The 72,089-nt window shown below is 46.0% G+C and overlaps 1 pseudogene and 5 gene segments (V, D, J or C); all 6 read right to left on the bottom strand.

Annotated features, from left to right (window-relative positions):
- Positions 1–7,109: 7,109 nt before the first annotated feature.
- Positions 7,110–7,746, bottom strand: LOC122236240. The segment is given in 2 exon segments: positions 7,110–7,504; positions 7,618–7,746. Coding segments are annotated over 2 exon segments (438 nt in total).
- A 6,470-nt stretch (positions 7,747–14,216) lies between these two features.
- On the bottom strand, positions 14,217–14,951 carry LOC122236237. The segment is given in 2 exon segments: positions 14,217–14,599; positions 14,711–14,951. Coding segments are annotated over 2 exon segments (537 nt in total).
- Positions 14,952–25,601: 10,650 nt separating this feature from the next.
- Positions 25,602–26,164, bottom strand: LOC102967309 (annotated as a pseudogene).
- An 8,795-nt stretch (positions 26,165–34,959) lies between these two features.
- Positions 34,960–35,479, bottom strand: LOC122236238. The segment is given in 2 exon segments: positions 34,960–35,312; positions 35,430–35,479. Coding segments are annotated over 2 exon segments (399 nt in total).
- Positions 35,480–43,360: 7,881 nt separating this feature from the next.
- Positions 43,361–44,000, bottom strand: LOC122236241. The segment is given in 2 exon segments: positions 43,361–43,807; positions 43,929–44,000. Coding segments are annotated over 2 exon segments (444 nt in total).
- Positions 44,001–46,416: 2,416 nt separating this feature from the next.
- Positions 46,417–57,170, bottom strand: LOC122236239. The segment is given in 3 exon segments: positions 46,417–46,536; positions 56,658–56,989; positions 57,109–57,170. Coding segments are annotated over 3 exon segments (498 nt in total).
- Positions 57,171–72,089: the final 14,919 nt, after the last annotated feature.

A 72,089-nucleotide genomic window follows, 5' to 3' on the forward strand; every position in this document is an offset into this window, starting at 1 on the left:
GTCCAACTTATATCACACAAAGGTTCCTACTCAATCAGTTAGTGCTTCTTTATCAAAACATTCTTTGATACACTGGGGAAAAGTATGCAATTGTATATGCATCAAATTTGAAGATAAGGAGTATCTATCTATAACTTAAGACAAAGGGGAAGAATTAAAAAGAGTAATTGACACATCTGAAAAATACAAAATCAGCTTCCATTAGTCACCATGTAATATAGAAGTAAATGACCAATATCATATTGCTTAGAAACAGCAACTGAAATCGTAGCAGTTTGAAAACTAATGAATTTATTCTTTATTTATCATAATAAACTGGGGAGTCACACTAATCAGCCGGGATCCCTGACCTTGAAGGGAGCCCTGAGCCAACCCAAGAAACTCTCAGATATTCTTAAGGCACCCCATGTCAGAAAATCTTTCCCTGCTGGGAAGGCCTGTGTTTCAGGAAGGATTGGAAAACTGGATGTGGGAGAAGAACCCAGGTCCCTGGAGTCCCTCACGAAGTTGGAAGGGACAGAAAGATCCAGCTAACCCCTAGTGGCTTTTAACATGAGTCAGAATTACAAACAAATGCAACAACACATCAGTAATTAAGGGTTTTTAAGGGAACAAAGGGAATACAAAGGTTAACAATCTCCACCAGGCCAGGAAAGTGCTTCACCACATCAGAGACAACACAGCAGAGGGCAAACTCCCAGCGCTGTGTCAGAGAAAGCAAGGCCCTGCATTCCTTTCCCCAGGTCAGGAGCCCAAACCTCCTCCAGTTTATACTGGCTCTGGGAGCAGGCCCCTGGCCCCTTCCCCTTGCGGGACGGTTACTTCTGCTTCGTTATAATGTCAGTCTCCACACGAGGAGGAGCGCAAGCTGCACGGACATAACCTAGGATGCAGGTAGGGTCCTGTTTTCTAAGTGTGCCCGTGCGACACGATGGCCACCTTTCGCAGGGTGACAAAGTCCCCTTTCTGAATATCGATCCCGATGACTAAATAAGAAGAACCCGCTCACTCCTGCTCTGAGACTCAAGGCTTTGCAAGTTATTCCTCGTGATCTCATTATTTTGCTGCAAATCCAGTTTCCTCTGTGAGACCACACACCTGGCAGAGTCTCTAAATTTAACTCTGGGTGGAAAGAACTCAGCTTAGTTCCGAGACAGCAACTTCATTTTCCTCTCCCAGTCTCTCTAAGTTCTATTACTTAAATATATAAATTATAATATATGATATGTAAATTGCAACATGGAACATACATATAATGTGTATATGCAATCTGTAGTGTTTTATATTATACAAGATACTTATATTTAATAGTTATATAATACAGTTACATATGTAATAATTCAATATAACATATTACACATATTTAAAATATGTGTTTATATATTGTTTATATATTATACATAGCTTTGTAATATGTAATATTTATTTATAATAAATATCATATATATATATATATTTTTTTTTCTTTTTGCCCCTATCAAGGACCCAGATGCCCTGGGTGACAAGGTAGCACAGTCTGACAGAGACCCTTGAAGGAAAGCTAGAAGCTATAAGGTGACAGAAAGAATGGGGGTGATGACTGCCATACAGAGATGACGGGAACAAAGGAGTGCAAATGCCCCCCCACCCCCACCCTCCACCACCCCAGCATCTTTTCTCTTCAGCCCTAAAGGGATCTCCTTGTCTGTGAGGCAGGAGGTGAGGAGAGGACTCAGGACAGGACAGAGAAGTCCCGTCCTCCCCTCCCCAAGGGTCTTTTACCCTAGACGCAGGTAGCATGGCAGGTGATTTGTTCATTGTGCGAACTTCTCCAGGTGTGGGATTGTCTGTCCCTACCTGAACACCACCTGGGCATTGACTCCATGGGGTTGGAGGATGAAACATGGAGCGAGGGAGTGAGTCAGAGCTGAGGGCTCATGTGGCTCCAGGGGCACAGGGGCTGCAGAGTCACACTGCCGTGGGGACACTGCCTGATGAGTGTGCGAGAATTATTAGAGTAGTTCCCTAGTCGGTCAGCTCTAGAAGCTTGTCCTCACAGGACCGGTCCCACAGTGCCACCTGCTGGGCTTAGACACCAAATGGTCCAGTCATTCTGAAACTTCCTAGCACTCTTGGAATGATGTCCAGACTTTTGCAATTGGATCTAGAATGGCTTCATTCCCAAATGCAGTAGGATGAAGAGATGCCCTCTGTCTATTTTAGGAATGGTTGCAATTTTTCTGGGTCACCGATGACCTCCGTGTGGTTAAATACATGGTGTATTGATTGCACAGTGCTAACGCTACCAGGTATTACCTGACATTGGAGTTTGCCCTTCCAGGTGCCTGGGGTCAAAACCAGTCTAGTGTCATCTTAAACTTAATGAAGTCCTTAAAGTTCTCAGAGTACCAAGATGGTTCAAACTCATAATAGTTCTCTTGGACGCGTCCTCTAGTTTAACCTTTGTTGCGGTGGGGGGTTTAGATTCTCCTGATAGATCCCTTCAGCCCACACTGCAAGGACTTTTGATGCCTGTCTTTGCCATGAGGACAGGATGCTGTCAGGGAAATGTGTCTTTTGCTCCTTATTTTTCAGCATTCACGTTTTCCCTTGAAGTTTAGCCTGGCAAGTGCTTATATATTTGACACTCTGATATACTTCATATATCAGTTTTGTAATTAAATTTTTTTTAAATATTTATTTATTTTTGAGAGAGAGAGAGAGAGAGAGAGGCAGAGAGAGAGAGAGACTCAGAATCCAAAGTAGCTTCAGGCTCTGAGCTGTCAACACAGAGCCCAATGTGGGGCTTGAACTCACAGACTGCTAGATCATGACCTAAGTTGCAGTCAGACGCTTAACCGACTGAGTCACCCAGGCACCCCCATTTTGTAATTTTCATCAGTATGAGGATAGGTATAAACAGAACATTACTATAAATGGAGGCCTCCTCCCTTCTGAGGGGTTTTTCTATCTCTCTTGGACCGCAAACACTCATGACCTATTACTCTATGTAATTCATGGCGGTTGGGTGTCTAAGATCTGGGTCCGCAGAACAGATGTATACCCAACATCTTCCCAACAAAGGAACCAGAAGGAGTGAGCAGTAGATATTGAGGGATTAAACTGGGGGCAGCAAGCTCATGGCAGGATGGCACTGAATATCGACATGGATTTGGACCTTGTTGGTTACACCTTCACATATTAAGTCACCCAATCCACGGTCACAGTGTTCTCTCACGTATTTAATCTTTTTAATGTTTTCAGCAATCTTTTGCAGGTTTCAGTTTGCAAGTCTTTTGCTACTTGTTTATTTTGCCTCCTGAAATTATTATTATTCTTTTTGATGCTATCCTACATGGAATTGGTTTTAAATGTCCTTTGGGGCTTCATGTAGGCATAGAGAAAACCACCCGAGTGTTGTAGGGAATTACTATGTGAACTCCTGTAGGAGATCTTAGACAGACCCAGGTTTGGGGTGATGATAGAGTCTGCTCCCCATTTTGGAGCAGGAGGGAGTATGAGCGGGGAGCTCTGCGTGCCTGACCATGAAATGAGCGATCTCACAGGGCAGACTCTGAGCATAGGATGGCTTTAAGAACTAAGTGGATCCTGTGCTGCCTCCGTTTCTTATAGGGAAACAGAAAAGCATAAAGATTTTTTTTTCGTTTGGGAAATAACAACTCATTTATATATTTCAGAACTTGTATAGTTATTTGTGAAACATATATTTCATAAGCACCAACTAATCTCTGACTGGTACAATGAGGGAGTAACACGAAGGGTCAGGAAGGAGCCGTCTCTGTGTTCCTGCCCCAGTGGTTCCTTCAGGACTGAGAGGAGAGCTCTGCTTCCAGAACTCTGATTCTTCAGGGTTTGGCCCCTGGGAGAGGACACCAGACCTCCCAGCATCCAGCGCCTCTCTGCTGGCTGGCCAGTTCTCCTTCCTCCAGCCTCCAGCATCTCTCCACACCTCCTCTCTGAACACTTATTCCTCTTCTCTTAGATCAACATCATCTAAAAGAAGCCCTCTAGCTTTGACACCCACCTTGGACTGTTGGATTATTTGAAGGTGGAGACAAAAAACGTATTCCATTGCAATTATTCATCTTTTCTTTTATATTTACACAGGATTGCTCAGTTAGTAACCTATAAGTTTCTGATTATAAATTATTCCCTGGTAATTATACTTTTATTTTATCGATTCATTGCTACATTACTGAGGCATTTTTAAATACCCTTTAACAAGTTATAGAAATCATTAAGTATTTGTCCTCTATAGTAAAAGACCAGTAACCATAAAGTGCATATTTTCAAATACAAGATAGTATTTGACATGTGTGTTAATGTCAAGTGTACATAGGTATCAATAGCATATGAAACATACACGGACAAACGTTCAAGGATGTTCACCAGAAGGTAATTTATGTTCAGGGTTCATGGGGACCTTCTATATGAATCCGTAGGGAAGGAGGTTGCCAAAAACCATCAGTCCTTCCTATGATGTGTGGGCATGTCCCACCTCTGGGAATGACAGGTGATGAGAGTGAGGGGAAATGAGTCAATCATGAGATGGGAAGGAGCTCAAAGATTTGGTGCATGCCCTGGAGAGGAGAGAAGGTGAAGCAAGGAAGTGAAGGGGGGGATTAGGAGAATATCTAAAGCAGAGAGAAAGGACCCCCTCTGCCTGGTTCATTGCAGTTTCCCCACACAGAGCCCCTGCCCCTCCACAGAGGAGTGTCTGAGGAACCTGCAGAATGTAGCGGAATGAATGTCTGAGGGCATAAGGAAGGTGGACAGGCACAGAGAACCTGTAGGAAGATTGATCCAGTCACAGCTCAGGCCACTCTCAGGTCAGAGACGCCCCTGTGAGCTGAACAAGCTGTCATCGGTCACTCACCTGTGTCTCCCATTTTGGGAGATTTCCACCTCCTGACTCCTCTCGGGACAACCTACAGCCTCTCTTCCCATCGGAAGAGTCCCGCCCTCACCTGCCCTCCCTGACATTTGGTCACCTGGGCAGGGACCGTAATTTTGCTGACTTTGCAGCTCCTGCTGCTCTGGATTCCAGAGTAGGAGCAGATGGAAGTTCTGGAATCCTGCATGGGGTGGGGCTGGGGGGGTGGGGAAACCACGTTCTGCAAGTGAGGGCAGGAACTTCTCTCTGAGCTGCACTTGGGTAGCAAGTAGTGTTCTCATATGCATTGTATTTTGCAAATTAACATGGAGCCATGCAGGAAATATGACAGTACAGCCTCCTGAGGGCCACCATGGGGACTGAGGACAGGATTTCTCTCCTTCTTTCCCTTCGTTCTTGGGAATGGAGTCATTCATGCAGATATGGGGCATGTGTGGCCCCTGCATCACTCTGGGCTGATGATGGTTCTAGTCAAGGGAAAGGAAGAGATGATCTGGGTTTCCTATGGGCTGAAGGAAGATCAGCACCCGGTTTTCTCATGGGATTAGATGGGTCACAGTGCAGGAGAATCATACTTGGGGAAAGGGTCATTGCTCCCAGTCCTATTGAAGCAGGCTCGGGCTCTTCCCATGTGTAAGAGAGGGGGGCATCAGTCTCTGCTCTCTTGTCAGGCCACAGCGCCCCCTGGTGTCCACAGAATCATAACGTGTATTTGAATCTAATTAGTACTTCAAAATCAGGTTTTTAAATGCAGAACAACCCACTTACTAGTTTTGCATGGAAGTGAATAATACACAAGTATGCAAATGGGAAATGGCATGTGCACAACAATAAAAAGTGGAAAAATCATACTGTCAACCTCTTTTAATAATAAATTAAAAACATAATTTAAGAAGAAGTAAAAATGGTTCCATTAAAAAAATGAATAAACAGACCAATTTCCTTAGAAAAAAAAGACAATATTATTAGGAACTATTCCATAAAAAGGCATAAGATGTGGTTAACTGCACAAAATACACTGACAACTTTCAGAGCTCATAGTTTCATAGTTTCATTTGTTTGCACTTCTCTCTCTCTCTCTCTCTCTCTCTCTATATATATATATATATATGTACATATATATATATTATTATAGAAAGAAATATATATATTCTTATAGAAAGAAATACATACACTTGATATATAAAATACAGAAAAAGGGGGGTGCCTGGGTGGCTCACTTTGTTGAGTGTCTGACTTTGGCTGAGGTCATGATCTCAAGGCTTGGCTCTTGAGTTTGAGCCCCACATCCCACTCTGACCTGACAGATCAGAGCCTGGAGCCTGCTTCAGACTCTGTCTCCCTCTATCTTTGCCCCTCTCGTGCTCACGCTCTGTGTCTCCCTCTGTCATAAAGTAAGATTAAAATTTGTTTTAAAAGTACAGAAAAAGGAAAATTGTAGAATATTATGAAATATTGATGCAAATGTTCTAAATATAAGATATCAATAGTGAGAATCCATTATCAGACTAAAATAGTCATATAAAGTGACTATACGTGATTTATTGCAAATATAGAGTGGGATTCCGTATTAATAAATCTTCTAAGATAAGGCATCATATTAGTAAATAAACAGATGAAAATCCCATGATCTCAGTAGACCTTGAAAGATTCTTTGAAAAATTGAAAGCAAAGTCCTAATAAAAACCACATAAAATGGAAACAGATAGAAGCATTTATATTGTGACAGCACATTCTCTCCTACACATATAGAACTCACTCCCACAACCAGGGAATTAAATAATGGGGTGGTGGAGGGGAGGACATTTCTACAAGGTGAACAGGCTAATGTGACCTAAACACCATTATCATTCAACATCCTTCTGCAAGTAAGTATTAACAATGCAAGTGAATAACAAAAGTCACTGGTTGGATCTCAGCATGGATGGGAACGGACAGGGACTCATTTCAAAAGACCCAAATGTACGAATCAGCCATAGATACTCTGGATTTTGTGACCCTGTTTCTGCCCTAACATGACATGGTCACTGTCCTCAGGGTGGCCTGTTTCTGGCACCCAGGAATTTGCGCTCAGTTTGAGAAAATCAGAAAATATCTTGCTCCCCAGGACAGGCTTCAAGGAGAAATTTAAGAGGATGTGGAAAGATTTGTAGACAAATTCTTTGAGGCGGGTGACAGACCTCAGCTGATATCAAACAAAGAAACAGCCGATGGGGCCAAAATGTCATGGCTACACAGCAAGTCCCATTTCTGTGGGGACAGCACGTTTTTGTCTCACTTGCCCACGGGCCTGGAGCTCTGTGTGAGCTCTCAGACTATCATCCCATGCTGAGCAGTAATAATCAGCCTCGTCCTCAGCCTGGAGCCCAGTGATGGTCAGGGTGCCTGTGCTGCCAGACTTGGAGCCAGAGAATCGTTCAGGAACCCCCGAGGGTCTGCTATCATCCCAAAGGATTATGGTTTTGGGGGTTGTGCCTGGGAGTTGTTGGTACCAGCTCACAAAATTGCTACTGATGTGGGAGCTGCTTCCAGTGCAGGAGATGGTGACCCTCTGGCCCAAGGAACCTGACACCGAGGATGGCTGAGTCAGTACAGACTGGGCCCAGGACCCTGGAAAATGGAGAGACACAGACAGGGTGAAGCAGGGATCTGGACACAAGAGGGTGGAAGCAGGGCCCACGTGTCCTCCCAGAGCTCCTTTGCCTGTCCCCACATCCAATCACCTGTGCAGTGAGTGAAGAGGGTGAGAAGGACAGGAGACCAGGACATGGTGGAGACCATCACCAGTCCTGTCTGCTGTGCCCCACAGCTGAGCAGACTTCCCCTAATCTCTCCCTTTTTTATCCACTGAGAGAGGGAGGGCCTGTCCATGCAAATGATTCCCCAGCTCTCTGAGCCCTCACTGGACCCGAGTCAGGTGCCTCTGCCCGTGGATGTCAGGGGGTGGGCAGAGGAATGGCTGTGTGGGGCCAGGCTGTGCAGAAGTCACAGTTATGAGTCTCGAGCAGAAGGCACAGGCAGTGCAGGTGGCAGGTCTCAGGTCTCATCACCCCTCAACCCTCAGAAATGGGCCCTGTGAGCCCCCTTGTGTCCAGACTCAGAAACATCATTGTGCAAAATGGTAACCAGAAACCAAAAAAGGAGCTCCTGTCCCCCGTTGCTTTGTCCACTGCCCCTTTCCTAGGGCCAGGCCAGGTATCCTTCTGGGTAGCCTCCCATATCCTCAAACCAGAATTTCTGCACTTCTCAGACTCCTCCGGAAAAGCCAGGCCATGTTTCCCTGTATGTTTCATGGGTCAGGACTGAGGTGGTATTTCTACAAAATGCCACTTAGATCAGAATCATGTCCGGAGCTGTGGTGAGTACCAAAGGACACGTGGCCCCTTCTGTGTAGGATTCTGTGTTCTTTCCTATTATGTGCTTCCTCCCTGGTTTCCAGATCTCTCCTGCTCTGAGGTTCCCACAGGCTGAACAGAAGCTCTCCTTCTGTCCTCAGTGCTGTGGGAAGGAACAACTGTGTGTATTCCTAGGGGCACTGTCCACTAAAAATCTTTGCCATCTGTCACCATGTCTGCTTATTTGAAACAACAGTTCTCCACACAATGTGGTTAGTGATTCCCTCCCAGGATCTGTCCCCCCAGCACACAGACACAAGTCTGCAGGGGTCCTGTGTGTGGCACTGAACCCAGAGCCCAAGGACAAACCTGCAGGAAGTTCCAAGAGGGAAGGAGTGACCGCAGCAGGTGCTCTGACAGGGATCAAATGACACAGTTTATGTATTAGTCACCACTTAGCCAAGTGTGCACTTTAGAAATGGACAGAAAACATACACAGACACTTCTCTAATGAAGACATCCAGATGGCCAACGGGCACATGGAAAGATGCTCAACGTCTTTCCTCATCAGGGAAATACACATCAAAACCACACTGAGATACCACCTCACACTAGTCAAGTGGCTGAAATGAACCAATCAGGAGATTATAGATGCTGGAGAGGATGTGGAGACATGGGAACCGTCTTTCACTGAGGGTTGCAAACTGGTGCAGCCACTCTGGAAAACAGTGTGGAGGTTCCTCAAAAAATTAAAAATAGATCTACCTATGACCCAGCAATAGCACTGCTAAGAATTTACCAAAGGGATACAGGAGTGCTGAGGCATAGGGGCACTTGTACCCCAATGTTTATAGCAGCACTTTCAACAATGGCCAAATTACGGAAAGAGCCTAAATATCCACCAAGTACTGAATGGATAAGAAGATGTGGTTTAAGTATACAATGCAATATTACTTGGCAATGAGAAAGAATGAAATCTGGCCATTTGCAGCAATGTGGATGGAACTGGAGGGTATTAGGCAAAGTGAAATAGGTCAGTCAGAGAAAGACTGATATCATATGTTTTCACTCTTATGTGGATCCTGAGAAACTTAACAGAAGACCATGAGGGAGGAGAAGGAAAAAAAAAAGTTTGAGGGAGAGAACTCGAGGGAGAGAGCCAAACCATAAGAGACTCTGAAACACTGAGAATATACTGAGGGTTGATGGGGGGGGAGTGGGAGGAAGGGGAGGGTGGGTGATAGGCATTGAGAAGGGCACCTGCTGGGATGAGCACTGGGTGTTGTATGGAAACCAATTTGACAGTAAATTTCATATTGAAAAAAATACAACAAAATAATTTTAAAAAATAAATGGGTGTATGCTTTTGTGTAAAAAAATTCTCTCAGTGACATGATTGAAACTCAATGACAATGTTCTTATGAATATGCAGATACAATCACTAGGATACTTTTCACAGATCTGTATTTACTACAGAGAAAAACAGATAGAAATTGTGGGAACAATGTAGAAGGGATGCATTCTCTTGGAGGTTGAATAGGAGTCGATAAAGTTTTTCAAAAATCATGTTTTCTTTGTCATTAGTATAGCATGGTGGAATTTTTCTGCAGGTAGGAGAGCCCAACATGATGTCCAGTGAAATCCCATGAGGGACCTATTTCTATGAATTCCAGAACCATCTCTGTGATGCAATTACCAAGCACTGAGGGAGCTTCCAGGAAAAGCGATTTGGGTCAGACTTGTCTCTGCGGTGAACACAGCTCTACCTCTGTTCTTTGTGTCCAGCATATTCAGGATAGAAAAAAAGCTCATTCAGAAATCCATGAGTAGAGGAATGAATTTTTATTATCTGAGGCCAAGTGGGCTGAAAACTTTCTGTCAAAGATTCCATATGTGACTGGTGGAGAGATGGCGATAAGGGGAACTGTGTCCCTGAGGTCACTGTCACTGTGGCCCTTGGTTGGGACAGAAGAATTTTCAGCAGAGATCCAGATTGGTGCAGGTGTCGCTGGAAAGACTGAAGCAGTGACCCCCACATGTCCTCATGTACCTTGAGCTCCGTGGGAGCATCAATGAAGCTGCTGTTCCAGAATCAATGAACTGATCAGCCTTGGGGGCTGGCTGGATCACAGAGATTGCGGGGGACTGAGCTACCCATGGAACAGAGAGTCTCCTTGGGATTCCCGAGCATCAACCTTGTCCCAGGAGAGGAGGTGTTCAGAGCATGTGCTTGTTGCCCTTGTGACAGGACCCCAGTCACACTGGATGTTGCTGGTGTTTCTGATGATGGGGATTCTGCCTCCTGGGATTCTGACCCTGGTGGTACTGTTTGAGTACATGTTGACTATGATTTCTGGAGAGAAAGAGAAGCTGGGAAACTGAAGAATCTGGGACACTATACATTCAGAGGAGAGATGTGTGTGTGTGTGTGTGTGTGTGTGTGTGTGCATCTGTGTGTGTGTCTGTGTGTGTGTAAGACAGACAGAGAAAGAGAGAGAGAGGAGAGAGAGAATATGCTCCATGTATCCTCAGGAAGTCTTTCCTTCAGAGGCCAACTATGTAGACAAGTGTACCCCTGTCCCTCTAATGTCCTCTCTCCACTCCCTGAGTGTTGTTCTCCATGCAAATCCATCGCTGGGGCTGGCTCTCTAAAGAGCCTCCTGTGTTCTGGAGCTTGGAGCTAAAGAAGGCTAGTGTCTTGAAGGTCACTTCCCTTGCACAAGGATGGAATGTACATAAGGAAGAGGAATTTGGTGCAGATTAGTTCTGATAGGAATTCCATTGAATCATGAATTTGGATCTTGGGGATGGGTCTTCAGTCCATTTTCACCCCAACAGATACATATCCCACATTTGTGGGTTCAGGTCTCAGGAAGCACAAGACAGGAGTGACAACACAGTCCCTTCCTCCTGCCCTTCACAGCACAGCCACACCCCACTATGCCCCCAAGTTCCCTGGATGCCTCCTTGGAGGTGACCATGAAAGAGTGCCTTTTTTATTTTGGAAAAAGGCTAATACATGAGACCTCAATGATTGGAACAAAATTGTGTGGCTGCGTTAGTCTCCTGATGGCCTCGGAAACAAATATTCTCAAAAACAGGAAAATTTGTCATGTCTGGAACTATGTAGCCCATCCTTCCTTTGTTGGCTAGGTCAACAGTTACCTTTTGTGGAACCTCAGTAAGTTTGAAGGGGGGAAAGTCATTGTACTAATGGCTTTTGTGGGCAAATACTCAAAGGCTGAATGAACCTTCATTTGTCACAAACACAATAATGTTGTTGTCAAATTACAGAGATTTACTGAGGCTGGTGGGCATGAAAACTATAAGCAGAGATGAGAGCGAAAATCAGATGATGAGGGGATTTCTTGCCAGTCCAATATCTGTGACTTCTCCTCCCTAGAGATGAACCCTAGAGAGAGGAAATTACTGTAAGATTTTACTTCTCTCTGAAATCCTAACATAGAGATGGGGTTGAGACCTGAAGACTCATGCGGAGAGACTGAAGGCCTGAGGGAGGCAGGAGCAGAAGGGAGAAGAGGACTCTGTGTCGGGAGGGGGAGGGGATGAGGTGAGTCTGAAGACGTTGTGACTCACTTTTTGTCACAGAGAAAGAGAAAATTGTGTCTATGACCAAGGTGCTTATTAACATATCGAGTATAGATGTGTTGTCAGTAACACAAGAGTCACAGTTTCTGGCCTGAGATTTGTGGATGAACATGACTGTCTAGTTCACCTTGTCCAGTTGAGACAATCAAACTGTGTGATCTTAGAAACTATATAAGAGTCCCTGCGCCCTGGATCCTGATACAGTTTCTGAAATTCTTGTCATTTCCTAAGTGACAAGAGCACTAGAAGCATCTTAGTTCTAATGACAAGACTCTGGGTGGGCTTCTGGATGGCTCCTGGATGGGGCTGGTGCCCAGAAAGACCAAGCCTTGATCAGAGCCTGCAATTATTCACCCCCTCATACTTGAGACAGGGAGGGAAGACTGACAGTGCAGTTAATGTCCAATCACGTCTACCCAATTCCTCAATAAAATCCCAAAGTAAAGTGTTTGAAGAGTGTCCGGTTTGGTGAACACATCCACTCCCAGAACAGATGCACCTCAACTCCACAGGGCCTGAAGCTCTGGTGCTCAAGACGCTCCCAGACGTAGCACTAGGTGTCTCTTCATTACTTGTTTACTTGACCCCTTCATCATATCTTTAATGAGCTGACAATAGGAGTCAGTGTCTCCCTCGGTTCTGTGAGTTGATCTGGCAAATTAATGGAACTCGAGGAGGGAGTCGTGGAAACCTTCAATGTGTAGCCACATTGGACAGAGGGTACAGGCCATCTACTAGTTGTTGTTGGCATCAAAATGGGGAGCAGCCTCCGGGTGCTAAGCCCTTCACCTGTGGATCTGACACTATCTCCCCGCAGGTAAACTAAGCGTTAAATTCAGTTAAACTGTAGGACACTCACTGTGTATCCCAAAGAATTTCTAGATGTGGGAAAACAGATACAAAACATATAATTGATGAACATGAGTGTGTGAAGTGAATATTCTGCGAGTAGTAAAGGAGATATGACTAGAGGGAGAGCCAGAGATTTTGGTCGTAAAATAGTTGTTCTTGCTAAGTTTCTCCAGACCCAGGGGCATGTGCAGTTAGGCTCCATTCCCTGATTCGTGTGGGCTCCTGGGACACGTGTGCTGTCTCAGGCAAGAGCATCATCTGTGTGTCAGTCCTTCCTCCTCAAGGACAGCTCTCACCATAGAGGTGTCTCCCCCACAGGAGCCTCACAGAAGCTTCCCAATAACAGACACAAGGTCTGTGGACCCAGGGGTTTATGACTCACTTTCTCCATATCTGAGTCACTGTGAGTAGCCAAAGCTTCTCCCACTGCCATGAGCTGTAGCACAGGAAGAGTCAGCCTCGTCCTCAGGCTACGGCCCAGAGAGGAGCAGAAGCCCTGCATTGGCCGAGGCATCTTTGGACCCAGAGAAGCGGCTGGAAACCCCAGGGCCATGGTGCTTATCTGAGTCTGAGTAGAATCTCAGTAGATACGTGGGAAAGGTCCCTAGTTTCTGCTGGTACCAGTATATATGGTAGCCGCCAACACTGTAGCCACTGCTCAGGGTGCAGGTGAGTCTGGCTGTTGTTCCCAGAGATGCAGAGAGGGAGGGTGGCTGAGTGAGCACAGGCTGGGACAGGGAACCGGCAAACACGGACACCCTTTGCGGATTCGGCTAGAAATGGAAACCAAAGTTCAGGATTCTGAGCAGAGCGGGGGTGTTGTGGGGAGCACCCCGTGTCCATAAGGCCTGTCCCTACCTGTGCAGTGAAGGAGGAGTAGGAGGAGGAGCAGCGCCCAGGCCATGGTGACAGAACCCTGGTCCCCACACTGGGCTGGGCCGCCCCAGGCCTCCTTTTCTCCTCCACCCTCTGCCACAGGAGGGGCTGTGCATGCAAATGAGGTCCATCCAGCGACTGCCCAGCCCCACCCTGAGCCCTGGTGCTAGAGCTCAGCTCACGCCACACACTGGGGAGGATGGGGGTGGAACTCCTGCCCGGGGAGCCCTGGGAGGTAGCACCTGCTGCGACATGGAGCAGCATGGAGCTAGACATGGAGCTAAGGAGGGAATCAGGATCCACAATGCATCCAACTATCATAATAGATGAGGATTTAGGGGCAATTAGTGGGAGCTTTTGTTACCAGGACACATAGCGGACATTCCCGATGTGTCCTGACTCAGAGCTGGATTTGTGTTCCTGTTTCTGCTGTGACCTGTCATGGACCCTGTCCTCAGGGCAGCCTGCCCCTGGCACCCAGGAATTTGTGCTCAGTTTGAGAAAATCACACAGTATATTGATCCGAAAGACAGGCTTCAGGGAGGAATTGCAAAGAATGTGGAAAGACTTTGTAGACATATGGTTTGTGGAGTGTCTCAGACCCTAGTTTGTACGAAACAAACAAAGAAGCACTTGACTTGGCCAAAAGGTCAGAGCTGCACAGGAAGTCCCATTGCTGTGGGAACAGCAGATTTTTGTCTCACTTCCCCACAGGCCTGGAGCACTGTGTCAGCACCTTGAGTAATGTCAAGAGGCTGGCAGTAATAATCAGCCTCGTCCTCAGCCTGGAGCCCAGTGATGGTCAAGGAGCCTGTGTTGCCAGACTTGGAGACAGAAAATTTGTCATGAACACTTGACGGTCGTCTGTTATTAGCATAGATGAGTTTGGGGGCCTTTCCTGGAAGCTGCTGGTACCAGTTCACACCAACAATACCAATGTTGTTGGCACTTGCAGCGCAGGAGATGGTTACCGTCTGGCCCAGGGCCCCAGACACTGAGGGCGGCTGAGTCAGCACAGACTGAGCCCAGGAACCTGGAAGGGGAGAGACAAAGAGAGCATAATGCTGGGTTCTAGAAACCAGAGGAGAATCCAAGGTCCATGTGTCCTCCCTTGACAACTTCCTCTGTTCCCTCATCTAGTCACCTGTGCAGTGGATGAGAAGGGTGAGGAGAAGAGGGAACCAGGCCATGGTGGAGGTCATCACCGACCCTGCCTTCTGTGGATCCACAGCTGAGCAGATCTCCTCTAATCCCTTCCTTCCCCTTTTCATCCTCTGAGAGAGGGAGGGCCCATCCATGCAAATCAGACCAGCAGCTCTCTGACACTTCACTGACCCTGGGTCAAGTCCCTCTGCCTGAGGATGTCAGGTGGGTTGGACGGGGAGGTGGTCTCTGGGGCCATGCCAGGAGAGGGGAGGTCACAGTTTGGAGTCCTGAGCAGAGGACACAGGCATTGTCCAGGTGCAGGTCCCGGCTCTAATCATGGCCAACCCTCAGAAGCAGGTGACGACCACCCCCTGGTGGTCACACACAGCATATGTGACATGGTGAGCAGATCTCATCAGAGTTCCTGCCTTCCCACTGCTCTGTCCACCATCCCCTTCCTTCTGGACAGACCAGGTGTCCCCTGTGTGGCCTCCGATCCCCTGAGGACACACTGTGCTCTCCTCTGGCTCTGCATAGTGAGTCTGTCCACAGCACCCTTGGCTATTATTGATGGGGCAGCACTGACGTGGTGACTCTTGTACAACCACACAGATGAGGATCAGGGCCACAGAGCGATGGGTCCACATTGACACATGGCCAGTTCTGTGCAGGAGGCCGACTTCTTCCCCCTTCCCTGCTTCCTCTCTGGTCTGAGAGTTTTCCTTTCCCAGAAGCTCCCTCAGCACTGAGGACACACGGACACCGTTTCTCCAGGTTGTGGGTAGAAGCCCACCTCCCTCGTGTGCATTCCTACAGGGTTCCACACTGAATATCTTTGTCAGCTGTCACTCTTGCCACCTCACATCACATACTGGGGACGATGGAGGTTGGCTTCACCACTGGGGAGACCCCTGCAAGGAAGCACCTATTGAGACAACACGCATGTCCTTGCTTAAGTGGGGACTCTGCCACACCAGAAGGGTCACAGCTGCTGAGTCTCCCTCAGGAAGTACAGGCCCAGTCCCCAGTCCCAGGTTCCTTTTTGTGTATGGTCCTCACTGAGCCCCTGTGTAGGGACACCATGGCAGTCCCACAGCGCCCCTCCTGGCTGAAGGGCACACACCCCACTGTGTTTTCACAGCCCTGAGAGCCAAGCGGGTTTCCTCACTTATGTTTATTCACACATCATTGAGCTGAATCTTGGATAATGTGACCCTATAGTGCTGCCCATGTTCAATGTAGCATTTTTCAGTCTCCAAAGAAGCCCTAGTCCATAGGATGTGGAGGCATTTACCTCAATTAAATGGTAAATTGCCAGTTCATTGCAGAAGATATTCCAGACCTCATGTCCCTCCTCTGGCCTACAATTGAGAATATGTCTATCTCGTGAATATTTGAAAACTCCTGTGCTTTAAAGCAATGGATTCCAACTACTTTCCAATAAATTGAGTATTATGTTAATCTTCTATATTTTTAGGTAATTTCCTTGGCTTACTACCTTAAGAAGAAAAGGAAATACAATGCATTTATATTTGATGAAGTCGTATTTAACAAGTGTCATTTTTTGTTTTTCTTTTATTGTTTTTTCATGGGTTATCCTGACAGTGTCTTGCCTAAACTTTTTTATAGAAACCCTAGATCCTGAATATTTTCTCCTTTTATTTTACAGCTTTAGGTTTATAGTTTTTTTTCTATACTCCTTTTAGTAATTTTTAATACATATAAAGTGAGTTTTAAGTATGATTCATTTCTCGCTCAGGATATCCAACTGTTTTGTGGCCATTTGTCCAAAAGTCCATCCTTTCTCTTCTGAAAGGCTTCTCCAACTTTGTAAAAGAAAAAAATTGTTTATCCTTCATTCTGTGGGTCCGTTTCTGGGTTTATGTTCTGTTATCCTGGCCAATGTGTCTATCCTCTATCCATACCACCCTGACTTGCTAGGATAAGAACTCAAGCACACTTTTATCCAATTTGGGAAGAACTGGCATATTTACTATAATGAGTCTTCTAATCCATGAACGGAACTTATCTTTCCTTGTTTTAGATCCACTTTGATTACATTTACCAGCATTGTCCAGATTTCAGCACCTGTGGCCTGTACTTGTTTTGTGAAATATGCCCCTAAATAGTTCATCGAGTGGTTTTAAGTTTTTTTTTTTAATTATTTTCACCTGTTTATTGCTAGTATGGATACATCTATATGATCTTTCTATGTTGATCTTTATTCTAAAATGTTTCCAAAATTATTTATGACTCTTTGAATTTATATATTTGCATACCTAATTGTAGGTTCCTTTGTAGTTTTCCTGTAGGTCATTCTCTCACCTGAAATGGGACAATTGTCTCTTGTTCTTCTTCATCTGAATGCCTCTCATTGTTTCCTTGCCATATGGTTCTGACAGACACATCCAGTCCTATGTGGAACAGCAGTGTTGAGATAGGACATGGTGGCCTTGCTCCCTACCCGAGGTGGGAAAGCTTTCAGTGCTTCATCTCTGTGTGTGTTCACCGAAAGGAAGGTGTTTTATAGTTTTCTTTACCAAACTGAAGATGTACTCTTCTATATTGTGTTCTCTGAAAACTTTTATCACTCTCATTCATATACTCATTCATTCTTTTCCATGAGCACAAATAGGTCTTGAGCTGTGCAGGAAGTAGAAGAGAATCATCCTACCTGAGAGAGTGAGGGAGACTCTTTCATCGGTCTTTCTTTTTTAATTTTTTAAAAGTTTATACATATTTGAGAGACAGAGAGATGGAACACAAGTGGGGGAAGGGCAGAGAGAGAGGGAGACAGAATGGGACGCAGGCTGGAGGCTCTGAGTTGTCACCAGAGAGCCCAACATGGCACTTGAACTCAGTAGCCATGAGATCATGACCTGAACCGAAGTCAGATATTTAACTGATGGAGCCACCCAGGGGCCCCTCACCTGTCATTTAATACTTTGGCTATTATCACAACTGATTTCTTTCTACTTCTACTCTGGTGTCAAAGAGACAAGGCAGGAGGCCTGGTGAGACAGATACCACTCCCTCTTGTCCAATATGAGGGTGGGCGAGAGGATACTTAAGACATGGAAGAAATGGCATTTTCTCTCTCCCTTTTCCTGCTGGTTTCTTCACTTCCTTAGACTCCCTATCCCTCCTCACTTTCTTAAAATCCTGGGTGATCATTAGCATGATCACAATCCATCCCACATACCCCTCGAGGTTTAGTCCCACCCGCCTCACTGACCACCCACCCCCTCAAATCCACATACTGCTCCCTCTCCAGCTGAGTCCCCCAGCTGACTGGCTGCAGAGGCACATGGCCGTGATGACTGTTCCCACTGAGAATGTATGAGACTCTCTTTAGGGCCTCCCAAGTCAGACACCCTGTGATCCTTCATTTCTCACATTCCTCGCTGTAGTCCATTGTTAGGGCTGTCCCTATCTACAGTGCACAGTCAGACTTCTTCAATCTCCTTGAATTGAGAAAGTATTTTCCACCCAGACTCCACACTGGAAAATAGAAGCTCGAATGTAAGTTTCATGGCGTCACCCACTAATTGTTAACAGGCTTATGTTTTGTTTTCTTTTTGACGACAAAAAAAGATGTTCACTGTGGGGGATGAGCTTAGGAGTCCCCCGGGCCTACACCAAGGGGTTAATACGACATAAAGAAATATAAAGCCATAGGATGCTCACAACTGAATTTGGGCAAACCAGATTGGCACCCCAAGACTAGGCGGATGTACAGGCACCCAGATAGAAAGGGGTGCAGAGCCCCCACAATAGAGAGGGAAGGGAAAAGGCCTAAAATAAGAACAGGCACAAAGGCTCCCCATACAAAGGCATATGAGGTAAGCAAGATTAAGCATTCAAGGCAGAAGCACTCTCCAACTTAGTACTATAGCAGAAAAGCTGGTTTCACTGGAGGAAAGGACCAAGTTAGGTAAAGAGGTAAATTGAGCTACAGACCGCTGCACTGCAGGCAAAGCAGCCCAGAGCAGAGATGGTTAACTAAAGAAAAGGTGCCTTGTTAACCCTGAGGTTGTTCCCCCTGTCTGCCTTAGCCCCTAGGCAGGCTCAGATAAACAGACAGGGTGCCGTTAACAACCATGGTAACAACCATCTGCCCATCTGCCCCGTGCCAGGATTTTGTTGTCTATTGGCCCAAACCCCAAACACTGTATATCTTCAAAAACCCTTTTTGTTCACATCCGCAAGTCAATGCTCACAATTTCCTTGTCTCTTTGTGCACACCCATCAAATCTGTAAGCCTTCTGATCTTAATAAATACGGAGCAAGGACCCTTATTTGGGGCTCTTGTCTTTTCCTGGTCATTAGCCATCTCTCGCTTTTCATCCAGTGTCCCCCTCTCTTGCTAGACAAGAGAGAACGCTAGACTTAGAGTCTTCGACAGTTCACTATTTCAAATATGCTTTCACATTCTTCGGGACAGTTTACAGTTCCCTTCATATATAGATTTCACACATCTCAATGTAACAGCTCTCCCTCTGGTCTCTCGGGGGAAGTTGTTTCAAGCACAGACACTCTTTGTGCGCTGACCTAAGACCCTTGATCTGCAACAGAACTACCCTACTTTCTTGCGATTTGCAGGCCACTGTCCCTGAGGAAGGAGTGAAGGACTGACCTTTCCCAGAGGCGAAGGCCTGACCACATTTGGAGCAGCTGCCAATGATGCCAACAGATCTGGCACTGCCAGGCTCATGTCCACATAGAACTAGCCACGTGAACACTTGCTTCTCCCCCATGGAGAGCCGCCACAATTCCCTGCACCTTCCCGTACGAAAGTATAGGACTTCTCCTAGACAGAGAACATGATCTTTGAGACATTTGTCCACATTTCCCCAGGTTGCTGGCTTCCTGAGGAAGCACCCATTCCTTTCCCGTCATCCCTTGTCTCTGAAGTATTGAATGAATTTCTAGTGGCAAACAGCAGAGCCTGAATTCGGAACCAGCTCTCTGTTCAATAATATTAGCATCTTGACATTGTTGGCAATATGATAAGAATCCTTTTCGTTATTTTTAGAATGTAACAAGGTCTCATTATTACTGAAATTATTATTGAAATAATTAATACAAACTTTATTTTATACATTTCTCATGAGTTTACTGAATTATCTTATTAGGGCCATATTTTTTTAATGTTTATTTATTTTTGAGAGAGAGAGCACGACAGGGCAGGGTTGAGGCAGAGAGAGATGGGATGAAGGATCCAAAGCAGGCTCCTTGCTGACAGCAGACAGGTGGACTTGGGAATTGAAATCACAAACCAGGAGATCATGACTTGAGCTGAGGTCAGACATTTAAATGACTAAACCGCCCAAGGCCGCTTGTTAGCACAGTGTTTTTAAACTAAATACCCTGAGCCGTCTGAAAGCAGAACTGAAGGGGTCCCCAGGTGGGAAAAAATCTCTGTATATAAAGAGAAGACAGCTTTCCTGCCCCAAGAGCACTCATTTGAGGCCCCCAGCTATTTTCTGTGGTCTGTGCCCTGCAGGTTCTACTTGCCCAGCACCCATACTGAGCACTTTCCTGGGAGGAAAAGAAAAAAGAAATGCAACAAGGTCAGGAGTTCAGGGTTTGAGGAGAACAAAGGGGATGCCAACCTACCAGTCTCCACCAGGCCAGGAAATAGCCTGAGTGCTTCAGAGACAGTGACCCAGAGGAAAAGTCCCAGTGCAGGAACAAAAGTAAACTTTTCCCTAAAGCACATGCTTGAGTTGTTTTTGCAAGATTGAAACCTTGCCCCACAGGTTAATGAGGTTAGAACAGTCACCAGCAGGATCCCCACTGACACTCCTTCTTTTCACAGGAAGTTCATCTATTTCAGAGGCAAACAGCAGAAAGAGCCTGGGAGTCTAGACCAGTTTTATCTCCTGCAACAGCTCAACCAGTGCAGATGGACCAGGGAGTGTCTTCCAGGGACCTCTGCCTCTTTATAATGTTAAGTCTCTGCCCCAAGAGGAGGACAAGCTTCATTAACCTACCACATGATGGGGACACAAGCTCCTGTTCTCCATATTCCTGCACAACCTCATGCCCACTCTTGCATAAGATGACAAAACTCCCTTTTCTGGGTATCCATCCTAACCCTGAACAAAAGGAACCCACTCGCCTCTACTCAGGGAGTCACAGCTTTGATAATTCTTGTCCCTGATCCCCATATCTGTGGCAAATAAAGTTTCCTTTGTGTGACAGCATCTGCTGAAGCCTCTGCCTGTACCTCACCAAGGAGTGAACTCAAAGTAGCTCCAACACTTCTAAGTAATATATTTCATCCCTTAACTTGGAAACCTGCCTTCTTCTCTCTACTCTCTACCTGTGGTTTTAGTGACATTTAAGTCTATTAATAAGAAATTTCAGACAAATATTAAGTAACAGTTTTCTTAAAATTTTCTTTGTCTGCTCATTTTCACCCTTTATATCAAAGTAAGTTAGAAAAAAATGAAATAATTTTAATGGTATCTGTTGTTAAGAATCCCTGGTGGCCTCGCGCCCAGGCTCACACCACAAATCATGAGCGTCAGTGGAAAGAGAAGTCAGTTCCCGAAAAGGCTGGGTGACAGAAGGGGAAAGCTAGCCGTGGGTCTGAACCACCATCACTCGAAAAAGCCCCTGCGAGTGAAGACACAGGACAGCAAGTGGAGAAACCCAAGCCCTGACCACAGGATGGGCATCCAGGTTGAGCAATAGTGAAACGGGAGGTCTCAGATGCAGTGCTGTGGGCAGATGGGAGAGAAAGCCAAGTCAGGAGGGATGCTCTGGAAACATCTCACTAAGGAAAAAGAGTGGGGAGGAGACATGTAGAGTCTGCTGGGCATGAGGGAATGGGAAAAAGAGAAAGGCCACAGAGCCCACACCCCACCACAAGGAAAGGACAAATGTATGAGACAAAAACTTGAAATATGGACCGTAACACATAATATTATTCTTCATAATAATAAACAACACCGGCTAAACTATTGAACAAAGTTGCAGTATGCAGAAATCTACAAAATAAAAAATGAAAATGGGGGACAATAGCCATCAGAAAATAAACGTTTTAAAAAAGAATCTGTGATTACACACCATCATGGAAAATAATTATGCTATTTCGACAGCCTCTATTAAAATTGCAGCCATCTAGATAGATCCGCGTGTCCTCGGCACAAGATGAACACGTCTCTAGAGGAAACGATGAAACGTTCCCTATATTTAAATATGGTGCCTGTGATGTTCCTACAACAATGCACACGCTGATGACACTGAATGGTGTGCTTCCGGGGACACGTGGTCTGTGACTCGGCCCCTGTGAAATGTTCACATCAGGAAAATCACTGCAGACAGAAAGGAATTTTTGGCTCCAAAGGGCTGAGTGCAGGGGGGCCATGGACTCATTGCTGGGGGGTCAGGGATTTTTTCTGCAGGTGATGGAAATGTTGTCAATTTGATCCTGATGATGTTTCCCAAACTCAGGAAACATACTACAGACCACTGAATCGTACCATTTAAATGACTGCACTTTATGCCTGTAAATGATCTTAAGAGATTTGTCTTATTTTCAGAAGAAAACAACATGAGGTGAAGCTACTGTCACTGACTCTTCATAGTTGTTCTGTGCTCAGAGAGTCAGACCCTCAGACCCTCCGGGGTGTCCTCGGTCTCCCTGTTTATTTGTCACTGGCATTGACCATGGGAAACTGGAGCACATTGCTGTATCATTTGCCCACGGGCTTAGAGCACTGTCAGTAATGACTAGCCTCGTCCTCAGGCCGCAGGCCCGAGATGATCAGAGAGGCCCTGTTCTCGAGAACCCAGCTGGGATCCCGGAGGGCCTAGTGCTTCTGAGTATCTCAGCTTTGGGGACACGGTGGGGAATCTGTGGGTACCAGCCCACATAATACGACCCAACATTGTTGCAGATTCCAGTGCAGGTGAGGGTGACCTTCTAGCCCACAGACCCTGATGAAGAGGCTTCCTGTGTCAACACAGACAGTGCCCAGGACCCAGCAACACAGCAGTGGAGACACAGGTCAGTGTCAGGTTATTACCCACAGTGTGTTCTCAAAATGGGGAAAACAAGCAACTTAGGGGTCCTCGGAAGCAATTCTTCCACTTTCCACAGCCAGTAACCTGAGCAAAGAGCAAGGAAGGTGAGGAGGGGAAGGGTCCAGGCCAGGGTGGAGGCATCCCAGGCTGTGCTTCTGAGCCCTCAAGGGAGAGACCTGCACAAAGCCTCTCTTATCCTCTCCCTTCCTGGAAGAGAGAGAGGAAGCCTTCATGCAAATCTCTCCCTCCCCTGGGACTGAATGTGGTGACAGCTGAGTGTGGGGTGGGTGGGACTAGGGAAACTCCTCTAGGCACAATTTTGTAGAGGGCACAAGGCAGGGCTCCAGGCCTGGGTTCTCAGCTGGGACCTCTCCCCACACAGACACCACTCAGGCACAGGCCTACAGCGCCCCCTGCTGTCTCAGTGTCCAGCCACACCCATGACTGGAAGGGACATCCTGGAGCTGTGAGAGAGAGACCAGGGCACTAAGGACTTCAGTCAGCCTGGCATACTGTCCACCCCCACACAGGCCAGATCTTCTCCTCCCTCAGGGCTTCTGCATGTGCCACCACACCTCAGTCCTTGCTGCAGACACAGGGCCTCCTCAGCATGAATCACCCTGGGCTCCTCCCACTACTTAGAGACTTGTGTTGTTGGGGCCAAGACTCGTGGACCGCTCGGGGATGATGTTTCTGCCCAGTGAACACAAGAGCCGAGAGCATGCACGCCCCTCCACAGCCTCTTTTGGGAGCCCTGAGGGGACGCCCAGTTTTCTCATCTCACTTCCCATTCTGGCAGGCCAGTCCCCATTACCCTCTGCACTGACCTCGATGAGGTAGATCAATGACGGTGCATGGCTATAGATCACGTGAGTATATTCTATCTCTATCATCTATCAAACTTTGTATTACCTATAATTGGTAAGGTGTCGGCCCAAAAAGAGACACATATATCAATGCTCCAGGTTCAAAAGGCCAGAAATAGGGTGACTCAGTCGGTTGGGTGTCAGACTCTTGATTTCAGTTCGGGTCATGATGTCCACTTCTGTGATTCAGCCCTGAGCCGGGTTCTGAGCCTGCTTGGGATTCTCTGTCCCTCTCTCTCTGCTCCTTCCTCTCTCTCTCCCTCTCTTTCTCTCTCTCTTAAAATAAATAAATAAAGCTAAAAGTACCCAAATAATATCAATAAAAAGACCATAAATAAGTGCAAGTTCCCCTTGACAAGCACAGAGAATGTAGACTGAAAATGAGGCCTTTCCTCAGTCTGTGGAGGAGAGCACACATGGATTTTGCAGGGAGTTCAGACAAGAATAAGCATGAATCATATAGCAGATGCCTCATAGGAGGGCCTCAGTTCTCATGGATGTTCCCTGACACATTTTAGGAAAGAAAGCTGGAGTTTCTGGACCCCTGTAGCGGGCACACGGATCCCCGTGCCATGGGCTGCAGCGTGCACCCATGTGGTCATTCCGGGGTAGAAAGCACAGCCTAACGAACGATCCCACCTGGGTCAGGCCACATCCGCAAAGAGCCCCCATGGGAGCTGCCCTCTGCCCTCTGCTGCTTCCTGCATTGGCATGAGCTCCTGGGGCCCTGGCTTCTCTGTACACCCAGCTGACCCATTCCCTTCCTGGGTGCACAGTTACTGTTTGGGATGATAAAAAGCTTTGAGAAATGGAGAGTCGTGATGGTCACCCAACATGGCGAATATATTTCATATCTCTGAATTGCACAAGAAAGTGATGAAAAGAGTAAATTTCCTGTTGTGTGTATTTTCATAATTAAAAATTACTAGATGAAAATCCAACTTATGTTAAGGAAGTTGCACTCACACCAATCTCTTTCCCATCTTTATATGTGTTACCCTATTCTAACTCATCCTCATCACTAAAAATTGACAGGGATTTTATTATCTTTTTCCTGTAGGTTCCACATATAAATGAGATAAAAAAGCATTTGCCTTTCTGTGTAGGCCTTATTTCTCTCAGGGTCATGTCCTGCAGGTTCGTCCATGTTGTCGCAAATGACAAGACGTTCTCCTGGAAAGGCTCAGGGGATCGACTTCCTTTATGCAACATGGTGCCCCGCAGCCCCTCTACTGCATGGATCATGGACAACCCCGATGCGGCAGGATAGGAGAGGAAGACACAGTCCATTCTTCTGGGCTGCAGAAACCAGCCACATGCTGCCCATGGGCCCTGATGGTGTCAGCTGTAGGGAAGTCACGTCGGTGAAATCTCCCAAGCAGACTAAAAATTTTGCTGCACTGGTGGCACTCCCACCTGTCCCTCACAAGCCCCACTGAGAAGTTTGCTGACTGGTGCACACGGTTTCTCCCAGGGACAGTCACCCTCTCCCGACATCACAAATGAAGGGCAGGTACCCAGCCAGTGGGCCAGGCCAGCTCTGCGCCTGTGATTCCTTAGTGTCTCCTGGCTAGGACACAGAGCTACTCAGTCAGCCCTGAGCACAGGAGCCTGGAGGGAAGGGAGGGCCTCTGCTCTCACCCCTGGAGGAACACAGGCCATGCTGTGGAGGACTGTCTGCCGCGGGCACGGTCTGTAGACTCTGACCAGAAAACTAAGGCAAGTTGATGGACCCTTGTGAAGAGAAAAAAAGCCAAATCCACAGGTTCTAATTTTTACGTGTGAACCACTAGGCGAAATTTCTGCATCATTATAACTTTTCTGTTGTCTTTGGTTTGCTTTATTGTTGTTGTCATTTTTCTTTCTTTTTTTTTTCTTTTTTTCGTAGAGTTCACACAGGTTTGATAGGAAATTGGGAAGAAGGACATTCAGATCCAGTAGCTACACCCAAGTATAGTAATTGTGCATTCAAGTTATATTAGACTTCAGAGAATCAGAGTACAGTGGTCTAAGCAGGCTGGGTATTTGTCCCACTTCCCCATGTGTCTGTGTCACTGTGACCAGCACTACTGGGCCAGATTGCACAGTAATAGTCAGCCTCGTCCTCAGGCTGCAGCCCAGAGATGAGCAAAAGCCCTGCATTGGCTGAGGCATCTTTGGACCCGGAGAAGCAGCTGGGGATCCCGGGGCCCCGATGCTTATCTGAGTCTTAGTAGTAGTACAGCAGATACCGGGGAGGGCTCCGTGCCATCTGCTGGAACCAGTATACGTTATAGCTTCCAACATTGATGTCGCTGCTCAGAGTGCAGGTGAGTCTGGCTGTTGTTCCCAGAGATGCAGAGAGGGAGGCTGGCTGAGTCACAACAGGCCGGGACAGGGAACCTGCAAACACAGACACAGCAGAGGGAAGAGAAGGAACAACGCAAGTGGGATTAGGGAACTGAGCCACAAGGGTTTCACTCTGGCTGTAGGCCCACCCTGGGACACTGGGTCCCGTCCCTACCTGTGCAGTGGCAGAGGAGCACGACGAGGACGGGGATCCAGGCCATGGTGACACACGCCCTTCCTAGACCACAGAGTCGGGGCTGGGCTGCCCTGGGCCTCTCTTATCCCCAGTCCACAGAGCTCAAAAGGAGGGGCTGCTCATGCAAATGGGACCCACCTCTCCTGCTCGCTCCTGTGCACTTAGAGGTCTGCAGCCCGTTGACAGGAAGACTATGTGATGCACTAGTTTCCCCCTGGGTGGGCCTGGAAGAAGCAGCTGTTGGGACCACACACAGGCCCAGGTTCAGGGACTCCTTTAGGAACAGAGAAGTCACCTGCCCTGTCCCCACTGGAAACAAGGGGTCCAGCCCTGGGGCTTTCTACTCTGGAGGGCTACTCAGCAGGGAGCCCCCTTCCTGTAGAAAGCCACAGACCTTGTCACCTGCCCCCTGCTGGTGTCTGGGTGAACCTCTCCTTTCCCAATGCAGGCTTCCCTGGTGCCTGTGTTTCCACCACCTGAGAGTGACCCTCCAGGCAAAGAGAAAGGTCCTGCTCTACATCAGGCATCATCCATGGATGGGGTCTGATGAGAGGGACACATGCAGTCCTGACTCAGTACAACCTGTGAACCACTATGGAGCTGAGGACAAGACACACGGGAGAGGGAAGAGAAACCATCTGTCCCAATGGTACAACTCAGGCGATGCATGCTGGCTCTGGGTGCTGGATGTGGACAGGAGCTCACCTAGGGGACACACACTCACACAGGAGGACACGTAATGTGGGCATGCCGGGTCCCTCCAGAGCAGGGGAGACAAGACACAGCAAACCCTGATGAGGGTGCTGCAGGTGGGGGGACAGAGCAGGGCTGGGCATCCAGCAGGGACCACTGCAAGGCCATCTTGTGACCTCACCTCCGTGTTCTGGGAGACTTGCAATCCTGTCTGTGCAAATCATCAAGAGCACCTCCTAGACACAAGGAGAGGGAACCTGCCAGCTGAGGAATTGGGGGAGCACCCGCACACTCTGTTGGACATGGGATGCACAGTGACCCAGGGCCTGGAGCTGGGGTCTGGGTCCCTGCCCCTCATCCCCCCTACTCACTGCTGCAGACTCTTCATGGTGGATTCTGACACTAACACATATGCATGGAAGTTTCACCCATGTGTTTTGTGGCCTGATTACTCATGTCTTTCTCCTGCGTCCTATTCCATGTGTGGACATACAGATATTGTTTACCCATTCTAAAGGGTGCGTTGGTCACTTTCGAGTCTTGGCAATCATAAACAAGACAGCAACAAACATTTAGGTGCATATGCTCATTTGCACACAAGAACCTCATTTAGAGTAATCTGTAGGACTGTTCTTTTTGCATTATAGCCTTAAGGCTTTGTTTGCCGTGGAAGACACTGCCAAGGAATCTTCCCAAGTGATGGGGCTTTTCGCACTCCCACCAGCAGTGAATGAGAGTTCCTGCTGCCCCACATCCTCGGTAGTATTGGTGCTGGCACTGTATTGAACTTTAGCCATGGTCACGGGAGGCCTCTGGTACGTCCTTGTTCAATTTGTAATACCACAATGACATATGAAGTTGGAAATCACTTTGCATGTGTAATAGTCATTTTGTCTATCTTCTTTGTTAAGGGATCTGTTCAGATCTGCTCATTGGGAAGGCACTGCCCAGCACCAGGGAATTCAGGAGATCAGCAGAGCTCTATCACAGGAAAAAGGGAGAAAGTGAGTGTGGAGTCTGACACAGGACTCGATCCCAACACCCTGGGATCATGACCTGAGCTGAAATCAAACAGTTGGACGCTCAACCAACTGAGCCACCCAGGTGACCCTCAACAGTTTATTTTTAAGTAACATCTGAACCTAAAGTGGGGCTTGAACTCATGAACCCAAGGTCAAGAGTTGCATGCTCTAACCACTGAGATAGCCAGGCTCTCCTTCACTGAGTCATTTGTAACTCTGAACAAGCTAGTTTGCCTTCGAAAATATGAACACAGGGTGAATAAGGATCACTCTGAAGATATAACTGAAGGAAGGGATATGGTACTCTCAGATCATCTTATTCCCAGACAACAAATAATTTTTTGGATGATCTGACAACAAAAGTCACTCCTGGAACCTCTTGACAGGGGATGCCACCAGGTCTAGAGAGTGGAGGGAGATTTTCTCTCACTTCCCTATGGATCTAAAGCACTGTGTAAGTATTGGTACTATCTTGGCATATAGGACACTAAAAGTCACTTCCTTGCACACGAGATTCCAGAGACGTCAGAACATATGCATCGGTCAAAACATCTTTGGATCCAGAAAACGACAGGGCACTGGGATCTCTGGTGTGGTATTTGACCCTGCCTTGAATCGCAGGAGATACCGCCGAGGGTTCCATGGCTTCTACTGGCACCATTATGCATATTTCTTAAAACAACAATGATGTCACTTCTCAGGGTGAAAATGAGTCTATTTGATTCTTCAGAGATGTGGAGAAGGAGGGTGTCTGAGTCAGCACAAGCTGGCAGAAAGAACTTGCAAACACAGACACTCATGGGTGATGGGGCAGGGATGGAGGTGAAGCTGCTTGGAGGTCTGATCCAAAGGTGTGGACATAGGCTCAGAGGCTGCTTTGGGTCACCAAGGACCGTCCTTACCTGTGTGGTAAGAAGACAACACAAGGAGAAGAGGTTACACCATGGTGGTCACAGTTCTACTGAGAACCCATGGCTAGAGCTAGGCTGTCCCAGGCATTTCTTATCTCCTTCAGTGGCCTCTGGGAGATGCGGTTGTACTTAGGGTTGCATTTTCTTTCTTGATAGTATCTTTGGGTGTACAAAAATAGGAACTTTTGAGAGGCCCAATTGATGATCATCCCCCCCTTTTTTGGGTGTTTCTTATGATATCCTATGTGAAGAATCTCTTGCCAAGCTCAAAAATCATGGGGATTTCCTTCTTGTTTTCTTCTAAGATCTTTATAGTTTTAGCTCTAAAATTTAGATCTTTGATCCATTTTACATCCATTTTTGTTTACAGTATGTGTAAGAGTCTAACTTCATACTTTTGTGTGTGGATATCTAGTTGGCCCAGCACCATTGGTTGGAGAGACCTTTTTTTTTCAGAGTATATTCTCTGAGCACCCTTTTGAAAATCAATTGACCATAGATGAATGATTCATTTCTGGCCTCTGAGATATGTTTTACTTATCCCTATGTCTATCCTTAGGCGGGTACCACATTCATGTTGACTATAGCTTCATAAGTGAGTTTTAGTGAGTTTTGAAATCTAAAAAAAATTTTTTTAATGTTTATATATTTTTGAGAGAGAGAGAGAGATGGACACAGAGTGCGAGCAGGGAAGGAGCGGAGATACAGGGACACACAGAATCTGAAGCAGGCTCCAGGCTCCGAGCTTTCAGCACAGAGCCCAATGTGGGGCTCGAACTCATGTGAGAACATGACCTGAGCAGAAGTTGGATGCCAAACCAACTGAGCCACGCAGGTGCCCCAGTGAGTTTTGAAAACTAGAATTGTCAGTCCTGAAAATGTGTTCTTCTTCAGGATTTTTTGCATGTTCTGAGTCCCTGCAATTCCACAGAAATTTTAAGATCATCTTTTCTTAGAGTGCAAAATAGGCATGTGGGCATTTGATAGGGATTGAATTTAATCTACTAATTGCTACGGAGAGTATAGCTTCCTAACAATTGTAGTTCTTTATGTTTTATAAGGTAAATAAGATAAAATAGTAAAACATTTAAGTATGAACCATCTGCTTATCTACTTTTGTCTTAGTACAGAAAAACTATAAAGATAAATGTGGGTCCATTAGTAAACTTGGGTTGTTATTTATTTAAATATTTTATTATGTTTCTAGAAATTGTGAAAGGCAGTCATAAATTTGCTAATCTAAAGAATACTGGCATAGCAAACAGTTCACAGTTGCTTCCTATTTAATTTTCACTAGAAAACTAAGGTCTCTAGAGTTAGGAATTCTAATAAATATAACTTAGGCTACTAAAAACAATAAGGAAAACAGCTATGTGCTCCGGGAAAGTAAGACATGTGTTTTTTGAGGGGAAAAAGTATGAAAAAAGGGAATACACTTTGTGTTGAAGGAAAAGAAAAATAATATTGTCCTAACATGAGTCCGGTTATTCAAAGAATCCTTAGATCAAGATCTAAATGTATAAGAGAAAGCTGTAGTAGGATTTTGGAAAAGAAACCTGGAAAAGAATTTTAAGTGTGGTCAGTACTGGTTAAATTTTAAAGATATTCAGTAAATAAATGAGGTTTCATATCAAAATACATGCATGAAAAATCAAAATTGTGTTTTCTCTGGGTTAAAAGGTCAAAATTTTCTTGAACTATTGGTCTGCTCTTATTAAAAATGGAAACAAAAGGTTTACTCACTTTTAACCTTATCTGCCTAGAATACAAGCACTCTGTTTTACCAAAATACTTCCTATGTTTATCAGAAATGTCATTCATTGAAAACAAATTATTTATACTATTTCAGAAGTCTTACACGTTGCTTATAACTAGGTAACTTTCTCTACTTGCCTTTAAAATGTGTTTGTGTTGTGTGTCACAGGAATAAACCCATTTTCTTGTCAATTCCATCGTAATGAACTCTACTCACGTCTTTGGCCATGACCACTTTTAAGGCTTCTCATGTACAGTGACCATGTTACTCCCATGCTCCTGCAATGTGTTTCATCGTCAAGGATATTCATGGAGAGGACTTTTGACAACCTTCCTTTACAACATGTTTAGGTTCTGTGTCCTCTCTCTTCTCCCAGACACTGTCAACTCCCTGAACATGGGGACCCTTCCTTTCACGTCCACAGGGACCCACATCCCTAGAGTCATTTGTGGCACACACTAGGTGTTCAGGAAGTGCTATGGATGCACATTATCTGGGAAGCACTGTATCAACACTCAGACATACCTGGACTCTTTGTTCCTGGCTCTGTCCTGACCTGTCATGGGCTCAGTCGCCAGGGCAGCTGGCCCCTGATGCCCAGGAATTTCTCCTTGGTAGGAGAATCTCCTACAATGTCTTCCAACCGGGGACAGGCTTGGGGGCCTGAAGTTAATAGAATATGGATTATTTGCTAACCAAAGTTCCTTGACATTGTTCTCACACTACAGTTTACCCCAAACGAAGGAAGCAGCTGACTTGGCCAAAGGGAGGAGGCTGCAAGAGGACCCCCGTTGCTGGGGAAACAGCAGATTTTTGTCTCACTTCCTCAAAGGACTGGGCACTGCATAAGCAATGAGTTTCTTGTCCCATGCTGAGCAGTGATCATCAGCCTCGTCGTCCGCCTAGAGCCCAGGGATGGTCAAGGAGCCTGTGTTGCCAGACTTGGAGCCAGAGAACCGGTCTGGGACCCCCGAAGGCCAAGTGTTCTCATGGAGAATGGCTTTAAGGGTCATTCCTGGGAGCTGTTGGTACCAAAACACACAATAACCGGCCCCAGTGTTGGCTGGGCTTCCAGTGCAGGAAATGGTGAGCGTCTGGCCCAGGGACCCAGACACTGAAGATGGCTGAGTCAGTACAGACTGGGCCAAGGACTCTGGAAGAAGAAGAGACAGAGAGGATGAGGCTGGGGTCTAGAGACAAGAGGAGGAAGCAGGGCCCCTTCCCCTGTCTCTGCATCCAGTCACCTGTGCAGTGAGCAAGTAGGATGAGGAAGAGAGAGACCCAGGCCATGGTGGAGGCCCGTTCCTCATGACTGCTCCTGCCCTCTGTGACCCCACAGCTGAGCAGACCTTCCCTAACCCCTCCTTCCCCTCTTCATCCTCTGAGAGAGGGAGGGCCCATCCATGCATGAGACCCCCAGCTCTCTGACCCTTCACAGGCCCCGGTTGGTCCCTCATCCTGAGGAGGTCAGGGGTGGGCAGGGCAGGGGCTGTGTGGGGCCAGGGGGTGGGGAGGTCCCAGATGGGAGCCCTGAGCAGAAGGCAAAGGCAGTGCCAGGTGGCAGATTCAAGTCTCAATAACCCTGACCCCTCAGAACCAGGCCCTGAGTGACCCCTAATGTCCAGTCACAGACACGCCATTGTGTGACATGGTGACCAGAGCCCATCAGAGAGACAGCTCCAGCCTCCCCACTGCTCCCTTGCTCTTCATGGGTCAAGACTGAGCTGGTATCTCTGGGACACACTCCTTTGAGATCATGATCAAGTTCAGAACAGTGACAGGTCTCCATGGACAGGTGTTCCCTTCAGTCCGGGAGGCTGGCCGTTCCTCTTATGGGATTCCTCCCTGGTTTCCGGAACTCCCCTTCCACTCGTGTTCACACGGCCCTGAGGAGTTGGGGAGCACTCCTTTCCGGGTTGTGTAGAAGCACTCGTGTCTGTTCCTAGAAAGGTTAAGCCCTAAAAGCCTCGGTCATCTGTCACTATTTCCACCAGCTTAGAAAACAGTCCTCCTCACGCTGTGGGCACAGATTCCCTCCTATTATCTGTTCTGTAAACACATAGACCCAACTCTGCAAGAGCCCTGCCAAGTGAGGCTGTGTGTGGCATTGACCTCAGAGCACAAAGGGCAAACCTGCAGGGAGTTCTGGGAGGGAAGGAGTGACAGCTGCAGGTGTTCTGACAGGGACCTGTTTGCAGACTTCATGTGTTAATCACCTATTAGACAACAGTTACCTTAAAATGAATGTGTGTCATTTTTTCCAAAAACTCAGCTCCGAAAGAGTGATTTAAACTCAGTGACAGTTTCAATGGGAAGGTACAGGTTCAATTGCGAGTGTGTTTCCCCGGACCCATGTTTATTGCAGACAGAATATGATTTAAAATAGTGGTTGCCAAATGCGTGAAAACATAATGGAAAATACGTGACATTTAGTTCTTGGTTGAATAGGGGCCAATTCCTTGCTTAAATCACTTGATTCATTATTGTTATTACTATTATTATTTTAATAACAATTCTGCATATTAGGGCTGGTCTAACAGGTAAAGTAGGAAAGCCCAACATGGTGCCCTGGGAAACACCATGAGGAGCCTGTTCCAGTGAACTTCACACTGATCTCGCTGGTGGAATGAACAAACACAGAGTTTGCTGCATGGAACGATAAGGGGTCAGACTCCTCTCAGGGTGGGTAAAAGCAATAGTCACTGTGTCTTGTGTTCACCGTGTTCAGGATAGAAAAATTGCTCATTCAGCTGCCGCTGATTAGAGGAATGATTTTCCACTAGCTAAGGCCAATTTGACCCAGAAAATTCTTTCAAAGATCCCATACTGACTCCAGCTGAGGTGGAGATAAGGGGCACTGTGTCTCTGAGGTCACAGGCCCTGTAGCCCTGAGACAGACGTTTCAGCAGAGGCCTATCCTGGCTGGAGGTGTCACTGGAGTGTCTGAGGGTGACAGTCCAGCCCTGAGAGGATGCAGAGTGTGCCTCGTGTTCCCGTGGGTCTTGAGCTCCAAGGGAGCAACACTGAGGCCGCTGTCCCAGAATCAATGCACTGATCAGCTTCAGGCGCTACCTGGAACCCAGACATGGTTGGGGGCTCAGCCGCCCATGGGGACAGAGACTCACCCAGGGATCCCTGCGCATCAGCCTCATCCCAGGAGAGCAGGTGTTCAAAGCAAGTCCTGCCCTGGTGTTAGGACTCCTGTGACACTTGCTGTCACTGGGCTTCCTGCTCATGGGGATTCTGTTTCCTCGATTGTGACACTGATGAAGGCTGGGTGAGCACAGGTTGACAATGACTCCTGGGGAGACAGAGGAACCTGGAAAGTGTCAAGCCCAGGACACTATACACTAGCTCATGCTGGACAAAGCAGGAAAGAACATCCAATGGGAAGAAGACAGTGTCTTCCACAAATGTGTGGAGTAAACTGGACAGCAACGTGCAGAAGAACGCCTGCACCACTTTCTTATACCATATACAAAAATAAACTCAACATGGATGAAAGACCCATGTGTGAGACAGGGAACTGTTAAAATCCAAGAGAAGCGTGCAGACAGCAAACTTTGACCTCAGCCATAGCAAATTCTTACTGGAACTGCAGGACACAAGGGCAGGCCTCCCCTCGATGAGCCACTGGGCATGAAGTTTTTTTATTTGTTATTTTTTAAAAATGTTCGCGTGTTTACTTACTTTTGAGACAGAGAGCAACAGTGCATGAGTGGGGGAGGGGCAGAGAGAGAGGGAGACACAGAATCTGAAGCAGCTTCCAGGCTCCAAACTGTCAGCACAGAGCCCCACGCAGGGCTCCATCCCACGAACCATGAGACCATCACGCGAGCAGAAATTAGACGCTTAACAGACAGAGCCACCCAGGCGCCCTGGCATGACGGTCATTTTGAGTTAAAAAGCAGTCAATGCCCATACACTCAGGAAAAGCTCTTCATGTCTCTTCAACTGACTAAAAATTCAGTGGTAGCACCTGTTCCGGGAAGACAGCTGGCACCACAGACAACTGCCCTAGGATATGGATGGGGTGGGGCAGACGGGGCAAAGGGGTAGCAAGGCCTGTTTAGTCACATTCCTCTGTGTCCCATCGCTTCCCAGGGGCCCTGCACATATTGTTTATGAAACATCTACTCTACTCTTCTTCTTCTGTCTGTGAAGTGTATTTCTTTGCATTGAATACTTGACCCCTACCTCATCCATGTAATTCAGAAAAACATAGACCTCATTTTTGCCTGGGTGTCTTTCGAATTTCAAGATCTATGTTGACTCCCATATGTTCTGTATTAAATTTCTTGTGTGTCACTTCAACCTCTTCCAGGACAGGTCTCACCATAGAGGACTCTCCCCTACAGGAGCCTCCACAGAAGCTTCTCAATAAAAGAGGCTCGGAGGCAAGGTCTGTGGACCCAGGGGTTTTGGTCTCACTTCCTCGTTATCTGAGACACTGTGAGTAACCAGAGCTGCTCCCACTGCCATAACCTGTAGCACAGTAATAGTCAGCCTCATCCTCAGGCTGTGGCCCAGAGATGAGCAGAAGCCCTGCATTGGCCGAGGCATCTTTGGACCCAGAGAAGCGGCTGGGGACCACAGAGCCCTGGTGCTTATCTGAGTCTGAGTAGTAGTATAGGAGAAACCGGGGAGGGCTCCCTGGTTTCTGCTGGAACCAATTTATGTAGTAGCCGCCAACACTGAACCCGCTGCTCAGGTTGCAGGTGAGTCTGGCTGTTGTTCCCGGAGATGCAGACAGGGAGGGCGCCTGGGTCAGCACAAGCTGGGACAGGGAACCTGCAAACACAGACACTCGTCAGTAATGGAACCAGCAATGGGGGGAAAATGTCCCAAAAGGCTGAGCATGGGAAGTATCCTTTGAGTCCCCCCTGTGTCCCTGAGGCCAGTCCCTACCTGTGCAGTGAGACAGGAGTATGAGGACGAGAAGAGGCCAAGCCATGGTGACAAAGACCCTGGTACCCACACTGGGCTGGGCTGCCCCGGACCTCCTTTTCTCCTCCACCCTCTGCCACAGGAGGAGCTGTCCATGCAAATGAGGTCCATCTAGTGACTGCCCAGCCCCTCCCTGAGCCCTGGTGCTTCAGCCCAGCTGAAGGACACACCCTAGGGACAATGGAGGTTGGCTTCACCACTGGGGAGACCCCTGGGAGGAAGCACTGCATGCACAATGCACAGGTCCCTGCCCGGGGGAACTTGCCACACCAGAAGGGACACACATGCTGACTTCCCATCAGGGAGCCCAGAGCCCAGTCCCCAGGCCCAGGCTCTGAGCAGTTGTGAGGACACCACAGGGTACTCCCACAGTGCCCCCTCTTGGCTGACAGGCACATACCTCACTGTGTCCAACAGCCCTGAGAGCCCAGCTGGCTTCCTCAGCTCCTTTTGTTCACACATCCTTGAGCTGAATCATGGCCAACGTGATCCTATAATACTGCCCGTGATGACTGCAGTGTTTTGCACTCTCAGAAGGAGTCCTGGTCTCTGTGAGATGCAAACATTACCTCCCGTTAGTGGTAAGTTGTTGACATCTGGCAGAAGATGCTGCAGACTTCATATCCCTGCACTGGTGTGCGAGGTAGCATCTGTAAACCTTGGGAATGTTTTTCAGCTCCTATGCACTGTAGCGATGGATGCCAACGAGTGTCCAAAAATTGGGTTTTGTTTTAATCTGCGATTTTTTTGCTCATTTATTGGCTAAGTGATTTATCAAGGAAAGGGAAAACAATGAATTTATCTTTGATGAAGTCCAATGTATCAGTTTTTTTATGGCTTGTGCTAATGAGGTCTTATCTAAACATGTTTATACAAACCTTAGAGCCTGACGACTTTTTCCATTTTTATGTTTTCAACTGTATACTTTATAGTATGTCAATAATCCTTTTAGTGAATTTTTTTATGAAGTCAGAGTTTTCGGTGAGATTCATTTCTCTCGATGGATATCCAGTGGTTCTGTGGACATTTGTTCAAAGGCCATCCTTCCTCCTCTGAAAGGCTTCTGCAACCTTGTCAATAAGGTTTTCTTATCCATAAGTATCCATAAGTATTTCTTATCCATGCTTTTGTGAGTTTGGTTCTGAATTTTCTGTTCTGTCACAATGGCCACTGTGTCTACCTTCCATCCATATCACTCTGTCTTGTTGCGATAGGAATTGAATTACACTTCTCGACAAGTTGGGAAGAATTGTCATCTTTACTATATTGACTCTTCTATTCCTTGAACACAACATATCCCTCCACGGTTTTAGATCCACTTTGATTACATTTCCCAGCATTGTCGAGATTTCAGCATCCATGACCTGTACATGTTTTGTTACATATTCACCCAAATATTTCATCATGGAGTGGTTTGAAGTGTGATTTTTACATTGTTTTTCACAAGGTTACTGCTTGTATATACGCAACTAAATGATCTTTCTATACTGATCTTGTGTTCCACCACCTTCCCGAAATTGCTTATTACCCTTTCTTTTTTTTTTTAAAGTTTTTTTTTTAACGTTTATTTATTTTTGAGACAGAGAGAGACAGAGCATGAATGGGGGAGGGTCAGAGAGAGGGAGACACAGAATCTGAAACAGGCTCCGGGCCTGAGCTGTCAGCACAGGGGCCTGATGCGGGGCTCGAACTCACGGACCGCGAGATCGTGACCTGAGTCGAAGTCAGCGCTCAACCGACTGAGCCACCCAGGCGCCCCTACCCTTTCAATTCATATATTTACACACATGTTCATAGCTCCCTTTGCATTTTCCCCTATATCATCCTCTGGCCTGAAAACAGAGACAATTGCCTCTTGTTCTCCTTAGTCTGTATGCCTCTCATTGTTTGACTTGCCTTATGGTTTGGTCAGTCACATCCAGTCCCATGGCTAACAGCAGTATTGAGACTGGACATGATGACCTTGGTTGCTACCCTGGGGGGAAAGTTTTCAGTGCTTCACTTCAGTGTGTGTAAGCTGTGGTGTTTCATCATTTTCGTTATCAAGTTGAGGATGTGCTCCTCTATTTTCATTCTCTGAGAAACGTTGCCTTTTCATGCATTCATTCATTCATTCATTCTCGCTCTTTGTCCTTAATAGGTTTTGAATTGTATAAAATGCTTTTTCTGTATTGATTGATACAATCAATACAGGTCCTCCAGGTCCTCCAGGTCCTGATTGGACACACCTGCCATATCCCCACAGGAAACAGGGGGGCCCAGACCTGGGGCCTCCTGTCAGTGCAGGGCTGGCAGCTGGATCCCCCGTCCTGCAGAAACCCTTAGACATGATCACACAGCAGCCCCTGCTGCTTTCCGGGCAAATGTCTCATTCTTTCCCACTTTCTTGTTCTTTCCCACTGCTCCCAATGCTCTCCTTTACCTGCGTCCCTGATGTTTGTGCTTCCACCACGTGAGACAGACCCTTCAGAGAAAGATGGAGGTGCAGTCCTGGTGCACTCTCCCTGAACCTGGTTCTTCCTTGGGCAGGGCTATTGTGGGAAGGACAGGAGCAATCTTGACCCAGGACAGTCTAGGAATCCCGGTGGAGCTGATGACAAGATACTGGGAACAGAGAGCAGGGGATCTGCCCCCACAGGGGGCTTCTAGGGTGCAGGCTGACTCTGGGTGATGAGTGTGAACAGGAACTTGCTGAGCGGTCACAAACCTTCACAGAGGAGGACACACAGATTATGGAAATCTGTGCCTTTCTGAAGCATGGCAGAAAGGACTCCACACACTCTGATGAGGCTGCTGAGGGTATGGGGACTGAGCAGGGCCCAGGAGTCCAGTAGGACCACTGCGGGGCCATCCTGCAACCTCCCATTCCTGTGCCTGGAGTCTTTTCATTCCAGCTGGGCTTCTCCTGGTCAGTGCTGCTCATTAGAGATTTAGTTCTGCAGGAAGTTCTAAGACAGATTTTGGGGCAAGGAGAAATAGAAGGCAACCCTGGGGGATGGTTGGAGGAAGATAACAGCAGAGAAAACAGGAAGGGTGAAATGGGTTGTGTCCCCAAGTGGAACAGAGGGAGGTAATTGAATGGACCCCAAGCTGTGGGAGAGGGAGTGATGGTCCAGAGAGTTAGGTGGCTAGAGGGTGATGCCCACAGAGACAGGAATGCCCTGACTGACACAGGGGAAGTCAGGTGGGAGAGCAGATGGAGGGCAGATGATGGGTCTGTTGTCCCCGTGTCAAACTGAGACCATGGTGTGATATGTTGAGAGGCCTGGAAACATCACAGACAACCAGGGCTGCAGCGACGTCTTCTGTCCCCCATAGGAAGGATGTGGGTGTACAGTATTTGCCTGACTGACGGCTTGGCCTGCATAACTTATTCAGTTGGTCTCCATCAGCAGATTAGTGAATGACAACATGGCTCTTAATGTCATTTGAATAAGCATCTCACAGGGAGCAGGTTGCTGAGGTTGCTGACTCTGACCATTTGTTGATATATTTAGGTGCTGAACCCCCTCCCCTTCATTATATGTGCAGATGTGGAAAGGAAGCCCAGTCTTGGGGGGCACACTGGCGAGATGGACACACACTGGGAGAGATGGGATGGGCACATCGGGATGAACCACTGCACAGCAGAATCAGGCTAGGGAGCCTCTCTTCCCATGGTGGTGTTGACCATCCTCCCCCTCGCTTGCTCCCCTTCTGCTCAGGGCTGAGACATTCTGAGCCCTGCTTGCACTTCTCCATAGATTGAGATCACTGTGGAATGCCACTACCCGGAGACAGCATACAGTGCTAATCTGCCTCATCATCAAGCTGGCCCCTGTGATGGTGAGGACGGCTTTGTTCCTGGAGATGGACCTGGAGAAGTGATCAAGGACCCAAGACAGGTGATTGTTTATGGTAGATAAGGGGGTGGGCACCCCTGCCTCGAGTCTGTTGGTACCAGCCAGGGAAGTTACTGATAGATACTGACCCAGAGCTAAAGTCACAGGTGAGTGTCACCATGCCTCCTGCAGACACTGACTGTGATGGCTCTTGGATAACCACAGTATGAGAATTGGTTCCTAAAACCAAAAGGAGGCACATGTGTTATTATGAGAGGCAAGGGTTACCCTGAAACCTTGATTTTATGTGCCCTCCAAGAAAGCAGGGTCTCTTCCCCTGACCTGAGCCATAAGCAAGGAACCTGAGAAGAAGCACCAACCAGGCCATGGTGGGGATCCTCACAGGTCTTGCCCCCTCAGGTTCTTGGGTTGGGTTGGGGTCTCCTCTGGGCCTTTTCATGCCTGCAGACCTATGAGGAGGAGAGGTGCTTCATGCAAATTAACTTCCTCTCTTTTACTACCCCTTGGTCGCCCTGATGTCCCCTGGGGGAGACCTTGAAAGAGGCATATATTGGGACTACACAGAATCAATGACTGCAGGGAGCCTGGGACACTGAGTGACAGGGTGACATCTTGCCCCGAGTCATCTCCTCCACGTCCCTGGTGGCCTCAGTCCCAAGTTTCTTCCCTGGAAAGGCAGACTGAGGGCATGCATCTGCTTCTCACATCCTGGCCATGCTTCTAGTTCATTCCACATGTACCCCATCCCTGGGAATATTTTCTGCCCTCCCCAGTGAAATGGCCTCTTGTCACTTTGGAGAAACTTAGTGGTCAGTCCTCCAGGAGTGAGTCCACTGGAAATTTCAAAGCCCGCGCTGGGTATGAACAAACAGGGTCTCTTCTGACTCAGTCCTAGTCCCTGTCTCCTGATAGCCACGGGGCAGAAGACCAGAGGTGGGGGAGTCTACACGAGAGGCACCGCAGGCTGTGGAAGGCATCCTCATTTGCTCTTGGAAGCCATCTATTATCTGAAGTAGCAACAATGTAACTGCTGGTTTTGAGGGGAAGGTAATCATATCACCATTAAATTATGAGATTTCTCCAAACATCAGGGAAAAAAAGAATCAGAAGGAAAATGGCACTGTCTGAAAACATTGTGTGACCATCCCGAGGCATTATAAAATACCCTTGCCTTGTGTAGTCGCTATGCAGGAGAAAGAACCAAAAGGGTGGCCGGGGAAATGGAAAAACATACAATTTCTGGAGTAATAGGTGAAAGAAAAGCCACAAAATTGGACTTCACCCCACTGTGGAATAAGAATGTGATCCAATGCTCATTTCTGAATGGTTAGTAGATTGTTTCGTGATACGTATAGGGCCATTGCTTTCTTTGTCATCAACTGTGTTCAGAGACTTAACTCACATCAGACGTAAAGATTTATAGTAAATTCGGGGCACCTGGGTGTCTCAGTCCGTTAACCATGTGACTTTCGATTTCAGCTCAGGTCGTGATCTCACAGTCCCTGAGTTCAAGCCCTGCATCGGACTTTCTGCTATCAATGCCAAGCCTGCTTCTGTTCCTCTGTTTCCCTCTCTCTCTGCACCCCCTCAAAAATAAATAAATGTCGGGGCGCCTGGGTGGCGCAGTCGGTTAAGCGTCCGACTTCAGCCAGGTCACGATCTCGCGGTCCGTGAGTTCGAGCCCCGCGTCAGGCTCTGGGCTGATGGCTCGGAGCCTGGAGCCTGTTTCCGATTCTGTGTCTCCCTCTCTCTCTGACCCTCCCCCGTTCATGCTCTGTCTCTCTCTGTCCCCCCAAAAAAAAATAAATAAAAAACGTTGAAAAAAAATTTTTTTAAATAAAAAAAAAATAAATAAATAAATGTCAAAAAAAGATTCATATTAAATCCAATTCTATTAGCCAAAATTATTCTTGAGACAGTGGTTAATGTGTAATTATATGCATCAGATTTCAAGATGAAGAAGAAGACCTAAAACTTAAGAGAAAAGTTATCAATTCACATCCGTCACTACAAAATGCTGAAGCACATGACAAGTCACAGAATAATCTGAATCTTATCTGTGACTATTGCAGATAATGGAAGCTGTGTGTATTATGTATTTCATCCAGAATTCCGATATCCAGTGTTTTCCACAACAAAAGTAACCTTAAAATGTCCATACTACCCAAAACAATCTATAGATTCAAGGCTTCCTATGAAAATTCCTATGATATTTTTCACAGAAATAGAAAAAAAGTCCTGACTTTTGTATAGAGGCAGAAAAAGACCTAAAATTGCCCAAGCTTTCTTGAGAAAGAAGATAAATATCTGGAGGCACCATACTTCCTGCTTAAATTTATAACAAAGTTCTAGGAATACAAACAGTATGAAACTGGCCTAGAAAGCCACACATAGATAGATGCCACAGAATACAAAGACCAGAAGGTAATGCAAGTTCCCCTTGACCACCAGGGAGCAAGTACACTGAAAACAGGGCCTTTGCAAGGTTCCTAGAGGAGAAGTGACACGGAGTTTGGAGGGGATTCAGATAGGCATATGCATGAATCATACAGCAGGTGACCCAATCGAGATCCTAAGGTTCTCACTGGTGTTCCTGACACACTCTGGGAGAGAAAGCTGGTATTCTTGGACACCTTGCAATGGGACACGTTGGTACGCATGCCATGGTGGTCAGCATGCATCCACATGGTCAATCTGGGGTAAGAAGCCCAGCCTAAAGACTCTCTCAGCCGCGTCAGGCCACATCTGCCAAGAGCCCCCATTGGGAGCTGCCCTCTGCCCTCTGCTGCTTCCTGCATTGGCATGGGTTCCTGGGGCCTGGCTCCTCTGCCATTCCAGATTACCCAATCCCCGAGCATTGGGTGCTCAGGATGATGGAAAAGCTCTGGAAATGGACAGTTGTGGTGGTTACAAACATTGTGGGTATACTCAGTATCTCTGAATTGCACAATACAGAGTGATTAAAATAATAAATCTTGTTGTGTTTATTCTCATCACTATAAATTATCAGTTCAAAATCAAATTATATGTAAGAAGCTTTGCTAATACAAATCTCCTTCTTGTCCTGGTATGTGTTACCCTATTCTAACTTATCATCATCAGTAAAACTTGACAGTAATGTTTACAATTATTTTTCCTATAGAATCCACATATAAATGAGATCATGTAGCATTTTTTCTTTCTCTGTAGGGCTTATTTCTCCTAGGGTAATATCTGGCAGGTTCATCCATGTTGTCACAAATGGAAGAACTTCTTTCTGGAGAGACACAGGACTGGACTTCTTTGTGCACAGATAGGGGACATCCTGCCCTGTCGCCCCACAGCCTCCCTGCTGCTTGGATCACTGATGAGCCCTGATGTCACAGGAGAAGAGAGGAGGACAGAGTCAGGGCCGGGAATTCAGGAAACCAACCACAGGGGTACCCAAAGTGCCTGATGGTGTCAGCTTTGGTAAATTCACATCTGTTGGATCTACTTCCCACCTTCCCAAGAGCAGACCCAGCATTTTGTAGCAATGATGGAGCCCTGCATGTTGCCTTCACAAGCACCACTGAGAGTTTTGCTGACAACTAAAGTTTCTACCCTGGCTGACCCCCCTCCCCCGACGTCACAATTTAAGGGGCAAGTAGCTGGCCCGGTTGCCCAGCCAGCTCTGTGCCTGCTATTTCTTCTGTTGTGAGTCTTCCCTAGGCACCAATCTTATTTAGTACATCCTACCTGGAACACACAGCTATTCAGCCAGCTCTGAGCACAGGAGCTTGGAGGGAAGGGAGCCTCTGCCCCAATCCCTGGAGGAACAGAGTCCACATTCTGGAGGACTGTCCACCTGCTGCGATGGTCCAGACTCTGACTAGAAAACTAAGACAGTGGATGTGCCTTTGTAAAGAGAAAAAGGGCCAGCTCAGCACTCTCTGAGCTTTACACTTTAACCACCAGACAAAATGTCTGCATTGTCGTGGGTTTCTTTGTTGCCTGTTTGTTTGTTGGCTTGTTTGTTTTCCTGACAGTACAAAGAGGTTGAATAGGACACTGAGATGAGGAAGGGTATTGTGACCTAGAAGCTACTTCCAAAGACAGTGAGTGTGCATTCAAGTTATTTTCAACTGGAAGAGGTCAGAGTGCAGGGATGTGAGCAGGCTGAGATATTTGTCCCACTTCCCCATGAGTTCGTGTCACTGTGACCAGCACTACTGTGCCAGATTGCACAGTAATAGTCAGCCTCGTCCTCAGGCTGCAGCCCAGAGATGAGCAGAAGCCCTGCATTGGCCGAGGCATCTTTGGACCCAGAGAAGCGGCTGGGGACCCCAGGTCCCAACTGTGTACTGGAGTAGTAGTACAGGAGATACCGGGGAGGGCTCCCTGGATTCTGTTGGTACCAGTATATGTAGTAGCCTCCAACACTGATGTCCCTGCTCAGGGTGCAGGTGAGTCTGGCTGTGGCTCCCAGAGATGCAGAGAGGGAGGCTGGCTGAGTCACAACAGGCTGGGACAGGGAACCTGCAAACACAGACACAGCAGAAGGAAGACAAGGGACAAGGTACATGAGATTAGGGAGCTGAGCCACAGGGATTTGACTCTGGCTGCGGGCCCACCCTGGTGCCCTGGATCCTGTCCCTACCTGTGCAGTGACAGAGGAGCACGAGGAGGATGGGGATCCAGGCCATGGTGACACACAGAGACGCCCTTCTTAGGCCACAGAGCTGGGGCTGGATTGCCCCTGGCCTGTCTTATCCCCTGTCCACAGGGTCACAGAGGAGGGGCTGCTCATGCAAATGAGACCCACCCCTCCCTCTTCTCCATGTGCACACACAGGGTCTGTGGTCTTGGACTGGAGACTTCCTGATGCACTGCGTTCCCCCTGGGTGGGCCTGGAGGCAGCAGCTGTGGGGACCACACAGGCCCAGGTCCTGGAACTCCTCCAGGTCCTGACCGGACACACCTGCCTTGGCCCCACTGGACGCAAGGGGCCCAGTCCTTGCTTTCTGTCAGTGGAGGACTGCCCAGCTGGATGCCCCTGTCCTGCAGAAAGCCCCAGACACGATGTCACAGTGCCCCCTGCTGGTCTCTGGGTGAACCTCTCTTTTCCCACCACAGGCTTCCCTGATGCCTGTGTTTCTGTAACCTGAGAAGGACCCTCCTGGGAAAGAGAAAGGTCCTGCTGTGCAGGAATCTGTTCTGTTCCCAGTGTAAGAGGGGTTTATATCCTTTTTCTAAAATCACTCATTTATATTGTGGGTCTAATATTCCAGGTAGGAAAGGTCAACATGATGCCCAGTGAAACCCTTTGAGGGGTCTCTACTTAGGCACTCAGAACCATAATACTCATAAAATTACCAAAAGACAGAGTTTCTAAGGCAAAAGGATTTGGGGCTGACCACTCTCTGCAGTGGGAACAGCTACAGTCCCCGCAATTTGTGTGCATCATGTTGTGTATAGAGCAATTATGTATTCAACAACCCGTGACGAGATGAATGAATTTCTAGTACCCCAGGCCACCTGGACCCCGAAGATTCTGTCAAAGCTATCTCATCTGAGTGATGGAGAGGAGGAGAAAAGTCAGGCTTTGTCCTTGAGATCACAGCCCCTGTGGCCCTGGTTTGGGACACAAGACTTTCCTTCAGAGTGCAGCCTGGATAGAGGTACCACTGCAGTGACTGAGGGAGTGACAGCCCACCCCTGACAGCACAGGGGGTTTGTGTCTGTTGTCCCCATGAGGCTTGAGCTCCGTGAGAGCAGCACTGAGGCCATGTCACAAAATCAGTGTCCTGACCAAGCGCTGAGTGGAGCCCGTAGATGGTTGGGGGATGAGCTGTCCACAGGGACAGAGACTCTCCCGGGGATTCCTGTCCATCAGCCTCAGCCCAGGAGAGCAGGTGTTCAGGGCAGAGCACGTCAGTGAAGACTATGATTTATCGCAAAAGGCCACCTCTGTCAACTGTATATCTGGAGCTGCAACTGTGTCTCCCGTTGTCAGACACGGCATGTGGTACCTGGAAGGACACAAAGGGTGCCCCAAGGACATACAGACGGGGATACTGCCCATGTGCATGTGTGGTGTGCATGGAGAATCGGGACAAAGAGGTCTGAGCACAGCTGTGGTATGTAAGGTGGGATCTGTAAGGTGACCCAACCGATGTCCCTGCAGAAGGGGGATAGCCATGGGTCAGAGGTCAGAACATGTGCCAAGGCCCAAGAAACAGGGGAGGGTGGGGGCTGGTGACCCTGGTGAACATGTCTCCTGGAAGGAAGAGAGATGGACCAGCTGAACACATGAATTCAGCATCTCCAAATGGAACAGAAAGACCTGGAAAAATAAGTATCCATTTACTTAAACCTGAAATCTGTGTTTCCCCTTTGGGAAAGCACGTGAATGTACATATTGTCACAAAGGCCAAATAGATTCGTAATGATACTTCCCATGCACTTGCTAATCCTGTGGACCCGACCTTTTATCCTCACATTATTATGTCTTCCAATCCTGAGTGGTCCACAGGATTGTCAGCGGAAACCCAGCTCTTGTCTCTTCTGGGGCCAGTGACATGGTCTTCAGGTGATGAGTGAGGCCTGGGAGGTCAGGGTTGGGGTGTCGCTTCCCAACTGGCCTGAGCCAGTGTGCAACTCCAAGGCTGCATTTCCACGCTGAGCGGAAATAAACAGCCTCCCCCTCAGCCTGAAGACCGGGGATGTTCAGGGAAGCCAGGCTGCTTGCCCTGCATCCAGAAACTCAGTGGAGACCCCAGAGGGCTAGATGTTTGTTCTTCCATTGAAATGAAGTTTGAGGACATGGCTCAGGTGTTGCTGAAGCCAAGCTTCTGCCTCATTGCCAGCAATGTTACTGTGTCCAGTATAAGAGAACTTGGCCATCATTCTAGGACCTTGATCACTGACAGTTGCCGAGTCAGCCCTGCCTGGCCCACAGACACTCTGAAGGGACCCAGAGGAGTTTAAGCAGGTCAGGAGTCCACTGTGAATGAGAGTGAGGGTTTGGAGCAGAGCTGGCACATCTCCCACCCACCTTGGATGAGGTTGGCTCTCAGCTGTGTGGGGAGGGAGGGAGGAGAGGAGGAGAGGGGCCCAGGTCATGATGGACACGCAGACTCTGACCTCTAAATCTCTGTTATGGAGACTGGGTTCCTGAAAGTCTTCTTGTATCCAGAAATTCCCATGTGGGTGGAGTTGCTGCACTCAGATACGCCCTTGCTGTACGTCTGTCCAGCTTCCGTGCCCTGGGATTTCACAGGTGGAATGGGCCAGAGGAAGAAGAGAGGAGCTAACCTAAGGGCACAGGTAGCCTGGGTGGTGATGAGCCCCAGGTCCTATCAGGTGAGTATCCTCTAGCGAGCACACTGATGGCTGGCCCCCTGGTGGCCCTGACTTCTGTCCCTGATTGCTGGCCAAAACCACATGGATTATTCCATTCTATCCCACATACCTTCACACCCTGAAAACATCCTGTCCTCTGTGACAAAACTGGCATCCCAGTTAGAGGCCCGTGGTTGTCTGGACCCTCGTTACTGAGCTGCTCCTGATGGCTGTCAGGTTCTGGGTCCACAGCCCTGGGCTCACCCGTGTGGTTCACACATGTGCCCACAGCACCCCTTTCTAGCCCCGTTACAGGTGACAAAGCATGTGAAAGACAATGTGAGTATCGCGCCTGGGGGAAGGGAAGGCCCTCTTGACTCCTGCCAGCTCCACGGCCCCCTCCTCAATATTGGGGGAGATCCCTCACCTCAGGGCCCATCACTAGGCTGTAACCTTCTCACCCCCACCCACCCTTCCATTTCCTACAGCAGCCTCCCCAGATCCTGACCCTCCCTCATGGGTTTACATGAGTGGAGGACAGGGTGACCAGAGACCTGGCCCCTGAGGAATGATGTGTCCTGCGGCTGGCATAGCAGGCAGACAGAAGCCTGGACCAGCCACATCCCATGGCTTGGGAAGCCTGGGGCACTCCTCCTCCCTCTGACCCCAGATTACTGAGCAGAATCAGACCCCCGGGCCCTCCCCTGGATTCCTCTTCTGTCTACTGCTTGTGGGAATGGGGGAGTCCATCAACAAGGACCACAAGGGAAGGGATTGGAAAGAGGCACCTCTGCCTTGTCAGAAAGACAGAGGTGGCTCCCTGGGACCCACCTCTCAGCACAGCTCTTCCAGCAGGACCCGAGCCTGGACCCCTGACCTGAGGAGGAAGGGTCTGATAGGGACACAGTCAACAGCCTCTGCCTGGTCCCCTCCTCACGCTCCCCTCTGGCTCGTTGATCATCTATGCAGCACTGAGACATCATCACAGCACATCAGATTTGGGGGTTTCTGTCAGCCCCCCCCCCAAAATGTTCCAGGTCCACCTCACTGCCTCACCCTTGTTGACTCTCTAGAAACATCTTATTTGTGTTGCTATTCATACTTCTTTGTCCTCTTTCTCTCCCAGGACATTTTCAGCAACATGAGGACGTAGATTGTCCCTAGTGTACTCACGCCGAGCCTAAGCCCAAGGGTCATGCCTGGCACATACTTGGTGTTCACCACAGGGTGTGCAGGGACGGATCTCTGTACAGTCGTCTATCCTGATCAGGAACACATGAAACCTGCCGGGGTCTGACCCAACGGGGACTCAATTCCCAGGATAGCCTGCCCCCAGGTGTGCAGTAAATCCTGCCCAACGGAAGAAAATCAGACAATGTTTTGCAGACTAGGGCTGGGTTTCCAGGCACAATTTGAGAGAACAAGGACACTATTTCTAGACGAAATTCCCTAGCCTTGTCTAAGACTCCACTTTTAGAAGAAACGAAGAAAGAAGCAGCTGTGTCGGCCAAGGGGTGTGAGCTTCACAGGAAGTCCATTGCTGAGGGGACAGCAGTTTTGGGTCTCCCTTCCCCACAGGCCTGGAGCAGTGTGTGAGCTTTGAGACTGTGGTCCCACACTGAGCAGTAATAATCAGCCTCATCCCCAGGCTAGAGCCTAGAGATGCTCAGGGAGGCCAAGTTCCCTGACCTGGAGCCTGAGAGTCTGGACGGGACCCCCACAGGCCGAGCACTGCTACCATAGATGACAACGTTGGGGACACTGCCTGGGAGCTGCTGGCACCAGGACACACCTCCAGCCCCAACATTGCTGCTGCTTCCGGTGCAGGAGGTGGTAGCAGTCTTATTCACAGGCTAGGACACTGCAGATGGCTGAGTCACCACCGACTGGGCCCAGGACCCTGCAAGTCAGAAGAGAGACACGGGATGAGAGAGAAGGGTCAGTGGACAGGGCCCATACATGGTTCCACAGTCCTCTCGTCTCCAGCCCCGATCCCAGCCTCCAGCCACCTGTGCAATGAGCCAGCAGTGCGAGCAGGAGAGGAGCCCAGGCCATGGTGGAGACCCCTGCTCAGCAGTGTGTCCTTAATGTCCCTCAGTCCGGCTCCCAGAGTCTCTCTTATTGCCTCCAGCAGCCCAAGGGGAGGGAGAGACCCTTCATGCAAACCAGCCCCCTCCCCCTGGCTGGCCAGCCCCAGCCTGAACCCTGAAGCTGACCCTTGTCTGGAAATCTCACCCCAGGAGGTGATGGAGCGAAAGCTGTGGGGCCTGACCTGGGGCTCCCCAAGGGCCTGTGAGCACCCAGAGACTAAGCCACAGTGAGAACCAGATCCAGGTGGATTGATTTCTTAATTTCTCTTTCTGCGGATTCATTATCAGTGTATAGAAATGCAACAGAGTTCTGTACATTGATTTTGTATCTTGTGACTTTACTGAATTTATATCTTGGTTCTGACAGTTTTTTGGTAGAATCTTTAGAATTTTATATATACAGGCAGGCTGTTCGGAGAAGTTGGCTGCGTAGGAGGATGCTGGGCTCACCGTATCCTGCTGATCACTTAGATTCCACCCAAATCTGCTAAATAACCCATAAAACCACCAGAAGACTAGCAGAATGGACTCTCCAGAGTCAAGTGTACACAGTGGTCCATGGAAGAAGGTAGGAAGGGCGGACAGGTGGTGCGCACTACACGGACTGGTGGGAGGGATCCGGGGCAGAGGGGGGGCAGCGCGCCGGGCAAGGCAGAGCCTTCAAGTGTGACTTGCAAAAGTGGAGGGGCCGGATTCCATGAGTTCGGACAGCCAGCGGGACTTGACATCTGGAATGTTAAAAGTCAACAACCCTGCTCGGAGAGCGGGAGGGCAAAAGGACACCGGGTGGGAAAGGTATTGAGCCCCAGAAGACAGAGCTCAGCTCCCCGGGGAACAAGGGCGCTCTCCAGCACCATCTCCCTCTCCCATCCCCGAGCCGAACTCCCAAAGGGAACCAGTTGAGTCACCGAACTTGCTTGCACCGCACAAACACACAACGCTGTGCTTCTGTAGATCCATCCCTTGGACGGGTCTGCCTGCTTCCCTCCTGGTGCTGCAGGGCCCTTCCCACAAGGGACCACCGACAGCAAACGGAGCTGAGCCTGCCCCTCCCTCCCTGGTGCACCTTGCGGATCCACCCTGGCTAATACGCCAGATCCCATACAAGCAGCACTGCAAGCCTGGCAGTGTGCAAGTAGCCCAGACAGGGGCCACACCACTCCACAGCGAGTCCTGCCCCAGGCAGAGGGGAAGATAAGGTACACACCAGTCTGACTGTGATGCCAGCGGTTGACTAGGAACAGACATCAGGTGTGACTGCGGCCCCGCCCACCAACACAAGTTACTCCAGACTGTACAGGGGAAGTGCCCTACAGTTCTGTGCCACCCCACAGACTATCCAAAATGACAAAATGGAAGAATTCTCCTCAAAAGAAACTCCAGGAAGGAGCGGCAGCTAACGAATTGATCAAAAACAATTTAAGCAATATCACGGAACATGAATTTAAAATAATAGTCATAAAATTAATCGCAGGGCTTGAGAAAAGCAAAGAGGACAGCAGAGAATCTATTGCTACAGATACCTTGGGACTAAGAAACAGTCATGAGGAGCTAAAAAATGCTATAAATGAGGTGCAAAATAAAATGCAGGCGACCACAGCCCGGATTGAAGAGACAGAGGAGAGAATAGGTGAGCTAGAAGATAAAATTATGGAAAAAGAGGAAGCTGAGAAAAAGAGAGATAAAAAAAATCCAGGAGTATGAGGGGAGAATTAGAGAACTAAGTGATGCAATGAAACACAACAATATCCGTATAATAGGAATTCCAGAAGAGGAAGAGAGAGAGAAAGGGGCTGAAGGGGTACTTGAACAAAACATAGCTGAGAACTTCCCTGATCTGGGGAAGGAAAAAGGCATTGAAATCCAAGAGGCACAGAGAACTCCCTTCAGACGTAACTTGAATCGATCTTCTGCACGACGTATCATAGTGAAACTGGCAAAATACAAGGATAAAGACAAAATTCTGAAAGCAGCTAGGGATAAACATGCTCTAACATATAAAGGGAGACCAATAACACTTGTGACAGATCTATCTACTGAACCTTGGCAGGCCAGAAAGGAATGGCAGGAAATCTTCAATGTGATGAATAGAAAAAATATACAGCTGAGAATCCTTTATCCAGCAAGTCTGTCATTCAGACTAGAAGGAGAGATAAAGGTCTTCCCAAACAAACAAAAGCTGAAGGAATTCATCACCACTAAACCAGCCCTACAAGAGATCCTAAAATTGAAATTGAAGAAGACACAAAGAAATGGAAAAACATTTATTTCGTGCTCATGGATTGGAAAAATAAATACTGTTAAAATGTCAATACTACCCAAAGCAATCTACAGATTCAATACAATCCTAATCAAAAACTGCACCAGCATTCTTTTCAAAGCTAGAATAATCCTAAAATTCGTATGGAGCTACAAAAGATCCTGAATAGCCAAAGTAATATTGAAGAAGAAAACCAAAGCAGGAGGCATCACAATCCCAGACTTTAGCCTCTACTACAAAGCTACACTCATCAAGACAGTATGGTATTGGTGCAAAAACAGACACATAGATCAATGGAATAGAATAGAGAACCCAGAATTGGACCCACAAATTTATGGCCAACTAATCTTTGACATAGCAGGAAAGAGTATTCAATGGAAAAAAGACAGTCTTTTTAGCAATGGTGTTGGGAGAACTGGACAGCAACATGCAGAAGAATGAAACTAGACCACTTTCTTACACCATACACCAAAATAAACTCAAAATGGATGAAAGACCTAAATGTGACACAGGAAACCATCAAAACCCTAGAGGAGAAAGCAGGCAACAACCTCTTTTACCTCAGCCGCAGCAATTTCTTGCTTAACGCATCTCCAAAGGAAACGGAATTAAAAGCAAAAATGAACTATTGGGACCTCATCAAGATAAAAAGCTTCTGCACTGCAAAAGAAACAATCAGTAAAACTCGAAGGCAACCAATGGAATGGGAAAAGGTATTTGCAAATGACATATCAGATAAAGGGCTAGTATCCAAAACCTATAAAGAACTTATCAAACTCCACACCCCAAAAACAAATAATCTATTGAAAAAAATGGGCAGAAGACACGATTAGACACTTTTCCAAAGAAGACATCCAGATAGCCAACAGACATGAAATGATGCTCAACATCAGTCATCATCAGGGTTATACAAATCAAAGCCACACTGAGATACCACCTCGCACCAGTGAGAGTGGCTAAAATTAACAAATCAGGAAACTATAGATGCTGGCGAGGATGTGGAGAAACGGGAACCCTCTTGAACTGTTGGTGGGAATACAAACTGTTGCAGCTGATCTCGAAAACAAAAAATTAAAAATAGAACTACCCTATGACCCAGCAATAGAACTGCTAGGAATTTACCCAAGGGATATAGAAGTTCTAAGTCATAGGAGCACATGTACCCCAATGTTTATAGCTGTGATTTCAGCAATAGCCAAATTAGGGAAAGAGCCTAAATGTTCACCAAATGATGAATGGATAAAGAAGATGTGGTTTATATATACAATGGAATACTACTTGGCAATGAGAAAGAATGAAATCATGCCATTTGCAGTAACATGGATGGAACTGGAAGGTATTATGCTGAGTGAAATAAGTCAGTCAGAGAAGGACAGATATCATGTTTTCACTCATATGTGGATCTTGAGAAACTTAACAGAAGTCCATGGGAGAAGGGAAGGGGAAAAAATAGTTACAGTGAGGGAGGGTTTGCCTCTGTATTTAAGAGAACAAATTGAGAGTGGATGGGGGTGGGGGAGAGGGGAAAATGGGTGAAGGGTATTGAAGAGGGCACTTGTTGGAATGAGCCCTGGGTGGTGTATGTAAGCCAATTTGACAATAAATTATAGTAATAAAAAAACCCAAAACAAAAACCCAAAATCCTACAGGACAAAACAGGCAGCAACCTCTTTGACCTTGGCCACAGCAACTTCCTACTAGACATGTCTCTGGAGGCAATAAAAGCAAACATGAACTATTGGGACTTCAAGATAAAAAGCTTTTGCATGGTGAAGGAAACAATCGACAAAACTAAAAGGCAACCGACAGAATGGGAGAAGATATTTGCAAATGACATATCAGATAAAGGGTTAATATCCAAAATCTATAAAGAACTTATCAAACTCAACATCTCCCAAAAATAATCCAATGAAGAAATGGGCAGAAGGCATAAATAGACAGTTTTCCAAAGAAGACATCCAGGTGGTTGACAGACACATGAAAAGATGCTCATCCCTCATCATCAGAGAAATGCAAATCAAAACCACAATGAGATACCACCTCACAACTGTCAGAATGGCTAAATACAACAGGTGTTGGTGAGCATGTGTAGAAGAGGAACACTTTTGCACCGTTGGTGGGATTGCAGACTGGTGCAGCCACTCTGGAAAACAGTAGGGAGAATCCTCAAAAAATTACAAATAGAGTTACCCTATGGCCCAGCAATTGCACTACTAAGTATTTATCCAAAAGATACAAAAACTGCTGATTTGAAGGGGCATATGCACCTTGGTGTTTATAGAAGAACTATCAACAATCAACAAAGTATGAAAAAAGCCCAGATGTCCATCGACTGATGAATGATTAAAGAAGATGTGGTATCTATATATACAATGGAATACTACTCAGCAATCACAAAGAATGAAATCTTGTCATTTACAACAATGTGAATGGAACCAGTGTGTATTATGCTAAGTGAGATAGAGAAAGACTGATTTCACTCATATGTGGAATTTAAGTAACAGAACATATGAACACTGGGAAGGGAAGCAAAAATAAGATAAAAACAGAGAGGGAAGAAAACCGTAAAAGACTCTTAAATACATCATAAAAACTAAAAGTTGCTGGAGGAGAGGTATGTGGGGGGATGGGCTAAATGGCTGATGGGCGTTAGGAAGGGCACTTGTTGGGATGAGCACTGAGTGTTATATGTAAGTGATGAATCACTGGGTTCTACCCCTGAAGCCAACACACACTGTATGTTAACTAATTGAGTTTAAGTAAATAAAAAAATTTAAAAAGGTTGTTTGAATTTTCCTTACAGGGAGACTAATGTTGCTGTATTATGAGAGTGTCAGTGTCCTGTTACATCCCATAACCCCCTGCACAGGTCCTGAGATTTGATGTCTGCATTTGTCATGAGACTAAAATGCTTTCAACCAAAACGTGTCCACTGTTCATGCTTCTCAGGCTGGGTTTTCACTTACCCTTTACAGTTACCCTGGGAATTCATTATTTATTCTGTCTCTCTGACATACATATGATTCATTTTCCTTTTTATTAGTCCAGATGTATAATTGTTTTCGGTATGAGGACCGGTATAAACCATTACACTGTACAAGGGCCCTCTGTCGTCTTAGAATTTCTCCATTTCTACATGAAAGGGCCTCCAGGATAAGGTATCCAACCCATATTTAGCCTTAATCATGTTTATTTGGTAAATGCCCTAGGGATTGACCTTAAAAAGAAAACAGCATTTTATATATTTCTTTTCTGTAATCTCAAGGCCTTCTATGAAATTGAAGAATGGGTTCATAGGCTCTGTTCTCTAAAATATTCATACACAATTGACCATCACTCCAACCAAAGAGTCAGAGGAAAACCAAAGAGAGAAAAGAATTCTGACACATGCAATTAAACCTTAGTGGTCTCACCTTAGCCAATTAGATCTGCAGCAATCTCATTTCAAATAAGGTTACATCCTGAAATATAAGATTTGGGGGAACTTTTTATCATATGAATTGGTAGAGACACAGTTTAACCCATAACAATTTATTCAGATTTTCTTAGTTTTTACCTAATGTTCTTCTTCTGTTCTAAGATCCAGTTCAAGGATTCTTTGTGATGTTTAGTCATGATGTTTCCTTAAGCTTCTCTTACTGTGAAACTTTCTTAGACTCTCCTTCTTTTTTGTACCTTTGTCCATACTTACTGAGTGGGGATTATGCCTGACATCCTTCAGGGCCAAGTATTTACACTTGTTCCTTGAAATATCTGCATGGGAATATGTCTCTTCTCCTTCCATTTATTCATTTATACAACCGGTTAACAATATGGGTCATGGACAGATATTTTAGACTTTGAGTTTTAACCCCATACTATTACATTTATTTGGTTGCTCAAATCTTTCCAGTTTTGCCCAATGGGAGCCCTTTAATTTGGCTCATGAGGTCCTTGACACACCCTGTCATTGTGTGTGTGTGTGTGTGTGTGGGTGTGGGTGGGTGGGTGGGTGCGCACACACACACACACACACACACACTTGCATGTATGTGGTGGGTGTGCATTGATGTGCTTGTGTTTGTTTTGAAGGATTCTTCACTTTCTGACACTACAGTGTACTCTATGCTCATCCTGTGTAATTCCTGACTAGGAATTAAGCACTTCTCCAAAGAAGCCTACATCTCTTCCCTGGAGAACAGTATTAGAAAGCAGTATGTGGGAAAATGCATCTTATGGCTATGAGACATCATTGCTTCCAGTCTTGTTCAGATGACAAAGACATATATATGAGTACACTAACCCAACAATGTGCACATATTGGTGACTATTTCCATATTACACATGATTCCAAACTGCCGTCTCCAGCTCTAATCCATGACCACACACTTCACTTAAGTCTCTTCCCTTGGTTATAGCTGTGACTTTCCATTCTTAAAGTGAGCAATCTGGCCCCACCGCCACCACCATTTACTTGCTTGTTCCGTTCCAGTACATAGTGCAGCCAATTCAAAATAATCTACCTGTTCCCCCATGGGATACCACCTTATCTACTAGAGTTCAGAACTTGCATGCAGTTTCTTACATCTTTACATGTAGAGGCTCCACCCATTTTCAAAGTCACACAGCTCAGCAGCTTTCTCCCAACCCCTGCACTGAGGTGGGTTCACGCATTTGTCTTGGAAGTCAATAGAATTGTCAAATTCTGCATTCCATCATGGGCCCCAACTCTCCTAAATTAGTTTTTTGCATGTGCACTCTAAGGTTCTGTCATGTGGCTGTACAGTTTTCAATGAGTTCTGGCAATGCCATAGTGTCATTTCAGTGTCATTATACTATCATATAGAATGATTGTATTGCTGGGAAACATTTTCCTCTCTTCATATGATCAACTCTTTTTCTACTTTCAGTCCCCCAGAAACCACAAATGTTTATACTCTCGAGAGTTTTGCCCTTTCCAGTATGTGCTATAACTCTAATCGTCCTGTGAGTCATATCCCATTTTATAAATGTACCACCTATTTGGTGGCATCTTAGTTGGTTCCAGGTTTGAGTGATTAGAGATAAACCTGGAAAAAACATCCATGTGCAGATTTCTGGTTGCTTTCAATTTTTAGTGTTTAGGAATGAAACTGCTATAGACGTTCACATGCAGTTTTTTTCCTATGGACAAAATTTTTGGGGTTTATTTTTATAATTTTGTAATTTTAAGTTGGCATCTATTTCTCAGATCAGGAACTAAGACAAAAACTAACCAGCACCATTTATAACCAATTGGGTAAAATATCATATGCAAACAAGACTGACTTTTTCTTCAAGAAGAGCATGGGTGTAACTGAGGTCCCATGATAAGTTCAGAGGCAAAATAAAATGTTTCATTTATTTAAAAAAAAAAAGAAAAAAATAATACGATCCAGCCTAGAAGCAAAATACCCCAGAAAACAAAAAACAAAACAAAAACATCTGTTTCATGAAGAGTCTTTGTCTAAGAATGGTCTGCTCAGAGTGAATTTGAGAACAGAAGGGAGAATGGTCTGCTCAGAGTGAATTTGAGAACAGAAGGGACAGGAAGAGCCTCAGTCACACGAGGTGTCGCTGGATGGACCTGGGCCCAGAGTATCAGCAAAGGAATAAGGAGCATCACAGGCCTAGCTGAGCAGGCGACTGCTGGTCTGTTCCCTCCCTTTACAGATGAGAAAGCAGGTTTTTGTCTCACTTCCCCACAGGCCTGGACCACTGTGCGAGCACTGTCACTGCTGTCCCACGATGAGCAGTAATAATCGGCCTCGTCCTCAGCCTGGAGCCCAGTGATGGTCAGGGTGCCTGTGTTGCCAGAACTGGAGCCGGAGAATCGATCTGGGACCCCGGAGGGTCGATTGTTATTATTATAGATGATGGCTTTGGGGGCCATTCCTGGGAATTGTTGATGCCAGTTCACACCATAACCACCAATATTAGAGCTGCTTCCAGCGCAGGAGATGGTGACCCTCTGGCCCAGAGAACCAGACACTGAGGGCGGCTGAGTCAACCTAGACTGGGCCCAGGACACTGTAAAGGGGGAGAGACACAGAGAAGGTGATGCTGGTATAGAGACAGGAGGAAGAAGCAGGGCCCATTTTGTCCTCCCAGGAAAGTGTGTCCCTTTCCCCTGTCCCCACATCAGTCACCTGTGCAGTGAGCGAGGAGGATGAGGAGGAGAGGAGACCAGGCCATGGTGGAGGTTATTGCGGATCCTTCCTTCCTTCTGCAGGCCCACAGCTGAGCAGACCTCCCCTAATGTCTCCCTTCCCCTCTTCATCCTCGGAGAGAGGGAGGGCCCATCCATGCAAATGAGAACCTGAGCTCTAGATCTCTCACTGGGCATGGTCAGGTCCCTGGGCCATCAGTGAGGTCACAGCTGTGAGCCCTGAGCAGAAAGCACAGGCAGTGCCAGGTGCCAGGTCCCAGCTCTGATCACCCCTGACTCCTCTGAAACTGGCCTTGAGCTCCCCCTAATGTCCAGACACAGACACACCATTGTGTGACATGGTGACCAGAGCTCATCAGAGACAGCTCTTGCCTCCTCACTGCTCTGTCCACTGTTTCCTGCATTAGGACCAAGTCAAGTGTCCCCTTATATGTCTTCCCATCACCTGAAGGCAGACTCTATGCTCTACTCAGATTGTTCAGGGTGAGTCTGTCCATGTCTCTCTTGGCTATTCATGGGTCTGGCCTGATGAGGTGTCTCTACACAAACTCTTCTTAGATCAGGTTCAAGTCCAAAGCACTGACAGGTCCCCATGGACACATGGCCCCTTTTGTGCAGGTCACTGCATCTTTCCTCTTATGTGATTCCTCCCTGGTTTCCAGGATTTCCTTCCTCTGAGGTTCCTGCAGCACTGAGGAGATGGGGAGAGATTCTCTCCAGGTTGTGCATAGAAATCCTAGTGCCCATGCATAGAGGGGTTACTCACTGAAAATCTTTGTAATCCATTATGATTTCCACCTGCTTAAAACAACAGTTCTGCATACATTGTGGGCAGTGATTCCCTCCTAGGATCTGTTCTCCCAGCGCACAGACAGTCTGCAGGAGCCCTGCCATGTGAGGCTGTGTGTGGCACTGACCTCAGAGCACAAAGAACAAGCCTGTAGGAAGTTCTAGGAGAAAATGAATAACAATTGCGGATGCTCTGACAAGGATCCGGTGACAGAGATTATGTATTAGTCACCACTTAGCCAAACCTGCATATAAATGGGTGTGTCCTTTTACATAAAATTCATCTCATTAAGATTGATTTAATTTTGATGCTGATGTCATTGAGAAGATGCAGGTAAAATCATTAGTGTATTTTTCCCAGGTCTGTGCTTACTCCAGAGAGAATATGGATGGAGATTGTGGTTAAAATCAAGGATGGAAAAACAATGGAATAGGAATGCCTTCTGTTTTCAGGTGAATAGGAGTCTATAAAATTTTACTAAAGTAGTTTGATTTTTTATTCATTTCTTCTTATTTTTTTTTTAGTCATGAGTTTTATTATCATGGGTCTGATTTAGCAGGATGGAAAGCCCAACATGGTATCCAGTGAAACCCTATAAGGGGCCTGTTCCTTTGAATCTCAGAGCCATCTCGGTGATGGAATTATTAAACACTGAGAGAGGTTCCAGGACAAAACTATTTGGGGTCAGAATTGTCTCTGGGGTGTGCAAAGTTGTATCCCTGTGCCTTGTGTCCAGCATATTCAAGACAGAGCAAGTACTCATTCATCCACCCATGACTAAAAGAATGAATTTCTGTTACCCAAGGCCACCTGGACCCAGAAGTTCCAGGTCATTCAAAGAACCCACATGTGAGTGGTGGAGAGGTGGAGATAAGGGGGACTGTGTCCCTGAGGTCACAAACCTTGTGGCTCTGGGTTGGAACAGTAGAGTTTGCTGTAAAAGTCCACCCTGTCTGGAGGTGTCGCTGAGGGAGTGTCAGTCCAGCCCTGACAGCAGGGGGAGATTGTGTGTCACTTCCCTATGGCCTTGGCCTCATGACAGCAGCATTTAGGCTGCTGCTCTCGGAATCAATGTACCACACAGCCCCTCAGGTGCAGATTGGAGTCCAGAGATGGTTGTGGACTGAGCTTCCCATGGGGACAGAGACCTGCTATAGGTTTCCTGATATCGGCCTTGTCCCGGGAGAGCTGGTGTTTAGAGCACATCCTGGCTACCTGGTGACAGGACCCCAGTTACACTCACTATTCCTGGGGTTTTCTGCTAATGGGGATTCTGCCTCCCAGTTACTGAGATCCTGAGGATGGCTGGGTGAGCATAGGTTGTCCCTGACTTCTGGAGGGACAAAGAGGCCTAGAAACTGAAGAATCAAAAATAGTAGACACTCAGAGAGAGGGAAGATCCTTGTGTGTCTATGAGTGTGTGTGTGTGTGTGTGTGTGTGTGTGTGTGTTTCTGTGTGACCAAAAATGAGGCCAACTGGCCCTCAGTTCTTCTTGTGGCTTCCTCACACTGTGAAAGATGGTTCTCCATAAAAATCTATCCACAGGTGTCTCCTGGGATTGAGTAGGAGACAGAGATGGGCTAAAGCCTGTGATATAAGGGACAAGAGGAGAATGTTTCCATGGGGGATCTACTGTCCAGATAGTTCTTAAGAAAGAGATTCTGGGGCATAAGAAAAATGATTATGTATTCTGACGTTTGCAGGAAGTCTCTGGAAGAGAATCACACCCCCTGAAAGGCTAAGGGAGCCCTGCTGTCATCTAGTTTTTAATAGTTCAACTATTATCACAACCAATTTTTTTCTTGACACCTTGGTGTCAAGGTGACCAGGCAGGAGGCAGGGGGGGAGAGATAGCACCCCCTCCTGTCCAGGGTGAAGGTGAGTGGGAGGGTTTTTGGAATAGGAAAGAAACTGCATTTTCTCTTTCCCTTTCCCTGCTGATTTCTTCACTTCCTTATACCCCTTGTCCCTCCTCACTTACATCAAGTCATGGGTCACCATTATCCCCATACTCCATCCCTCATCACCCACCAAGGATTAGTCTCCTCACCTCACTAGCCCCCTCCCCACGCCCATGGAATCCACCAGGATACTTCTTCTCCCCCTAAATCTGCCAGCTGACTGTGGCTGCAGGTGCACACGCCACGCTGACGGCTCCCACTATGGATTTATGAAACTCCCTCCAGGGTGTCCCTAGTTCAGACACTCCATGACCTTTCATTTCTCACATTCCTTTCTGTAATCCATTGTTATGTCTTTCCCTGTCTGCAATAGTCAGATTTTCCTCAATTTCTTTGTAGTTAGAAAATATCTTCCATTCAGACTCCACACTGGAAAACAGAAAGTAGAAAGTAAGTTATATGGCATCACCTACTAACTGTTGATGTACTCAGCTGGTTTTCTCATTCAAGACCAAAAAAAACGTTCAATTTGTTTTTCCAATTTGCTTTCATATTTTTCAGGGAGTTTGCAATTATTTTTTAAAACAGATTGCACATGTCTCAAGATGTTTACTTGGCACGTTTACCTTTTTGGTAATACCATTAGAATCACTTTCATTATCTTTAATTTATGAAGAAGTATAATTCTTCTTTAAAATGATTAAAATAAGTAATACAAGTTTTATTTTATACATTTCTAATGGTTTTACTGAATTATTTTATCAGTAAAATATTTTTAAAGTACCCTGAATTCACTATGTAATATATTTCTTCTCTCAAATAAAAACCCTGGGGTCCCTGGTTTGCTCAGTCAGTTAAGCATCTGACCCTTGATTTCAGCTCAGGTCATGATCTCACAGTTCCTGGATCTGGTTCGGAGCTGACAGTGTGGAACCTGCTTGGGATTCTCTCTCTCCCTCAATCTCTGCCCCTCCCCCCTCAGAATAAATAAATAAAATTAAAAAAAAAACTCGACTCCTTCTCATTACACTTTACTTCTCATTTTAGTTAGATTCGTTTTGTATTAGTAAGAAATTGAAGAGAAATATTAAGTAGTATTGGCCATAGCAATATTCTTTGATAATTTTTACCCTTTATGTCAATGTTAGATATAAGATAAAAAATGAAATAAAAACATTTATTTTTTATCTGCATCCAATTTTCCAAGAAGTATTCTTTTTGTTAGTGTTTGTTTATATTAAAAATATGGAAAATTTCGGTGTTAAGGTAATATCCAGCTAATGGTAATATTCCTGTTAACAGTATGTGCCACAGCCGCCAACACTGATGTCATTGGTTCAGTGTGCAGGTGAGTCTGGTGATGATTCCAGGGATTCCGAGAGGGAGGGTGGCTGGGGCAGAGAATCTGCAAACACCGGCATATCAGAATGCAGAGAAGGGACAATTTGCAGCTGTTTGGAACCCGAGCCAAAGGCATTTGTCTCAGGCTAGGGGGCTTCCCTGAGGCCCTGAGGGCTGTCTCTACTTATGCAGTGACAGTGGAGCACGAGGAGGACAGGGGTCCAGACCATGGTGACACAGCCTCTTCTTAGGCCACAGAGCTGGGGCTGGGCTGCCTCTGGCTTCTTTTATCCCCTCCCCATGGAACTCACACAGGTGGGGCTTCTCATGCACATGTGACCCATCCCTGCCTCTCCTTGTATGCACACGCAGGGTCTGGAGCCTTTGGACAGGGAGCCTATCTGATGTTCCAGTTTTCCCCATGACTGGGCCTGGAGGAAGCAATTGTTGAGACCACACACAGGTCCATGTACAGGGGACTCAGCCAGGCTCAGAGAGGGCATGCCTGTCCAGTCCCCTTAGGAAGCCAGGGCCAGGCCCTGAGGCCTCCTGTCAGCTGGGACCCCTGTCCTACAGAAACCCCCAGACATGGTCTCACATCGCCCCCGCTGGTCTCCACGAGAACCCCTCCTTCGTTCCCTTTGTGCTCAAATCTCTTTTTCTCCTGCTTCCCTGATGCTTGTGTTCCCATCAAATGAGAGTGGCCTTCCAGGAAAGGACAGAGATGCCATGCTGGTGTGCTGTCCTTGATAATGCATCCTCTGTGGATGGGAGTCAAGGGGAAGGACACAGGCAGTCCTGACCCGGGAAAGCCTGTGAACTGCTGTGGAGCTGAGGACAAGACACAGGGAACAGAGAACAGAGGGGATCTGTCCCCGGGAGGGGCTCAGAGGAGGTGGGCTGACTCTGGGGGCAGAGTGTGGACAGGAGCTCACTTAGGGGACACACACCTTCACTGAGGAGGACACACATTGTGGGAATGTGAGGCCTTTCTGGAGCAGGACAGACAGGACTCAGCAAACCCTGATGCGGCTGCTGCAGGTGTGGGGATAGAATAGGACCTGGGCAGGGCAGGGACCACTACGGCGCCATCCTGTGACCTCCACTCCCTGTGCTGGGAGACTTTTAATACCAGCTATGCCTGTCATCAGTGCTGCTTATTAGAGATATAGCTCTGAGGGAAGTTCCAGGACAGAACTGGAGACAGGATACCTGGAAGGGGACACTGGGCAGAGGGGCAGCTGGAGGAAGATGGCAGCAGAGGAAACAGGGAAGGGAGAAATGGCACAAGTCCCCGGATAGGGCATAGGGAGATGACTGACTGGACCCTGGACTATGGGAGAGGGAGGGATGGTCCAGAGTGTCAGGTGGATGGATCGTGATACTACAGAGATAGGGGTGCCCCGAATGTCACAGGTGAGGTCAGGTGGGAGAGCAGGTGGAGGGCAGGTGATGGGTCTGCTGTCCCTGTGTCACATTGAAACCATGATGTGAAGTGTGAAGAGGTGTAGAAATGTCACAGACAATCAAGGCTGCAGGAATGCCTTTCCTCCCCTATAGGAAGAATGCAGTTGTTACAGCAACTGCCTACCTGAGAGCTTTGTCTTCATCATTCATTCATCCATTCAATCACTCACTCATTCATTCTTTAAGCAAATATATATGGAATGTCCACATGTGTCAGACTGGAAGTATAATGGGGGCAAGGACAGGGTCTAGGTCACGGCAGCAGGAGGAACTGATGATTGAGCATGATGGCGATGGTTCCATGGCTACTCCAGGGTCTGAGGACTTCACTGTGTCCCCCAGAGGTGCTGAGGGCTAAGATGTGTGAGTCTCCCACGGAGTCTTGCCTCCCAGGCATGCAGCTTGGGGCAGAGGTAGTTGTCTCTGTGCCTGCAAGGACCTGCAGGTTTACAAGGCTCTCATTCCCTGAGACACCTCAGCTTTGACCTATTTGGGGTCCAGGTGCAAGAGGAGGCAAAGGGAGGAGGTCACAGTTCCAGTCCTGAGGACACCACCGTGCACTGAGCTCTGAAAACTTCAGACTCTGTGCTCCACTATTGATAGAATCCTGGTGGCACTGAAAACCTCTCCTTTCTCCCCATCAATGGTTTTGGGGAACAGACTGTTTTGTTCAGCCCCTGCAAGTGTTTTTTCCCTTTTTCTTTGTCTCCAGCTACTTTTGCGGGGGGACTGCTTTTCTTGCACGATCCTGATGCACTGCACTCCCCCCACCTCCTTCTCTTTCTCTTTCTGTCTTCCCTCAGCGAAAATGGCTCCGTACCCTCTGCAGATTTTCTCTCCCCCAGATGACCGCTCTGCATCGCATACCTGTACAGTTCTGTGGCTCAAGTTGCACAGATTGTTGCCTTAACCCTCAGATCAATTTCCTAAGTGTTCAAAATAGCTTGGTGCTGATGTAGCTGCATTTCAGGGATATGGCAAGCTCAGGGTCTCCATGCTGCTCTGCCATCCTAACTCCTCCTCCCCCAAATCAGGTTTTTATTTAGTCTTTTGAAGATGCATTTTTAAATGCTTACTTATTTTTGAGAGAGAGAGAGAAGAGAAGGGGAGGGGCAGAGAGAGACAGAGACACAGAATCTGAAGCAGGCTCCAGGCTCTGAGTGGTCAGGACAGAGGCTGATGAGGGGCTCGAACTCACGAGCTCTGAGATCATGACCTGAGCCGAAGTCAGACAACCGATTGAGCCACCCAGGCGCTCCGACAATCAGGATTTTGATAAGAAAATAGAACAATCCACTTACTAACCTTTACATGAAAGTGGATAATACACAAATATGCAAAGGAGAAATGACACAGGATAAAAATCAAAAATGAAAAAAAATAATACTCTTAACCTCTCTTAATAATAAATAAAATCATACTTTACTAGGAAATAAAAATGGTTTCATTTAAAAAATAAACAAATTTCCAAAAATAAAAGCAGACCAATTTCCTTAGAAAAAGAATAGATAATTTATTAGGAACTTTTCCACAAAAAGGCATAAGATGTGATTAACTTCACAAAAAACCACTAGCAATCTTCAGAGATCATAATTTCATTTGCTTGCTTCGTATATATATATATATATGAAGCATATATATATATATATGCATATAAGCATAACATATATGAAGCATATATGTATATATGAAGCATATATATATATATATATATATATAAATCATCAAAAAACAATGGAAAACTTAAATTCTTATGGAAAGAAATATACAGTGATACAAACACTTGGCACATAAAATACAGAAAAAGGAAAATTGTGGAATATTATGAAATATTGACATAAACATTCTAAATAAAATATCAATAGTGGGATACCCTTGTCAGACTAAAATAGTCATAGTATGACCACATGTGAGTTTTGCAAATATGGAGTGGGATTACATATGGGTGATTCCTCTAAGGTAAGACAACAAATGAGTAAATCAACAGATGAAAATCACGTGATCTCTCTGGACTGTGAAAAGTCATTTGCATAATTGAAAGCAAAGTTTTTAAAAATTATTTTATTTATTTTTTAAAATTTTCATCCAAGTTAGTTGGCATATAATGCAATAATGATTTCAGGAGTAGAATCCAGTGATTCATCTCCTACACATAACACCCATAGCTCAACCCAAGTGTCCTCCTTAATGCCCCCTTGCCCATTTAGCCCATCCCCCCAATAACAACCACTCCAGCAACCCTCAGTTTATTCTCTGTATTATAAGAGTCCCTTATGTTTTGTCCCCCTCCCTGTTTTTATATTATTTTTACTTCCTTTCCCTTCTGTTCATCTATTTTGTATCTTAAATTCCGCACATGAGTGAAGTCATATGATATTTGTCTTTCTCTGACTAACTAATTTTGCTCAGCATAATACCCTCTAGTTCCATCCACATTATTGCAAATGGCAAGATTTCATTCTTTTTGATTGCTGAGTAATACTTCATTGTATATATGTACCACATCTTAATCCATTCATCTGTTGATAGACATTTGGGCTCTTTCCTTACTTTGGCTATTGTCAATAGTGCTTCTATAAACATTGGGGTGCATGTGGCCCTTCAAAACAGCACCCCTGTACCCTTTGGATAAATACATAGTATTGCAATTGCTGGGTCGTAGCGTAGTTCTATTTCTAATTTTTTGAGGAACCTCCATACTGTTTTCCAGAGTGGCTACACCTGTTTGCATTCCCACCAGCAATGCAAAAGTGTTCCTCTTTCTCCCCATCCTCACCAACATCTGTCTTTGCCTGAGTTTTTATTTTAGCCATTATGACAGGTGTGAGGTGGTAGCTCATTGTGATTTTGACTTGTATTTCCCTGATGATGAGTCATGTTGAACATTTTTTTCATGTGTCGGTTGGCCATCTGGATGTCTTCTTTGGAAAAGTGTCTATTCATGTCATTTCTTCACTGGATTATTTGCTTTTTGGGTGTTGAGTTTGACAAGTTCTTTATAGATTTTTGATACTAACACTTTATCTTTTATGTCATTTGCAAATATCTTTTCCCATTCGTAGGTTGCCTTTTAGTTTTGTTGATTGATTCCTTCGCTGTGCAGAAGCTTTTCATCTTGATGAAGTCCCAATAGTTCATTTTTGCTTTTGTTTCCCTTGCCTCTGGAGACATATTGAGTAAGATGTTGCTGCAGTGGAGGTCAAAGAGGTTTTTGTCTGCTACTTCCTCTAGGATTTTGAAGGCCTCCTGTCTTATGTTTAGGTCTTTCATCCATTTTGAGTTTATTTTTGTGTATGATGTGAGAAAGTCGTCCAGGTTCATTCTTCTGCATGCCATTGTCCAGTTTTCCCAACACGATTTGCTGAAGAGACTGTCTATTCCATTGGATATTTTTTCCTACTTTGTCAAAGATTAATTGGCCATACGTTTGTGGGTCCATTTGTGGGTTGTCTATTCTGTTCCATTGATCTGAATGTCTGTTTTTGTGCCAGTACCATACTGTCTTGATGATTACAGCTCTGTAACACATCTTGAGGTCTGAAATTATGATGCCTCCAGCTTTGATTTTCTTTTTCAGGATTGTTTTGGCTCTTCAGGGTCTTTTCTAGTTCCTCACAATTTTTAGGATTTGTTCGTTCTAGCTCTGTGAAGAATGCTGGTGTTATTTTGATAGAGATTTCATTGAATATGTAGATTGCTTTGGGTAGTATTGACATTTTAGCAATATTTGTTCTTCCAATACATGAGCATGGGATATTTTTCAATTTTTTTGCGTCTTCTTCAATTTCTTTCATAAGCTTTCTATAGTTTTCAGTGTGTAGATTTTCACCTCTTTGGTTAGGTTTATTCCTAGGTATTTTATGGGTTTTGGTGCAGGTGTAAATGGGTTTTATACTTTGACTTCTCTTTCTGTTGTTCATTATTGGTGTATAGAAATGCAACCGATTTTTGCGCATTGATTTTATATCCAGCAACTTTGCTGAATTCATGGATCCGTTCTAGCAGTTTTTTGGGGGAATATTTTGGATTTTCCATATAGAGTGTCATGTCATCTGTGAAGAGTGAAAGGTTGACTTCCTCCCTGCATATTTGGATGCCTTTTGTGTCTTTGTGTTGTCTGATTGCTGAGGCTAGGACTTCCAATACTATGTTAAACAACAGTGGTGAGAGTGGACACCTCTGTTGTGTTCCTGACCTTAGGGGGGAAGCTCTCACTTTTTCCCCATTGAGGATGATATTAGCGGTGGGTCTTTCATATTTGGCTTTTATGATATTGAGGTATTATCCTTCTATCCTTACTTTCTTGAGGGTTTTTATCAAGAAAGGATGCTGCATTTTGTCAAATGCTTTCTCTGCATCTATTGAGAGGATCATGTGGTTCTTGTCCTTTCTTTTATTAATGTGATGTATAACATTGATTGATTTGCATATATTGAATCAGTCCTGCATGTTAGGTATAAATACCACTTGATTGTGATGAATAATTCTTTTAAAGCATTGTTGGATTGGTTGGTTAGTATCTTGTTGAGAATTTTTGCATCCATTTTCATCAGGGAAATTGGACTATAGTTCTCCTTTTTAGTGGAGTCTTTGTCTGGTTTTGGAATCAAGGTAATTCTGGCCTCATGGAATGAATTTTGAAGTTTTTCTTCCATTTCTATTTTTTAGTACAGCTTCAAAAGAACAGGAGTTACCTCTTCTTTAACTGTTTGGTAGAATTTTCCTGGAAAGCCATCCAGCCCTGGAGTCTTGTTTTTTGGGAGGTTCTTTATTACTAATTCAATTTCTTTACTGGTTATGGGTCTGTTCAAATAATCTATTTCTTCCTGTTTCAGTTTTGGTAGTTTATATGTTTCTAGGAATTTGTCCATTTCTTCCAGATTGCCCAGTTGTTGACATACAATTGCTCATAATATTCTTCTTCTTCTTCTTCTTCTTTTTTTTTTTTTTTGTATTTCTACAGTGTTTGTGGTGAATTCTCCTTCATTTCTGATTTTATTTATTTGGGTCCTTTCCTTTTTCTTTTTGATCAAACTGGCTAGGGGTTTATCAATTCTGTTAATAATTTTAAAGAACCAGCTCCTGTTTTTATTGATCTGTTCTACTATTTTTTTGATTTCCATAGCATTGATTTCTGCTCTAATCTTTATTATTTCATGTCTTCTGCTGGTTTGGGGTTTTATTTACTGTTCTTTTTCCAGCTCCTTAAGGTGTAAGGTTAGGTTGTGTATCTGAGACCTTTCTTCCTTCTTTAGGAAGGCCTGGATTGCTATATACTTCCCTCTTATGACTGCCTTTGCTGCATGCTAGAGGTTTTGGGCTGTCAGATTATCATTTTCATTGGCTTCCATGTACTTTTTAATTTCCTATTTAACTTCTTGGTTAACCCATTCATTCTTTAGTAGGGTGTTCTATAATTTCCAGGTATTCATTGTCTTTCCAAATTTTTTCGTGTGTTTGATTTCGAGTTTCATAGCATTGTGGTCTGAAAATAAGCATGGTATGATCTCTGTCTTTTTGAACTTGCTGGTGGCTGATTTGTGACCCAGTATGTGATCTATTCTGGAGAATATTCCATGTGCACTCGAGAAGAATGTGTATTCTGCTGCTTTAGGATGAAATGTTCTGAATATATCTGTTAAGTCCATCTGGTCCAGTGTATAACTCAAAGTCATTGTTTTCTTGTTGATTTTCTGTTTAGATGATCTGTTCATTGCTGTTTAGTGGGGTATTGAAGTCCCCTACTCTTATGGTATTATTATCAATGAGGTTCTGTATGTTTGTGATTAATTGATTTGTATATTTGGGTATCTACACATTGGGGATATAAATGTTTACAATTCTTAGATCTTGTGGATAGACCCCTTATTTTTAATATAATGCCCTTCTTCATCTCTTTTTACAGTCCTTATTTTACAATCTAGATTGTCTGATATAAGTATGGTTACTCTGGCTTTCTTTTGGTGACTATTAGCATGATAGATGGTTCTCCATCCCCTTACTTTCAACCTGAAGGTGTCTTTAGTTCTAAAATGGGTCTCTTGTAAACAGCATATAGATGGGTCTTCTCTTCTTATCCATTCTGTTATCCTATGTCTTTTGATCGGAATGTTTAGAACTTTGACATTTAGAGTGAGTACTGAAAGATATGAATTTAGTGCCATTGGGTTGCCCGTAGAATTGGAGTTTCTGGTGGTGTTCTCTGGTCCTTTCTACTCTTTGTTGCTTTTGGCCTTTTTTGTTTTGTTTTGTCTTTTCTTCTCTCAGAGACTCCCTCTTAAAGTTTCTTGCAGGCTGGTTTAGTGGTCACAAACTCCTTTAGTTTTTGTTTGTCTGGGAACTTCTTTATTTCTTGCATATTTTTCCAATTCAGCACATTGAATATGTCCTGCGACTCTTTTCTGGCCTGCTAAGTTTCTGTGGATAGGTCTGCTGTGAACCTGATATGTCTTACCTTATAGGTTAAGGACTTTTTTTCCCTTGCTGTTTTCATAATTCTTTCCTTGTCTATTTGGTGAATTTGACTATGTTATGCCTATTGATAGTTGGTTTTTGTTGAATCTAATGGGAGTTCTCTGTGCTTCTTAGATTTTGATGTTTGTGTCTTTCCCCAGGTTAGGAACATTTTCCATTATGATTTGCTTGCATGAACTTTCTACTTGTTTTTCTCTCTTTTTATCTTCTGGGACTCCTATGATTTGGATGTTATTCCTTTTTAGTGAGTCACTGAGTTCTCTAATTCTTATATTGTGCTCTTTTGCCTTAGTTTCTCTCCTTTTTTCTGCTTCCTTATTCTCCATAATTGTATCTTCTATATCACTAATTTGCTTTTCTGCTTCATCCATCCTTGCAGCCATGACATCAGTTCGAGATTGCAGCTTAGTTATAGCGTTTTTAATTTCGTCCTGACTAGATTTTATTTCTTTTATCTCCACAGAAAGGGATTCTATTCTTTTTTTTCAACTCCAGTTAATATTCTTATTATCATGATTCTAAATTCTAGTTAAGACATCTTACTGATATCTGTGTTGATCAGGTCTCTGGCTGTCATTTCTTCCTATTCTTTCTTTTAGCATGAATTCCTTTGTTTTGTCATTTTGGAGGAAGAAAAAGAATTAATAAAATAAAAAATAAAAATTAAAAAGATTAAAAAGAAACAAAAAAATCAAATAAAAGAAGCTAGATCCTAGGTATGCTTTGTTCTTGTTGTTGAAAGAAGCTTGATTGAACAGAGAAAAAAGGGAATGGAAAGAAAAGAAAAAAAAATAATGTTTAAAAATTAAGAAAATGTATACAATAAAACAGAATAAAATGAGTTGAAGAAGGTAAAATAGAATAAAAAATAAATTTCCAAAAATTATAGTCAAAAAATTTAAAAAATTATATGAAAGTGGAAAGTAAAAAATAATTTTTTCTCTTTCTGTATCCAAGAATAAGAAAGAAGAGAAAAAAAAAAAAGAAAACACAAAACAAAGAAATGAATAGATGGACCAGCAAACAGAATGAAATCTGAATGAAATTACATCCAGTTTCCCCTACAAGTCAAACTATGAAGCACTTTATAGTCCATACCCTAAGGAGTGGGAGAGACTTGTGGTGTTCTTCTAGGGCTTGGTTGGTGCAGTTGGTCGGGGCTTGGTGTCATGGCTCCATTCTCCACTAGGTGGTGCTACTTAACTTACTGAAGTGGATTGGTGTGGCACGGTGTGCGGGATGTGTGTTGATGCATGGGAGAGGTTAAAATGGCGTCACCTAACTTTCCAGTCTCTAGATCAGAACTTTGTGCTTTATCTGACTGGCAATCAAGCACCCCTCCTAGGTCTCTGGGGTCCTTCCATTCCCCACTTCTATAGTGTCCCTGTCCAAGACATCAGCCTGCCAGGCAGCACCTCCCTCCCAAATTTTATGTCATATGGGGCTGTATTTCTAAACCCTTCACTTCTGAGGGCCCTGCCACCTGGACCCGCTCCAACTCTTTCACGGATGGTCTCCCTAGGCCATGGCCAGATGCCGGCTTGCCCCCAGGAAAGTTCCCGCTATCATGCAGCTGTAGAGACTCAGAGGTGTGGCTGGATGCCGGCCTGCCACAGAATAAGTTTGTGCGATCGTGTAGTGGTAACATTTCAACGCAATAACAACACACTACCCACGTCAGGTTTCGCCTCACCCTGGCGTTTCTGTTCCAATACCAGCAATTGTGTTCTCCGAGGTCCGCTGGGAGCTTTGCCTGTGGGGAGTCCGTACAACCTCTACCAAATGCCCTCCTAGCAGGGTACCAGGGAAACTGCTTCTCCCATGTGGCCCGTCGATCCCTCAGACCTCACTGCCTGTCCTTGGGAATTTGGTCTTCCCACCAGCACACCGCCAGGTATTGCGCTGCAGTGTTTCCAGTGCTGTCCTGCCCTGGTAATAGAGTCATAATGATACTAAAACCCTCTCCTTTCTGCTTTCTGCTTTCTCCCTTTCTTATTCAGGCACTTATGGGTGCTTCCACTCTTTCTCTCCAACTACTTTTGCGGGGAGTGCTTTTCCTGTATGTTCCTTCCTTTCTCTGTCCTCTGTCCCCAAATACCATTCCCTACCCTCTGTGGCTTCTCTCTCCCCCAGTTCACCTCTCCGTGCCAAGTACCTTCCAAGTTCTGTGGCTCAAGTTATGCAGATTGTTGTGTTAATCCTCAGAGCAATTTTCTAGGTGTGCTAGAAATAATGGTTTGGTGCTGATCTAGCTGCATTTTAGGGATGAAAGAAGCCTAGAACTTCCATGCTGCTCCACCATCTTGGTCCACTCCACCTGAAAGCAAAGCTCTAATAAAAACCACATAAAATGGAAGCAGACAGAGATTTTATAATGTGATAACACACTCTCTACCCACACATCAGACTCAGTCCCACAACCAGAAAATTAGCTAATGGGGTGGGGACGGGAGGACATTTCTATAAGATGAAAAGACTAATCTGAGCTAAACACCATTATTATGCAACATCTTTCTGCAAGTATTATACAATGAAAGTGAAGAAGAAAAGTCACTGGTTGGGTCTCAGCATTGATGGGAATGGACAGGGACTCATTTCAAATGACTGAAATATATGTTTCAGCTATAGGTAATCCAGGGCTTATGCTTCAGTGAGAGAAGAAATCATCCCAAAGAGCAAAAAAAGTACAGGCATTCTTATTGAAGACTAATAAGAGGATTAAATAGGTCTGGAAACTTCTAGAAATGGGTAAATGACCAAGGATGGAGACCCTGGATTCGTCAGAGGTCAGGTGAGAGTTGAGAACACTGGACCTACAACCCCCAGTCCGTGAACTTCGGTGCAAAGAAACCTCGTGTCTCAACCTGATGGGCAAGATGAGCTTCCTTGTGTCCTTTGAGACCCTTTGTCTAGGAAGGGGCTGCTGTGAGTGACATCGGGGACAGAAGGGAAGGAGGAGCCCTCACTCCCAGGTGGTGCTGCTGCGT

This window comes from Panthera tigris, assembly GCF_018350195.1.
Source record: "Panthera tigris isolate Pti1 chromosome D3 unlocalized genomic scaffold, P.tigris_Pti1_mat1.1 chrD3_random_Un_scaffold_84, whole genome shotgun sequence".
Taxonomy (NCBI): domain Eukaryota; kingdom Metazoa; phylum Chordata; class Mammalia; order Carnivora; family Felidae; genus Panthera; species Panthera tigris.